This window comes from Eschrichtius robustus, chromosome 13, assembly GCF_028021215.1.
Source record: "Eschrichtius robustus isolate mEscRob2 chromosome 13, mEscRob2.pri, whole genome shotgun sequence".
Taxonomy (NCBI): domain Eukaryota; kingdom Metazoa; phylum Chordata; class Mammalia; order Artiodactyla; family Eschrichtiidae; genus Eschrichtius; species Eschrichtius robustus.
The window spans coordinates 26,090,319-26,162,407 of NC_090836.1; the positions used below are offsets into that span (position 1 = coordinate 26,090,319).

At 39.7% G+C, this 72,089-nt stretch overlaps 2 pseudogenes; both read right to left on the reverse strand.

Moving 5' to 3' along the window:
- Window positions 1-7,573: 7,573 nt before the first annotated feature.
- Window positions 7,574-8,750, reverse strand: LOC137775949 (post-GPI attachment to proteins factor 4-like; annotated as a pseudogene).
- Window positions 8,751-9,159: 409 nt separating this feature from the next.
- Window positions 9,160-19,461, reverse strand: LOC137775772 (uncharacterized; annotated as a pseudogene).
- Between the last annotated feature and the right edge of the window lie 52,628 nt (window positions 19,462-72,089).

Consider the following 72,089-nt stretch of genomic DNA (forward strand, 5'->3'; position numbering starts at 1 on the left):
TGATTTCTTCAGTGATCTCTTGGTTATTTAGTAGCATACTGTTTAGCCTCCATGTATTTGTGTTTTTTACAGTTTTGTTCCTGTAATTGATTTCTACTTTCATAGTGTTGTGGTCAGAAAAAATGCTTGATATACTTTCAATTTTGTTAAATTTACCATGGCTTGATTTGTGACCCAAGATGTGATCTATCCTAGAGAATGTTCCATGTGCACTTGAGAAGAAAGTGTATTTTTGCCACTTTCATATGGAACGTCCTATAAATATCAATTAAATCTGTCTGGTCTATTGTGTCATTTAAAGCTTGTGTTTCCTTATTTATTTTCTGTTTGAATGAGCCATCCATTGGTGTAGTGGGGTATTAAAGTTCCCCACTATTATTGTTTTTATGTCAATTTCCCCTTTTATGGTTGTTAGCATTTGCCTTATGTATTGAGGTGCTCCTATGTTGGGTGCATAAATATTTATAATTGCTATATCTTCTTCTTGGATTGATCACTTGATCATTATGTAGTGTCCTTCCTTATCTCTTATAACAGTCTTTATTCTAAAGTCTACTTTATCTGATACGAGTATTGCTGCTCTAGCTTTCTTTTGATTTCCATTTGCATGGAATATCTTTTTCCATCCCTTCACTTTCAGTCTGTATGTGTCTCTAGGTCTGAAGTGGGTCTCTTGTAGACAGGATATATATGGGTCTTGTTTTTGTAACCATTCAGCCAGTCTGTGTCTTTTGGTTGGGGCATTTAATCCATTTACATTCAAGGTTGTTGGCGACATGTATGTTCCTACTACCATTTTCTTAATTGTTTTGGGTTCTTAAGTGTTTTTTCTTCTCTTGTGTTTCCTGCCTAGAGAAGTTCCTTTAGCCTTTGTTGTAAAGCTTATTTGGTAGTGCTGAATTCTGTTAGCTTTTGCTTGTCTATAAAGCTTTTGATTTCTCTGTCGAATCTGAATGAGATCCTTGCTGGGTGGAGTAAACTTGGTTGTAGATTTTTCTCTTTCATCACTTGAAGTATATTCTGCTACTCCCTCCTGGCATGCAGAGTTTCTGCTGAAAAATCAGCTGATAACCTTATAGGGATTCCCTTGTATGTTATTTTTTGCTTTTCCCTTGTTGTTTTTCACATTTTTTCTTGAATTTAATTGTTAGTTTGATTAATATGTGTCTTAGTATGTTTCCCTTCGGCTTTGTCCTGTACGGGACTCTCTGTGCTTCCTGGACTTGGGTGGCTATTTCCTTTCCCATGTTAGGGAAGTTTTTGGCTATAATCTCTTCAAATATTTTCTCAGACCCTTTATTTTTCTCTTCTTCTTCTGGGACCCCTATAATATGAATGTTGGTGCATGTAGTATTTTCCCAGAGGTCTCTGAGTTAGTCTTCAATTCTTTTCATTCTTTTATCTTTATTCTGCTCCTTGGCAGTTATTTCCACCATCTGTCTTCCAGCTCACTTATTTGTTCCTCTCCTTCAGTTATTCTGTTTTTGATTCTTTTTAGTGTATTTTTCATTTCAGTTATTGTGTAGTTCATCTCTGTTTGTTCTTTAGTTCTTCTAGATCTTTTGTTAAACATTTCTTGTATTTTCTCAATCTGTGCCTCCATTCTATTTCTGAGTTTCTGGATCATCTTTACTATCATTACTCTGAATTATTTTTCAAGTAGGTTGCCTATTTCCTCTTCATTTATTTGGTCTTGTAGGTTTTTCCCTTGCTCCTTCATCTGTGACACATTTTTTTGTCATCTCATTTTTTTTTTTGATAGGTGAGATTGTGTTTCTGTCTTACTGGTCATTTGGCCTGAGTCTTCCAGAACTGGAGTTTGTAGGCTGTTAGGTAGAGCCAGGTCTTGGGGTCGAGATGAGGACCTCTGGGAGACCTCACTCTGATGAATATTCCCTGGGATCTGAGGTTCTCTGTTAGTCCAGTGTTTTGGACTTGGAGTTCCCACCACAGGAGCCAGGCCCTACCTCCAGCTTGTGAACCAAGATTCTGCAAGACACATGGGGTGGCAAAAAAAAAAAAAAAGAAAGAAAAAAGAAAAAAAGGAGCAGAACAATAACAAAGAGTAAAAAATAAAATAAGATGAGAAAACTAACAGATATGTTTAAAAAAATTAAGATATGGATGAAACTACAGCTGGAAGGTAAAACAGAACCACAATATCAAAGAAGAGGGAAAAAGAAAAAGCTGGAAAGGGCCTTGGCTGTGGGGGGGGGGGCTTAGGAAGGGGCAGGGTTTATGGGGGGCGGGGCCTATGCTTAGGACCCACAGGGTTGGAAAATGCACTGGGGGGTTGGGGGGCAGGGCTTAGGCTCAGTGCACCAGAGGGGGCAGGAGTGCCTCTGGCCTTGGAGGGTGGAGGACTGGCCCTGGAGCCCAGCAGTCTTCCTGGAGCCCAAGTGGGTGGGAGAAACACCCACTGCGCTCTCCCCTTATCCTCCAAACCTCCAAGGGTCCCCCCAGGCATGGGAACTCCTCCCCTCTCCCAGCCACCCCTCAGGGTGTCAGTCCCATCCAGCCTCCACTTCTCCTTCCCCCACACTCCTCCTACATCCTACCTGGTCGCTAGAGGGTTCCTCCCATCTCCTTGGACATTGAGGTCCAAATGAATATTTTTAGGTGTTAAAATGATAAGACAGATACAATTTTATATTCAGCTTTCATTATATCAAGTTTTTCAAAGTATTTTAATAAAAGGAAGAAAAGTGCTTCCAGTGGTCAATCAAACATGAAAGAGCTGGTAATGAGGCTTGCCTGGGACTTGCATATCTTCTGTACCTAGCAACCTATAAATAAAAAGAAAAGAAAATCAACTTCATCTAATAAATTATTTCCTTTGATTTAAGCCAGAGATTTAAAACCATATTTATACTGAGAGTGGATGAAAGCAGACAAATAAAGCCCAGAAAATAATTCCTGCTCTTCTAGCCATGAAACTTTCGGCTTGTCCAAAGTTACCCATTAGCCACCTGTGTAAGATTGCCTGCCAGTCAATAACCTGCGAATATTCAGGAAATATCCTGAAGCCAGCCAGGAAGGTGTACTGAAATCAGAAGCTTCTGTCAAGTGTAACAGGTGCGTCAGTGTACAAGTGTGAGTGCTGGAAGGATAGAAACAGCCTAGAGGATTATAGTCAAAGGATTGTAGTCAAATCCTTCTTCTGCTCTTTAGACAAAAGTGAGTGAATAAATGAGCCTACACTGTATACTTAGTGGGGCTGGAATTTCATGGTTATGCGTGTTGTGCTGTGTATCATTTGACCATTTGTCCATTCATCCCACAAACAGGAGCTTCTTGGGTAAACATTAATGTCAATATCCCAAAAAGTGTTTGAAAGTGAGCTAAGAAGTATGTTAAAGTAGCTTGGAACAATGAAGGAGCTAGAAGGAGAGTGAAAAATGTCTCCCTGGGGAGCTCTCAGGGAAGCCAGCATTGACCCCTGGGAACTGGTGTTAGGTCAAGTCAGAATCTGACGTCTTCACTAACGATCTGGAAAAGGGAGTGAATGGCTCATTAATATAATGCACAGTTGAAGTGAAATGATTGATTGGATGCAAGAAAGTAGAGAAATCAGTGATGTTGGTAAAATGAGATGCAACTTAGCGAAATGCTTCCTCATCTGTTAGACAGAAAATCAGCATCTGAAACTCATTTAATGGGAACTATCAGTTGGGAAAGCACCGCTGCCAGCAGAGGCCTGGAGGTGATGCTGGGAAGAAAGTTAGACAGGAGATGAGAGGCCGAGCCGGCATGATTACAGTGTCTCTCTGGAAAGACCTCACGACAGCCGGCCTGTGTCCATGGGCTTCCCACAGGTCCTGACACCAAGCCACAGCCTCTGAAGTCCACTCTGCTGCTGCCTGGTGGCCAGCCTGTCCTCTGCCTTCTGGTTCTGGCTGGGAAGATGGCTCCATGCGGGCTTCCACTTACTGCTCTGCACAAGGAGAAGTTGACGATGTTCAACAATTTGGGGCCAGAATCCAGGCCAAGGACAGAGGTGTGACTCAGACCCAGGACTGAAGGTTAGGGGTATTGCTGGGTAGACCTGGGAATTGCATCCTGATCTCTGACCTATAGCTGATTATGACTTTTCTGAGATAAAGTTGGAACCAACCAAAACTCGAGCTACTTTTCATTCCAGCATTTGTAGGAAGTAGATCACGAAGTCTCTGCTGTTTGCTATTGTGCATTACATGCATCAGCTGATGGGCAAACCCTAATTATTCTGAATACATTTGCATCTGGACTCACACTCGTAGATTTGTGCTGACCTTGCTCCCATTGGTTCCCTTATTAGTGGTCACTCTGCTGAGCTCCTGCAGAGACCACTGCTTGTAAGTTGAGAACAGCAATGTTCGCTGTGAGGTGCAAAAGTGGAAAACAAAACCACTATGTTAACCTCATTAATATGTATAAATTCTCTCCTCAATACATGGAGCAAGAATCATTGCATTCCTAAATTTTTCCAAATCAAGTTAAATTTGCATGCATTTTTTTTTTTAGATATTCATTTTTATTTTATTTATTTATTTATTTGGCTGTGTTGGGTCTTCGTTTCTGTGCGAGGGCTTTCTCCAGTTGCGGCAAGCGGGGGCCACTCTTCATCGCGGTGCGCGGGCCTCTCACTATCGTGGCCTCTCTTGTTGCGGAGCACAGGCTCCAGACACGCAGGCTCAGTAGTTGTGGCTCACGGGCCTAGTTGCTCCGCGGCATGTGGGAGCTTCCCAGACCAGGGCTCGAACCCGTGTCCCCTGCATCGGCAGGTAGATTCTCAACCACTGCACCACCAGGGAAGCCCTGCATGCATTTTTATCGAAGATATTTAATATCTTAATTTACAAGAAGGTTGAGAGATATTTTCAATCCAGAGAAATGAAGAAGGGCCTCTGGTCTTTTTTTTTTTTTTTCTCAGTGAAAGATGTACATTTATTTGAACCGATAAGTCTATGCAAATACACTCAGTCACAATAGGGAGCTTCTTAGGCCTGACAATAACTTAAATTCTGAAAAGTATGCAGGACCGTTAGAGACCTTCACCCTTATGGTAAACTATGTCCCTTTATATTGGAAGGGGACTTTAGTTCTCCCCTATCCCCCTGCTCAGGATTAAATGAGAGACTTCAGCTTTGGTGTAAAGCTGTTAGCTGTCCTAATCCAGAATAACATACACAATTTGGACTCTAGGAATGAGGGACAAAAGGGAGGGTGATCTAGAAAGTGGGTAGGGACAAAAGTGGGTAGGATTTCCGCTTCTGCAGAAAATGTCCAAGGATGGCAGACTCTAGTTAAGATCAATGGGGGAAGATGTCTTAAGTGTGTAAGTAGAGAAATATGACAAGGCAAAGCTGACCTTAGCCATCAAGAATGAAGGAGTCAGGGGAAGGAATGTCTGTGTGCAGTAGACAACTGAATTAGAAAGGGCAGAAATGGAAACCAGCAATGATTCTGATCTAGGGCTTGGCTAGCTTAAATGTTCTGTCATTGTACACAAACTTTTCACGAAGAGATCCAATCATTAATGCAACAAACTCAAATGAATTCTAGGTTGAGAGTGGTTCTCTTCTCAAACATGGGGCTGAACCAGTTACTGGGAGAGGAGGGATGGAGGGGTGGAATCTGAGCATCTCAATAAGTCATCTAGCTCTGGCCACTTTGGGCATTCCTGGGGGATACATAACAGCTCACTATAATAACACAACACATACTGAAACCTGTTTGTCCCCCAAGACCAGCACCACAGTGAGTTTTTACCATCTTAGCTTACAGAGACATTATTTAGCCCAGGTTACAATTGTATTTCACAAAAGAGAATTTGATTACATAGATATTTATAAAATGAATGTGGTTAAGAAAAAAGTACAGGGCCTGGAAGTCAAAAAAGCTACTACATTCCAGTCCTCTCTGCTGCTGTTCAGCTGTGTGAAACTGAGGAAATTCTCTAACATCTCTGGGCCTGTTTGTTCATCTGTAAAGTGTGATGATGAACCCCTGTTACTCCCTCAGTGTTTTCAAGCAGATCCCAAGATGGTAGCTCATTGTGGAAACTTAAAAGCAAACGTAAGATGTGGCACTGAAACAAAGTGGACAGCTGCTTGAACTCTAATATAATCATCCATCCCCACAAAGGGACATGTTGGCCACTGGCCAATAAGTATGGTCAAGTGACATTTACTTGTAACTTTTGAGAAGAGTAATTTTCAGATGCTAGTCTTGGAATAAGCTCAAGAGGAGTCTCAGATCATTTCCAGTTTGAATGAACAATTCTTATTTTGGGTTTGGCTGGAGGTGGGGCTAGATGAAACTGAGCTGCATATCCTTCTGAAGTCACAAGGAAAAGCCAGCCTTTATTCTAGCAGTGTTTGGTCTGGAACAGCTGCTTCATAGGTGTCAGCCCTATGCCCCATATCATACTTTAAATAATATCACTAATACTTTATCCAAAATACACTTGAGTTGTATATGCTTATTATAGGAGAGAAAAGAACTAATATTCACCATGTGCCCGCTATGAGATAAGCACTTGTTAGTGTTTTCCATACATTCTGTCATTTAATCCTCAAGGCAATTTAAAAGGTAGATATCACTGTCCCCATTTTACAGGCAACAAACCTGAGACTCAGAGTGCTTATGACTTGCCCAAGTTCAAACCACTAGGACATGACAGAAATCTGAAATAAAAATTCAGGTCTTCCGACTTCAGTCCATGCTTTTTTCTCCTATAATATCATGCTGCATAGAAGAAAAAGAAATGAAGGTGAATGATTAGCCAGCAAAGTTAGGGAAAAGGGTATGCTATTAGTAAAGAGCTCACCCATTCTATATTATTCTGCAATGTCCAACTTTCAAGGAATCAGATTATGATAGAAATCTTCAATATTAAATCACTACTAAACATAAGCAATCCGTCCTTGATGATCCAGAAGGTGTTTTCAGATCTTGCTCTGCCTTATAGTTCTCATGAACAAAATTGATTATCAGTGCACTACAAATGTGTGGAAAAGAAAATGCCAGGTAACACCTGCAAGATGCTGGGCACTGTGTGGCTTTTTTCCACTTTTATTACTCCAGGTCAAGGAAACAAATAGAAGCTATCAACATGGCCCTGCCTCTTGGGACATATATTCTAAACATACAACCATTCTTATTCCCAATGAGAAAGAAATCATTGCAAAAGAATCTCACCTTTCACCAAATTCTACCCTTAACATCCTAAACCAGTCATATCACTGTGCACAATATTTTTGGCAGTCACAAACTCTATCACGAAGCCAATAAATAAACAATTGGAGAATTTAAGTGGTATTTAAATGCCCCTCGTTGGGTGGGTCAGACTGCATGAGGCAGTGTGGCTATGTGGAGGGCCAGAGGTCTGGACTCATGGTGAACAGCTTGCTCCTGCCAGAGAGTTACCAAAGCCAAGGTTCTTGACTTGCATGTTCTTCAGTCATCCCAGTACCTATATCCCTAGCAACCTTAAAGCAATGAAATATCTGCAAGCAACCATGTCCAAACAAAGAGCTCAATAGCTGCATCTCCAAGAAGTGGCCAATTCAGAAAGGCATTTCTTGGCAAGCTAGAGCAGACTGGGGTGAAAGTTGTACTGAAGGCTTGAGAAGAGCCTGATGTGTTTCACGAGATTGGGCTCCACCACATAGGCCCGCTCCCCCTTGGCCCTCAACAGTGAGTACAGTGCCATGTTCTTGGCGAAGCCCTTGTGGCAGTACACCTGGGACAGGTAGGTGAGGGTCTGGCGGGCCACCCGGGCAGGGAAAGGTACTGCCGGGGTGCAAAACTGCGAAGCAGGGACCACGCTGTACAGGGAAGGACGCAGCTCTGCAGCTCCAGGAAATAGTGACGGCCCACCAGCTCCACCTGACCCATGCTGTACAGGAAGAAGAAGAGCATGACGGGTTAGCTAAACCCCAGCCGGCTGGCAAACTGCATATATATCCAGGTTAGTAAGGGCCCCAGCAACATGCCAACACCAACCCACTTCAGGATCCGCATGGGCTCTGGGTGATGTAGTGCTGGAGCCTCGCAGGGTGATAGAGCTTTAGATAAAGTGCATATCTGAGGTGCGGCTTGGAGAAGCGAGCCTGAAGAAGGTGCTCCAAGACTGGGAAGATCTGCTCTTCTGAAACGGGGTCATCTTACACCATCAGGACGTAGTCTGGGTTGTAGTTCTGCAGGGAGGATTCCAGACAACAGACGTAGTCCTGCTTCTCTTTCTCAAACGAATTGGTCATCCTCAGTGCCCTCATAGCTGTTGGCCACAGGGACGTACTTGGACAGCAGCTTGGCATCTAAATGGCTCACGCTCCACTCCACGTTGCACAGGAAAAGTTGGTGCCCCTCGCACTGGGGGCCTCATTGTTGAAGGAGCTGTTGAAACTGGGACATGACCTGCAGGACATAGTGGAAGCCAGGTTGCCTGTCCACTGTGATGATGGTGATGACCAGCCAGGGGCGAGGAGTGGCCTGCCAGACGATGGGCACCGAGCCGTTGACAGACGGCAGCGGAGGGCAGCTTCACCCTCTCTCAAGCTTTGCTGCAGGAACTCTTGGTTCATTCTGTTCAGATGCCAGTGCCACAGGTAGAAGTAAAAGTTCAGAAGCCAGTGACAGGCCAGGGCGGCCAGCAGACCAAAGGTCACCACCGTTAAGATGAAGAGCTGGACAGCAGTGCTGCCCCCGGAGAGCCGCCTCAGCCTCCGGAGGAGCATGGCAGCTGGAGAGGTTGAAGTACTCATGAGGTCAACTTCTGGTCAGGTCTGGTCCCAAGAACAAACCATCCTGGACCGCAGGCCAGAATCAGTGCAAGTCAAACCTGGACTCGCACACGCCCAGCTCCCGCCTTTCTGTCGGCCTCCCGGTGCCACAGAAGCAGGCGAGGGCTAGGGAAGTGCCCTCGCTGCGACATTCAGTCATCCCTGCACGGATGCTGGCCCTGACTGCGCGGGGGACACCCTTCTGGGGTCCCGGCAGTCCTCCGGCAGGAAGCGGCCAGCGCCACGAGTGAGGCCGCAGGAAGCCTCTGGTCTTGAGCCCATTATGATCGCCACCCAGAGGGTCACCTGATATTCACAGTCCTGCTATTCTGTGACCATGTGGCTTGGCCACTGGGCCTACTGAGACTTTCAAGGCGGCAGGACTGTGGGTTCATGCCCCAGGCATCCATGGACCACGCTGTTCAAATCCTGCACCTCCTGAGAATGGGCCAGATAGGTCCAGACCGGTCAAAACCTAGGATTAGAAAAAAGGGAAAAATAACTGGTTTGCCCCTTCTCCTTCACCTTCTTGAGCCTAAGCTTTAAAAAGGCTCCTAACCCTGCCCCCAAATAAGGGGACTTCGTTCCTCTAGACCAACAGCCTGCTCACCCTCTTGAGTGGGGAAGGAGAAAACTTTCTCTCTCATTGTTTAGTAAACATCTCCATCGTGTTATCCTGCCACAGGGAATTTCTTATGTCATCCTGCCACATGGCTGTATATGTAGACTCTGAGCTTAAGGCTTATGATTTTTAGACCCTAAAAAAATAGATTTTTCAGGGTAAGATCTGGTTCACTGTTTAACCGAAGTTACGTTGAAAGAAATTATTTTATTATTATTTTCTTAAGTCACTCAGATAGCTCATTTTAAGTTTATGGTTACTTAACGTTCGGAAGAAGCAAGGAGTACTGTGTGAACATGAATATAAATTACATGCCAAAGTTTAGTTTGCCAAAGAAAAAATGGCAATGGTAGGCAAAATTCGCATAGTTCTATGCATTTTAAATCAGAAAGTATCCAATGGGCTGTGGACTTGGATGTGGCATTTCAGGGTTAAGGTTACAATTAATTGATTACTGTTACAAAACTAACTTGGGGAACCAAGATCCCACTGGTAGCCCTTCACATCACTTTAGTGCAGGCCTCCTTAACTTTAATCTCTCTTTAGGACACTGAGTCCAGGATGCATATTCCTTCTTGTCTTGTGACATAAAGAGACCCAGTTTTGAGGCTCAGCCCTCTAGAATGCAGTGGTGTGGACGATGCCCCCATGAATTTCAGACAGTCTGGCTCAGCTGTGATGGGCTTAACTGGGGAGGACCCTTCCCTTGGTTTGTAGCTGCTACTGGAGCTAGAACCATTGCTTGTCAAATCATGACTGGATGACCCCATCCAGCTTTTAAGAGAAAAGATCTGACATTTCCCAACCCCTGCAGCCTTTGCTTCTGTTGTTCATGACACGAAGCCTCCACTCTGGCCAGACCGGAGCCCAGTTCTCTGATTCCTGTTCCAGTGGTCTTTCCCTTGTAGCCATCACAGCGGCTGCTGCTGAGATTAAATTTAATGTCACCCTCAGTTAACCTGACAGGATCCAGCTCTCCCAAACCCCTCCTGGACTGAGAGAAAAGAAGAAGCTTAAGGCAGGAAACTGAAAATGGCCTTTATGTTCCTGGCTTTTCCTGCAGGTCAATCTCTCAGAAAATTGCTGTTTTATTGTTTCCAGGCATTTGGCTCATATTATACCAACACAAGCCTGGAAGGCTCTGTCAGCCCATCTATCAGCTTTTACAGGGTGAGGACTTCTGGAAAACATGAAAACCACTCAACAAATTGGAAATGTTAATGACATGGTCCAAGTAAACACCAAATCTTGGACATTTCCTTCCTGTACCTTCCACCAGCTAAAAATGATATGAAACACTATTGTGAAGGGAACTTTTAAAAAACATATGTGAGTGTGTGTGTGTGCGAGCACGCACGTGCTCAAAGGGGAGAACCTAGTCAAAACCATGGAGAATTTCCAAAGGAAATGAGCCATTCTTTTTCCCTCTGGAAATTGGACTGTATACAACCCAAACTTATTACAATTTTTACTACAGTAATGGGTCATCAGATATTTCCCCCTATATAACTGTATTATTATTTAATCTTTTATTAGTTTTTCTCCACACATCTGAATAACATGAGTTGTCCAGAAAACAACATCGATAATTTAGCTGAAAGATAAAAACCCTGTCTAAGTTTGGAATACACTGAGCATTTTTACAAATATTTAATGGGTAATGAACTATTATTTCCCTGAATAATATCCACCATCACAAGGTAACGAGACAGAATTCACCTAAACTGCTTCTGGTGTACGTTGCATATCAGCAATTTTTAAATGCCCTGGCTTGCCATTTAGACTTTAAACCACTCCTTGGCAAGTAATCCAATACCCTGGATTCCACTGAGGAACATAGCAGGAAAAAATTGGGAAAGACTGAGTAGTAACTATGCTGTCATTGTTACTCCAGGTTGCCATAGTCACTTTTGCTGCGTTTACTCCAATAAAAGCAAATTTTATCCTAATTCTGTAATGATGTGCGTAGATGTTTTGCTCCTATAAGATTCCCTGTCCACCGCAGGCACAGTGAAGCTCTTAATTGCTCCAATGCAGCCACAGTAAGCCTGTGCCAGAAAAATATCAGAAATAAGAATTTCACGCAGGCATTTGGAATTGACTTCAGCTGCTGTAATTGTAAACTAAACACTAGTTGTTTTTTTAAATAAGTTGTCTAAGTTAATGTGGCATTACTGTTCCATACATGTTAAGAAGTTGATTTTTAACTGTACATTCACACTGTGCTTGGGAAGCTTTCAGCAAATTGTCTGTAGACCTAAAGAAATGTGCATGTTTTATTTTCACTCCGAAGAAAAGAAAAAAAATGTATTTTTATTTGTAAAATTATTATTAAAATCAGGTTGTAAGAAGTTTATGAGGATATTTTACTCAGAATATATGGCACATGTGTGGTAGGAACAAAGAGCTACCAAATGATAAAAGTCTAAAAGCTGCTATCGAAATGGGATCAAGGATTTTTTTCCAGTTCCAATCACCCATCAGTAAGTAGGAAAAGGGATACTGTAAGGGAGTGAATATATCTGTAGTTTGAAAATGTTCTTCCCATTAAGATACAAATTTTGGTAAAGATGTTGGTAAACAGCTTCTTTCAAAAATGAATTGAAGTAATTACAGATAACATCTTCATTTGTTCATTATTAGGTTAAACCTTATGAAACTAATATTTTCAAAGGTCAAAATTCGTCAAATATGGGAAATTTTTCTTATGTTAAGCCTGATTTTTCTTCTTTTCGTTTATCATTATGTATATCTTTGCTACAATGTCAGTATTTGATCTGGGTTTATAATAAAATACATAGCACAAACGACGGGAGAACAAGGGCTGCGTAACAATATGGGAGTGATCATTGTTTTGGAAATTCAGTCTAAGGGCAACTTCCACAATTGAACAGAAAATCTAACCCAGAATTTCCTGGAAGCCAGAACAAAACTGGAACAAAAATTATATAACTCATACTTAATAAAAATACATAGATATTCATAGATGAAAGTCAAACTTCCTAGCTATTAAGAAAAATATATCAAGTTTTCATATAAGAGGTATTTCTAAATTTAATACTTAATATTTATGTAATGTTATATAGTTTATAAATCTTTCTCTTAATGAGCAATTTGATTGAAATTAATGAATCATTTAAGATGTTGAAAAGAAGAATGTGGAGGGGAACTGGAAGTAGTGCATCTCTGCTACTGGATGAAGAAAGGAGTACTCCTCCTAAGAAGTGCGCTTCCTCCAGGCATCCCCTGATTCATGTACTCACTAATTTGGTTTCTAAAGTATGGTTCCATATTGGAAAAACCATTTTATATTATGAATTATTAAATTGATTTTCAGATGAAAATTAAACTAATGAGCACTAGGCCAGTTAATCTGGGTTTTTTTTCCCCCAAGAAGTTGGACAAACTGACATCAAATTTCCAGATTTGCTGAGTTGGGAAACCAAATTTGGAAATGCAAGAAGGTAAAAGCAAACTTGGGAATTTTTTTATAGATTTACTTCTCTAGACGTTCCCACACCACATTACAATTTCAATATGGGTTAAAGAGAATAATTTTTCCACTTTTATTGAGATATAATTGATATGTAACAATGTGTAACTTCAAGATGTACAACATGTTGATTTGACACAGTTATGTATTGCAAAATGATTACCACCATAGCGTTAACTAATACCTGCATCATATTACATAATTACCGTTTCTTCTTTTGTGATAAGAACATTTAAGATCTTATCTGTTAGCAACCTTCAAGTATATAATACAGTAATATTAACTATAATCATTATGCTGTACCTTAGATCGCCAGAACTTATTAATATTATAACTGGAAGTTTGTACTCTTTGCCCAATATGGCTCCTTCCCCTCCACCTCCCACCCCCTGCCCTTGGCAACCATTCTAGTATCTGTTTCTATGAATTTGGCTTTTTTAGATTCCACATATAAGTAACATCAGACAGTATTTGTTTTTCTCTCTCTGACTTCATTCACTTAGCATAATGCTATCAAATTCAATCCACATTGTTGCACACAGCAGAATTTTCATCTTTCTCATGGCTGAAATATATATATATATATATATTTGCTGAACTTTATCCACTCAACTGTTGACAGACACCACTTGGGCTGTTTCCATACCTTGACTATTATTGTGAAAAATGCTACAGTGAACATGAGAGTGAAGATATCTCTTCAATATCTTGTTTTCATTTACTTCGTATATATCCAGAAGTGTTGCTTAATCATGTGGTAGTTCTATCTTTAACTTTTTGAGGAACATACATACTGTTTTCCATAGTGGCTGCACCAATTTACATTCCCACCAACAGTATATGAGGTTTCCCTTTTCTCCATATCCTCACCAACACTTGTATTTCTTGTCTTTTTGATAATAGCCATTTTAACAGTTGTGAGGTAATATCTCATTGTGGTTTTGATTTGCATTTCCCTGATGATTAGTGATGTTGAGCACCTTTTCATGTACCTGCTTTGCATTTATATGGCTATTTATTTGGAAAAATGTCTATTCAGTTCCTCTGCCAAGTTATTAGTTGGATTGTTTTTTGCTATTGGGTGGTATGAGCCCTTTATGTATTTTGAATATTAACCCCTTATCAGATATTTGATTTGTGCATATTTTCTCCCACTCCACAGGTTGCCTTTTCATTTTGTTGATGATTTCATTGCTGTGCAGAAATTTTTAAATTTGATGTAGTCCCATTGTTTATTTTTGCTTTTGTTGCCTTTGCTTTGGTGTCAAATCCAAAAAATAATCACCAAGGCTTATATCAAGGAGCTTACTATCTATGTTTACTTCTAGGAGTTTTTTGTTTCAGGTCTCAACATTCAAGTCCTTAATCCATTTTGAGTTGATTTTTGTGTATGGTGTAAGGTAGGGATTCAGTTTCATTCTTTTGCATGTGGTTTTCTCAATATGTTTTATTGAAGAGACTATCTTTTCCTATTGCATGTTCTTGTTTTTTGTCATACATTAATTGACCATATATGCATGGATTTATTTCTGGGTTCTCTGTTCTTGTCCATTTATCTATGTGTGTGTTTTTATGTCAATACCATACTGGTTTGATTACTATAGCTCTATAATACAGTTTGAAATTAGGATGCATTATGCTTTGTTCTTCTTTCTCAAGATTGCTTTGGCTATTCAGGGTTTTTTGTGGTTCCATAAAAAATTTAAGATTATTTGTTCTATTTCTCTGAAAAATGCAATTGGAATTTTGACAGGGATTGCAATGAACCTGTAGATCACTTTGGGTAGTATGGACAAGTTGACAATATTAATTTTTTCAAACCATGAACATGGAATACATTTCCATTTATTTGTGTCTTCTTCACTTTCTTTCATCAGTGTCTTATAGTTTTCAGTGTACAGATTTTTCACCTTCTTAGTTAAATTTATTCCTAAGTGTTTTATCCTTGTTGATCAAACTATAAATGGGATTGCTTTCTTAATTTCTCTTTCTGATAGTTCATTGTTGGTATGTAGAAACACAACTGATTTTTTCATATTGTTTTTGTATACTATAACTTTACTGAATTCATTTATTAGTTCTAACAGTTTTGGTGGAGGCTTTAGGGTTTTCTATTTGTAATATTATGTCACCTGCAAATAGAGACTTTTTTACTTATTCCTTTCTAATTTGGATGTCTTTTATTTCTTTTTCTTGCCTCATTGCTCTTCCAGTAATGTGTTGAATAAGAGTGGTGAGACTGAGCACCCTTGTCTTGATCCTGACCTTAGAGGAAAAGCCTTCAGTTTTTCATCACTGAGTATGATGTTAGCTGTGGGTCTGTCATATATGTCCTTATTATGTTGAGGTACATTTCCTCCATGCCCACTTTGTTGAGGTTTTTTATCATGAAAGGATATTGAATTTTGTCAAATGCTTTTCCTGTATCTATTTAAATGATCATGTGATTTTAATCCTTTATTTTATTAATGTGGTGTATTACATTGATTAGTTTGAGTATGTTGAACCATTCTTGCATTCCTGGAATAAATTTTACTTGATCATGGTGCATGATCCTTTTAATGTATTGTTGAATTCAGTTTGCTAATGTTTTGTTGAGGATTTTTGCATCTATGTTCATCAGGAATATTGGACTCTTTCTTTTTTTGTAGTGTCCTTATCTGGTTTTTGTATCAGAGTTGTGCTGGCCTTGTCAAAAGAATTTGAAAGTGTTTCCCTCCTATTCTAATTTTTGAGAGAGTTTGAGAAGAATTGGTAATAATTTTCTTTAAATGTTTAGTAGAATTCACCAGTGAAGCCATCTTGTCCTGGACTTTTGTTTGTCGGTAGGTTTTTGATTTTGGTTCTACCTCCTTACTAGTAATTGTCTGTTCAGATGTTCTATTTCTTCATGGTGCAGTCTTGGTAGGCTGTATATTTCTAGGAATTTATCCATTTCCTCTAGGTTGTCAAATTTGTTGACTCATAATTTTTCATAGTAGTCTCTTAAGATCCCTTGTATTTGTGTGGTGTCAGTTGTAATGGTTTTTTTTTTTTCATTTATAATTTTATTTATTTGAATCCTCTTTCTTTTCCCTGATAAGTCTACTAAAGGTTTGTCATTTTTGTTTATCTTTTTTAAAATTCTTAGTTTCATTGATTTTTTTCTATTGTCTTTTTAGTCTCTATTTTATTTATTCCCTCTCTGATCTTTGTTATTTCCTTCCTTCTGCTAACTTTGGGCTTAGTTTTTTCCTTTTTTCTACTTTCATGTGGCCTAAGGTTAGGTAGTTTATTTGAGCTCTTTATTTCTCCTTAATGTATGCATTTATCACTGTAAACTTCCCTCTCAGAACTGCTTTTCCTGCATCTCATAAATTTTGGATTTTTGATATGTTGTTTCAATTTTCATTTATCTCAAGGTATTTTTAAGTTTTTCTTTGCTTTCTTCTTTGATCCATTGGTTGTTCAAGAGCATGTTGTCTAAACTTCACATATTTTGAATTTACCAGTTTTATTCTTGTAACTGATTTTCAGTTTCATACCTTTATGGTTGAAATAGATGCTTGATATGATCAGTCTTCTTAAATATATCAAGAAAGTTTTGTGGTCTAGCATATGATCTATCCTGGAGAATTTTCCATGTGTGCTTGAGAAGAATGTGTATTCTACTGCTGTTGGATGGATTGTTCTCTAAATGTCTTTTACGTTCATCTGGCCTAATGTGTAATTTAAGTTCAATGTTTCCTCCTCGATTTTCTGTCTGAAGGATCTATCCATCGTTGAAAGGAAGTACTGAAGTCCCCTACTATTATTGCATTGTTATCTGTTCCTCTCTTCAGTTCTGTTAGAATTTGTTTTATATATTTAGGTGTTCCTAAAGAGAATGCTTTCTGATGTTAATGAAAGACTTCTATACAACCAACAGATTTCTCAGTGTGTTTAGATAAATCATTGGTCTCTGTAAATATCTAAGTAGAAAAGTAAAAAACATTCACAGTTCTTAAGTTATAATCCCTTTAGTTTATTAACTCAACAATCTGGGACTATTTTGATGTTTAGATAAGAAATCTTGAAAGAATTGCCAACCACTGAACAAAATGTATGCGTGAGTCTTTAGGTATCTCACTCCCCTTTGAGCCAACAGGGAAATTATATGTGTTCTAACTAGACGAAGGGTTGAAAGTATCCAAAGAAACAAAGTATTTGAGTTTAAGCACTAGAAACAATGTTTTCCAATCACGGTCAATAATATTTGCAAAATATTCTTCTAAAGAGTTATTGATTGATCAAAAATTACAAATACATATAATTTATTTATATATTTACAACATATGTAATACAAATGTAAAACTGGTCGATATCCAAAGAGTAATAATGACTTAGATCATTATCTGACAAAATCTATTTGCATCATTCTCTATGAATGAAAATAATTTGCATTACTATCAGTTTTCTACAAATTACAGAGTTTTAAAACTGCTGAAAATGACAAAAAGTATAAACTCCTACAGAATCAGATTACTCCAGCCAGGATGCCTAGACAATGCCCAGCATTCTATTGAAAGGACACCCAGTAATTATTTTTCCATTTAAAAATCTTTCACATTTTTTTCCCTGAGAATTTAAATTCCAAATTAAAAGACTTAATAAATATACCTCCATGGGATATTTCTCAACAAAAACCAGTGACAACAAAAATATCCCGACCTCATGCTGCCTATTTCTCTTCCCATCACTGTTACTAAGTTTAGGTTAAATTTGCAGAGTTTTGTTTATTTAAATTTTAAATTTGGAGAAATAATTTAAAAGCATTATCAGTTTAACCAGAAAACAATTCATAATTATTCTACTGATAGCTTGAGATCTTCAACAAATCTGTACCTCCTTCCAATATTTTCTACAGGCAGAAAAGAATTGTTACAAAGACTGGTATAAGGTAAAATTAGTCCACTTTTACTATTCTTCCTATTATAGATGTTACTCCTTCCTTTTCTTCTGGTATCAAAGGGTATTTTGCAAGATTTGGCAAGGTTCAGCTCCAATAATCCTGACAATATTGGTAGAATTTTTCTCCCAGACGGAATTTAATGCTTCACAGAGTTCTTCAGTTTGTGTCTAATTTAAGCATAAGTCTTGGAGTACGTCTGTGTCCAATTGAGCCAAACCTGATTATGAATAGGGGAGTCCTCAGGGATTTTAAAGACCACTTAATTTGACAATTCTATTATAAAACAAATCCCTCCTGATTAATTTGGCTGGTGTGGTATTACAGAAGAGAGAAGGCATGTTTCTGAGTCAAAAGACCAAGGATACCAATTGTTGGCTGGGCGACCAGAAGTATCTGAGGGTTGCTGGAGATGCCTACCAAGTGGGTTGTTTGCTGACTTTGAGGGAGAGGGATGAATACAGTAGTAGAGTTTATTATCAAAAGTGTAGCACCTATATCTATAAGAAAGTGTAATTTTGGCCCTTAAGAGTAAATGACAATTCTCCATGTGAGTTATGGAAAGAAATTGTATTCCTCAGGGTTCTCCAGAGAAACAGAACCAATAGGAGACAGACAGATAGATAGATAGATAGATAGATAGATAGATAGATAGATAGATAATAGATATAAATATAGGTATATAGATAGATATCTGTATGTATATACCGTATACATAGAGAGAGTAAGAGAGAGATTAATTATTAATAATTAACCCACATAATTATGGAGGCTGAGCAGTTCCATGATATCTTGCCTGCAAGCTGGAGACCAAGGAAAACCAGTGGTGTAGTTCCAGTCTGAATCTGAAGGCCTGAGGACTAGGAGAGCTGATGGTAGATTTGTAAGTTCTAGTCTGAGGGCAAGAGAAGACCAATGTCTGAGTTCAACAGTCAGGCAGAGAGAGTGAATTCCCTCTTCCACTGCCTTTTTCTTCTTTCAGGTCCTAAACAAATTGTATGATGCCCACCTGTATTGGGGAGGGAAATCTATTCATTCTACGAATTTAAATGCATTGTGTGCTGGGAAGGCAAATCTGTATCAAGAGTAAGTGTCTATTTCAGTAAGAACACACACAGCCCTTCCATGAAGGAAGCAGCCCAAAGTAATCAACCTGCCACCGTAGCTGGCTGATCACCCTGGGGAATGGTGCATGTCGGAGATTCTGTGTTGATCTCTGTTGTTGATAGATTGTGAACTCAGCAGGGACTGTAGCCAAGGCCAGCCTTGGTTGGTGGAAGTCTATGTTGCTGAGCCAATGCATACCCTCCATCCCTGCCACCACGGCCACTTTGTTCATAAGCCCATTGGGTGATGACAGGGGTGGCTGGGGAAAGAGGCTGATTGGTATCCACAGAACAGGTCATTCTATCGACTTGATTATTAAAATCCTTCTCTTCTGAGTCACATTTCAGTGAGCATTCATATGAAACACAGATATCTTCATGTTTTTGACTCATTCAGAGAGGTTTATTCACATATCTTTTCCCCAAATTTCTTTGTCACCAATTTTCCAATCATGTTTCTTCCAAGTCCCAGACCATCCAGCCAAACCATTGGTCATAGCACATGAATTGATATGTAATTATATGTCTGGCCATTTCTCCTTCCAGGGGTGTGGATCATGGGCATCTGGAATGCTTCTTTATGTAACATATTTATATCTTCAGGAACTACTTGAACCTGATCAGATACGTACCACAGCAATTTGATATGGAGTGCTATTGTGCACACCGAATTTTATAGCTTGGCAAGTCAGATAATACCCAGTTCATCATGGGCAGCTCAAGTCGCCATGATAACTTGGTGGCCCATGGGTAAGCATTCAGTCTCTACTAAGGCTCAATAGCAGGCCAAGAGCTGTTTCTCTTTAATCTTCAGAGGATGGCAGGGCTTCAGTCCAAAATCCTAAAGGCCTGCACTATGATTCTCCTATAGAAACCTGCCAAAGACTCTAAACAGCATCCTTATCTACCACCAATACTTCAAGGACCACTGGATCTGCTGGATCATATGGCCCAAGTGACACAGCAGCCTGGACCTGTGGCAGAGCCTTCTCCTGTTCTGGGTCCCACTCAAAACTAGCAGCTTCTTGGGTCACTCAGTAAATGGGCCACAATAACACACACCAAATGAGGAATATTTTACCTCCAAAATCCAAAAAGACCTAGTAGGCATTGTACCTCTTTCTTAGTTGTAGGAGGGGCCAAATGCAACAACTTACCCTTCACCTTAGAAGGGATATCTTGACTTGCCCACACCATTGGACCCCTAGAAATTTCACTGAGGTTGAAGATCTCTAAATTTTTGCCAGATTTACTTCCCACCCTCTGAGATGAAAATGCCTAAAATAAATTTAGAATAGTTGCTTCTTGCTCACTAAGTCCAATCAGCATAATGTCACCAATATAATGGACCAGTGCGATATCCTATGGAAGAGAAAGGCAAACGAGATGCCTGCAAACTAAATGATGACATAGTGCAGAGTTGATATACCCCAAGATTAACAGTGAAGGTATAAAAGCATTCTGGTGGCTCTTATTGACAGGGATGGAGGAAAAGGGACTTGCTAGATCAATAGCTGCACACCAGCTACCAGGGATGTGTTAATTTGCAATAAAGCCACATCTGATACAGCAGCTGCAACTGGAGTCACCTAGTTAAGCTTATGGCAATCGAAAATCAAGATCCATCTGCCTTCTTCACAGGCCAAATAGGTGAACCGAATGGAGATTTGGTGGAAACCACAACCCCTGCATCTTTCAGGTCCTTGATGGTGGCACTAATCTCTGCAATCCCTTCAGGAATGCAGTATTGCTTTTCGTTTACAATTTTCCTGAGGAGGCAGATCTAATGGCTTCCATTTTGCCTTTCCCATCATAATAGCTTTCACTCCACAGGTCATGGAACCTATGTGGGGATTCTGCCAGCTGCTGAGTATATCTATGCCAATTATGCATTCTGGACCTGGGAAAATAACTACAGGATGGGTTTGAGGACCCACTGTTCCCCCTGTGAGAAGGACCTAAGCTAAAACTTCACTGATCACATGAACTACATAGTGCACGTGACTGGTAGACCACAGTGATGTTTTGGGCTTCCTGGAATTAGTGTCATTTCAGAATCAGTGTCTAGTAGTCCCCCAAAGCTCTCATTGTTTCCTTTTCTCCAATGTACAGTTACCCCGGTAAAAGGTTGTAGGTCCCTTTTGGGAAGGCTAAAGCAAGATTAACAGTATACATTTTGATAGTGTATGGGGATCCTTCTTCAAAAGGATCCTGCCTCCGCTTTCAAGGGGTTCTGAGTTTATAAACTGTCTCAAGTGTGTAAATTGATTGAGGGGACATGACTCTGTTTCTATGATTCAGGTCAGACTTTTTGTTCAGTTGACCTAAATTTTTTCTGCTTCTACAGATTAAATAAGAATGTACTAGGCTTCATGTCTATTTGTCTAGGAACACCATGATCAACTACCCAACAACATAGGTCTGCATGAATCATATTATTTTGGTTACTGCTTTGATCCTGCTGCCTTTAGTAGATGAGTGCCGCCACTTGCCCCTTCCACCCTGGGATCCAATTACTCCCATTGCATTTAAGTTTCGTAATTCAGTGTCTTCCATTCCCTCTGTGAGGTCTGGACTACAGAGGAGAGCAATCACAGATCTCTTCAAGGATGCCAGAACTCCCCTCACAAATTTATTTCTCAGAGTACTGGGGAAAGGTATATCTTCTGAACCCTCCCAATGTGGGTGACTAGGTCTTAAATGACAAATCTACTCTAACATTCAATCTAAGTCTTTGAATCCCTTTCTCTACATTAAACCAAGGCACATCCAACATTTCCAGTTCACTCACACTGGGCCACCTTTTAGTCCGTGTTTCAGCCAAACAATTAAAAAAAACAGTTACAGCCCTTTCTAACTCCCCAAGATGCAATATTAAATGTACAATCTGCATTAGTGAGCATATATCAATGAATTCTGCCTGATCCGGCTTTGTTTCTTCCACAACTATCCCACACACATAGTATTCATTTCACACATGTTCCTAGATTTTGGTCTGTATAAATTAGAAAATTCAAGTAGTTCTTTTGGAGTGTAGTGTACATCCTCATGAGTCATACTTTTTTTTTTTTAACATTTTATTGGAGTATAATTGCTTTACAATGGTGTGTTAGTTTCTGCTTTATAACAAAGTGAATCAGTTATACATATACATGTATCCCAAAATCTCTTCTCTCTTGCGCCTCCCTCCCTCCCACCCTCCCTATCCCACCCCTCTAGGTGGTCACAAAGCACCGAGCTGATCTCCCTGTGCTATGCGGCTGCTACCCACTAGCTATCGATTTTATATTTGGCAGTGCATATATGTCAATGCCACTCTCTCACTTTGTCCCAGCTTACCCTTCCACCTCCCTGTGTCCTCAAGTCCATTCTCTAGGAGGTCGGCGTCTTTATTCCTGTCTTGCCCCTACGTTCTTCATGAACTTTTTTTTTTTTATAGAGTCCATATATATGTGTTAGCATACGGTATTTGTTTTTCTCTTTCTGACTTACTTCACTCTGTATGACAGACTATAGGGTTATCCATCTCACTACAAATAACTCAATTTCGTTTCTTTTTATGGCTGAGTAATATTCCATTGTATATATGTGCCACATCTTCTTTATCCATTCATCTGTCGATGGACACTTAGGTTGCTTCCATGTCCTGGCTATTGTAAACAGAGCTGCAATGAACATTGTGATACATGACTCTTTTTGAATTAAGGTTTTCTCAGGGTATATGCCCAGTAGTGGGAATGCTGGGTTGTATGGTAGTTCTATTTTTAGTTTTTTAAGGAACCTCCATACTGTTCTCCATAGTGGTTGTATCAATTTACATTCCCACCAACAGTGCAAGTGGGTTCCCTTTTCTCCACACCCTCTCCAGCATTTATTGTTTGTAGATTTTTTGATGATGGCCATTCTTACTAGTGTGAGGTGATACCTCACTGTAGTTTTGATTTGCATTTCTCTAATGATTAGTGATGTTGAACATTCTTTCACGTGTTTGTTGGCTGTCTGTATAACTTGTTTGGAGAAATGTCTATTTAGGTCTTCTGCCCATTTTTGGATTGGGTTGTTTGTTTTTTTGATATTGAGCTGCTTGTAGATTTTGCAGATTAGTCCTCTGTCGGTTGCGTCATTTGCAAATATTTTCTCCCATTCTGAGGGTGGTCTTTTGGTCCTGTTTATGTTTTCCTTTGTTGTGCAAAAGCTTTTAAGTTTCATTAGGTCCCATTTGTTTGTTTTTATTTTTATTTCCATGTTTCTAGGAGGTGGGTCAAAAGGATCTTACTGTGATTGATGTCATAGAGTGTTCTGCCCATGTTTTCCTCTAAGAGTTTTATAGTGTCTGGCCTTACATTAAGGTCTTTAATCCATTTTGAGTTTATTTTGTATATGGTGTTAGGAAGTGCTCTTAACTTCATTCTTTTACATGGAGTTGTCCGGTTTTCCCAGCACCACCTATTGAAGTGGCTGTCTTTTCTCCATTGTATATTCTTGCCTCCTTTATCAAAAATAAGGTGACCATATGCACATGGGTTTATCTCTGGGCTTTCTATCCTGTTCCATTCATTTATATTCCTGTTTTGGGACCAGTGCCATACTGTCTTGATTACTGTACCTTTGTAGTATAGTCTGAAGTCAGGGAGGCTGATTCCTCCAGCTCCGTTTTTTTCCCTCAAGACTGCTTTGGCTATTTGGGGTCTTTTGTGTCTCCATACAAGTTGTGAATTTTTTTTTCTAGTTCTGTGAAAAATGCCAGTGGTAGTTTCATAGGGATTGCATTGAATCTGTAGATTGCTTTGGGTAGTAGCGTCATTTTCACAATGTTGATTCTTCCAATCCAAGAACATGGTATATCTCTTCATCTATTTGTATCATCTTTAATTTCTTTAATTTTCTGCATACAGGTCTTTTGTCTCCTTAGGTAGGTTTATTCCTAGGTATTTTACTCTTTTTGTTGCAGTGGTAAATGGGAGTGTTTTCTTAATTTCACTTTCAGATTTTTCATCATTAGTGCATAGGAATGCAAGAGATTTCTGTGCATTAATTTTGTATCCTGCTACTTTTACCAAATTCATTGATTAGCTCTAGTAGTTTTCTGGTAGCATCTTTAGGATTCTCCATGTACAGTATCATGTCATCTGCAAAGAGTGACAGCTTTACTTCTTCTTTTCCGATTTGGGTTCCTTTTATTTCTTTCTCTTCTCTGATTGCTGTGGCTAAAACTTCCAAAACTATGTTGAATAATAGTGGTGAGAGTGGGCAACCTTGTCTTGTTCCTGATCTTAGTGGAAAAGTTTTCAGTTTTTCATCATTGAGGACGATGTTGGCTGTGGGTTTGTCATATATGGCCTTTATTATGTTGAGGTAAGTTCCCTCTATGCCTATGTTCTGGAGAGTTTTTATCATAAATGGGTATTGAATTTTGTCAAAAGCTTTCTCTACATCTATTGAGATGATCATATGGTTTTTCTTCTTCAATTTCTTCATATGGTGTATCATATTGATTGATTTGCATATATTGAAGAATCCTTGCATTCCTGGGATAAACCCCACTTGATCATGACATATGATCCTTTTAATGTGCTATTGCGTTATGTTTGCTAGTATTTTGTTGAGGATTTTTGCATCTATGTTCATCAGTGATATTAGCCTGTAGTTGTCTTTCTTTGTGACATCTTTCTCTGGTTTTGGTATCAGGGTGATGGTGGCCTCGTAGAATGAGTTTGGGAGTGTTCCTCCCTCTTCTATATTTTGGAAGAGTTTGAGAAGGATAGGTGTTAGCTCTTCTCTAAATGTTTGATAGAATTTGCCTGTGAAGCAATCTGGTCCTGGGCTTTTGTTTGTTGGAAGATTTTTAATCACTGTCTCAGTTTCACTGCTTGTGATTGGTCTGTTCATATTTTCTATTTCTTCCTGGTTCAGTCTTGGAAGGTTGTGCATTTCTAAGAATTTGTCCATTTCTTCCAGGTTGTCCATTTTATTGGCATATAGTTGCTTGTAGTAATCTCTCATGATCCTTGGTATTTCTGCAGTGCCAGTTGTTACTTCTCCTTTTTCATTTCTAATTCTATTGATGTGAGTCTTCTCCCTTTTTTTCTTGGTAAGTCTGGCTAATGGTTTATCAATTTTGTTTATCTTCTCAAAGAACCAGCTCTTAGTTTCTTTGACCTTTGCTATTGTTTCCTTCATTTCTTCTTCATTTGTGTCTGATCTGATCTTTATGATTTCTTTCCTTCTGCTAACTTTGGGGTTTTTTTCTGTTCTTCTTTCTCTAATTGATTTAGGTGTAAGGTTAGATTGTTTATTTGAGATGTTTGTTGTTTCTTAAGGTAGGATTGTATTGCTATAAACTTCCCTCTTAGAACTACTTTTGCTGCATCTCTGGTTTTGGGTTGTCGTGTTTTCATGGTCATTTGTTTCTAGGTATTTCTTGATTTCCTCAGGGATCTCTTGGTTATTAAGTAGTGTATTGTTTAGCCTCCATGTGTTTGTATTTTTTACAGATTTTTTTCCTGTAATTGATATCTAGTCTCATAGAGTTGTGGTCAGAAAAGATACTTGATACGAGTTCAATTTTCTTAAATTTACCAAGGCTTGATATGTGACCCAAGATATGGTCTATCCTGGAGAATGTTCCATGAGCACTTGAGAAGAAAGTGTACTTTGTTGCTTTTGGATGGAATGTCCTATAAACATCAATTAAGTTCATCTTGTTTAACGTATCATTTAAAACTTGTGTTTCCTTATTTATTTTCATTTTGGATGATCTGTCCATTGGTGAAAGTGGGGTGCTAAAGTCCCCTACTATGATTGTGTTACTGTCAATTTCACCTTTAATGGTTGTTAGTATTTGCCTTATGTATTGAGGTGCTCCTATGTTGGGTGCATAAATATTTACAATTTTTATATCTTCTTCTTGAATTGATCCCTTCATCATTATGTAGTGTCCTTCTTTGTCTCTTGTAATAGTTTTTATTTTAAACTCTATTTTGTCTGATATGAGAATTGCTACTCCAGCTTTCTTTTGATTTCCATTTTCATGGAATATCTTTTTCCATCCCCTCACTTTCAGTCTGTATGTGTCCCTAGGTCCGAAGTGGGTCTCTTGTAGACAGCATATATATGGGTCTTGTTTTTGTATCCATTCAGCCAGTCTATGTCTTTTGGTTGGAGCATTGAATCCATTTACATTTAAGGTAATTATCTATATGTATGTTCCTATTACCATTTTCTTAATTGTTTTGGGTTTGTTATTGTAGGTCTTTTCCTTCTATTGTGTTTCCTTTCTAGAGAAGTTCCTTTAGCATTTGTGGTAAAACTGGTTTGGTAGTGCTGAATTCTCTTAGCTTTTGCTTGTCTGTAAAGGTTTTAATTTCTCCGTTGAATCTGAGTGAGATCCTTGCTGGGTAGAGTAATCTTGGTTGTAGGTTTTTCCCTTTCATCACTTTAAATATATCCTGCCACTCCCTTCTGGCTTGCAGAGTTTCTGCTGAAAGATCAGCTGTTAACCTTATGGGGATTCACTTGTATGTTATTTGTTGTTTTTCCCTTGCTTCTTTTAATATTTTTTCTTTGTATTGAATTTTTGGTAGTTTGATTAATATGTGTCTTGGCATGTTTCTTCTTGGATTTATCCTGTATGGGACTCTCTGTGCTTCCTGGACTTGATTGACTCTTTCCTTTCCCATATTAGGGAAGTTTTCAACTATAATCTCTTTAAATATTTTCTCAGTCCCTTTCTATTTCTGTTCTTCTTCTAGGACCCCTATAATTCGAATGTTGGTGCATTTAACGTTGTCCCAGAGGTCTCTGAGACTGTCCTCAATTCTTCTCATTCTTTTTTCTTTATTCTGCTCTGCAGTAGTTATTTCCATTATTTTATCTTCCAGGTCACTTATCCATTCTTCTGCCTCAGTTATTCTGCTATTGATCCCTTCTAGAGAATTTTAATTTCATTTACTGTGTTGTTCATCATTGTTTGTTTGCTATTTAGTTCTTTTAGGTCCTTGTTAAACGTTTCATGTATTTTCTCCATTCTATTTCCATGATTTTGGATTATCTTTACTATCATTATTCTGAATTCTTTTTCAGGTAGACTGCCTATTTCCTCTTCATTTGTTTGGTCTGGTGGGTTTTTACCTTGCTCCTTCATCTGCTGTGTGTTTCTCTGTCTTCTCATTTTGCTTAACTTACTGTGTTTGGGGTCTCCATTTCGCAGCTGCAGGTTCGTAGTTCCCGTTGTTTTTGCTGTCTGCCCCCAGTGGCTAAGGTTGGTTCAGTGGGTTGTGTAGGCTTCCTGGTGGAGGGGACTAGTGCCTGTGTTCTGGTGGATGAGTCTGGATCTTTTCTTTCTGGTTGGGCAGGGCCACGTCTAGTGGTGTGTTTTGGGGTGTCTGTCTGTGACCTTATTATGATTTTAGCCAGCCTCTCTGCTAATGGATGGGGTTGTGTTCCTGTCATGCTAGTTGTGTGGCATAGGGTGTCCAGCACTGTAGCTTTCTGGTCATTGAGTGGAGCTGCGTCTTGGCATTGAGATGGAGATCTCTGGGAGATTTTCACCATTTGATATTACGTGGAGCTGGGAGTTTTCTGGTGGACCAATGTCCTGAACTTGGCTCTCCCACCTCAGAGGCACAACCCTGACACCTGTCAGGAGCACCAAGAGCCTGTCATCCACACAGCTCAGAATTAGAGGTAGGAAAAAAGAAAGAAGGAAAGAAAAAGATAAAATAAAATAATGTAAAATAAAATAAAAGTTATTAAGATAAAAAATAATTATTAAAAAAATTTTTAAGTAATAAAAATAAAAGAACGAAAGAAAGAAAAGAGGAACCAAACCAAAAAACAAATCCACCAATGATAACAAGTGCTAAAAACTAAACTAAAAAAAAAAATGGACAGACAAAATCCTAGGACAAATGGTAAAAGGAAAGCTATACAGACAAAATCACACAGAGAAGCATACACATACACACTCACAAAAGAGAAAAAGGGAAAAATATATATATGTCGTTGCTCCCAAAGTCCACCTCCTGAATTTGGGATGATTCGTTGTCTATTCAAGTATTCCACTGATGCAGGTACATCAAGTTGATTGTGGAGATTTCATCCGCTGCTCCTGAGGCTGCTGGGAGAGATTTCCCTTTCTCTTCTTTGTTCGCACAGCTCCTGGGGTTCAGCTTTAGATTTGGCCCCGCCTCTGCTGTAGGTCGCCTGAGGGCGTCTGTTCTTCGCTCAGACAGGACGGGGTTAAAGGAGTAGCTGATTCGGAGGCTCTGGCTCACTCAGGCCGGGGGGAGGGAGGGCTACGGATGCGGGGCGAGCCTGTGGTGGCAGAGGCGGGCGTGACGCTCCACCAGCCTGAGGCGCGCAGTGCGTTCTCCCGGGGAAGTTTTCCCTGGGTCACGGGACCCTGGCGGTGGCGGGCTGCACAGGCTCCCAGGAGGGGAGGTGTGGAGAGTGACCTGTGCTTGCACACAGGCTTCTTGGTGGCTGCAGCAGCAGCCCTAGCATCTCATGCCCGTCTCTGGGGTCTGCACTGATAGCCACGGCTCGTGCCCATCTCTGGAGCTCCTTTAAGCGGCACTCTTAATCCCGTCTCTTTGCGCACCAGGAAACAAAGAGGGAAGAAAAAGTCTCTTGCCTCTTTTAGGCAGGTCCAGACATTTTCCCAGACTCCCTCCCAGCTAGCCCTGGTGCACTAGCCCCCTTCAGGCTGTGTTCATGCAGCCAACCCCAGTTCTCTCCCTGGGATCTGACCGAAGCCCAAGACTCATCTCCCAGCCCCCACCCGCCCCGGCAGGTGAGCAGACAAGCCTCTTGGGCTGGTGAGTGCTGGTTGGCGCTGATCCTCCATGTGGGAATCTCTCCGCTTTGCCCTCCACACCCCTGTGGCTGCACTCTCCTCCGTGGCTCTGAAGCTTCCCCCCTCCGCCACCCACAGTCTCCGCCTGTGAAGGGGCTTCCTAGTGTGTGGAAACCTTTCCTCCTTCACAGTTCCCTCCCACTGGTGCAGGTCCCATCCCTATTCTTTTGTCTCTGTTTTTTTCTTTTTTCTTTTGCCCTACCCAGGTACGTGGGAATTTCTTGCCTTTTCGGAGGTCTGAGGTCTTCTGCCAGCATTCAGTGTTCTGTAGGAGTTGTTCCACATGTAGTTGTATTCCTGATGTATTTGTGGGGAGGAAGGTGATCTCCACGTCTTTCTCTTCTGCCATCTTGATGCTCATAAGTCATACTTTATACCTCACCTTTAAGGGCCTACTGAGACCTGAGTTTAGGTCTAGGTCTAGAAGCAAAGAGAGGTGGTGGAAGTGGGTCCTGATGAGAATTATCATTGTCTTGCCCCATCTTCCACCAGTATATGCTCACTTTGTGTCTCTGTTTCACATTTTGGTAATTCTCACTATATTTCAAACTTTTTCATTATGATATTTATTATGGTGATCTGGGATCAGTGCTCTTTGAGGTTACTATTGTAATTGTTTTGGGGCATCACAAACCACACCTATATAAGACAGTGAACTTAACTGATAAATGTGATGTGTGTTCTGAATGCTTCATTGACCAGCCATTCCCCCATCTCTCCCTCTCTCCTTGGGCCTCCAGATCCACTGTGACACAACAATATTGAAATTCGGCCAGCCAATAACCCCACCATGTCCTCTAAGTGTACAAATGAAAGAAGTGTCACACATCTCTCACCTTAAATCAAAAGCTAGAAATGATTAAACTCAGTGAGGAAGGTGTGTCAAAAGCCAAGGTAGACTGAAAGCTAGGCCTTTTGTGCCAAACAGTTAGCAAAGTTGTGAATGCAAAGGAAAAGTTCTTTAAGGAAAGTTAAAGTGATATTCCAGTGAACACACAAATGATAAACAAGTGAAATAGCCTTGTTGTTGACATGGAGAAAGTTGTAGTGGTCTGGAAAGAAGGTCAAACCAGCCACAAGCTTCCTGTAAGCCAAACCTTAATTAATCTATAGCAAGGCCTTAATTGTCTTCAATTCTATGAAGGTTGAGAAAGGTAAGGAAGATGCAGAAGAAAAGTTTGAAGCTAGCAGATGTTCGTTCATGAGACTTAAGGAAAGAAGCTGTCACCATGGCGTAAAAGTATAAGATGAAGCAGCAAGTGCTGATGTAGAAGCTGCAGCAAGTCATTCAGAAGACCTAGCTAAAAAAATTAGTGAAGGTGACTATACTAAACAACAGATTTTCAATGTAGGTAAACAGCCTTCTAGGACTTTCATAGCTAGAGAGAAGTCAATGTCTGGATTCAAACTTCAAAAGACAGGCTGACTCTATTTTTAGGGGCTAATGCAGTTAGTGATTTTCAGTTGAAGTCAATGCTCCTTTGCCATTCCAAAAATTCTACGGCCCTTAAGAATTATGCAAAATCTACTCTGCCTGTGCTCTATAAACAGAATAACAAAGCCTTGATGATAACACATCTGTTTACAACATGATTTACTGAATATTTTAAGCCTACTGTTGAGACCTACTGCTCAGTAAAAAAAGATACCTTTTGAAATATTACTGCTCATTGACAATGCACCTGGTCACCCAAGAGCTCTGATGTAGACGTGCAATGAGATTAATGTTGTTTCATGGGTGCTAACACAACATCCATTCTGCAGCCCATGGATCAAGGAGCAATTTCAACTTTCAAGTCTTATTATTTAAGAAATACATTTTGTGAGGCTATAGCAGCCATAGTCTGATGGATCAGGGCAAACTAAATTGAAAACCTTTAGAAATGATTCGCCATTCTATATGTCATTAAGAACATTCATGATTAATAAGAAGAAATCAAAATATCAACATTAACAGAAGTTTGGAAAAAGTTGATTCCATCCCTCATGGATAACTTTGAGGGGTTCAAGACTTCAGTGAAGGAAGTAAGTACAAGTGTGGTGGAAATAGCAAGAAAGAGAATTAGAAGCAGCATCTGAAGATGTGACTAAATTGCTGCAATCTCATGATAAAACTTGAACGGATGAGAAGTTTCTTGTTATGGATGAGCAAAAAAGGTGGTTTCTTGAGTTGGAATCTACTCCTGGTAAAGATGCTGTGAAGATTGTGGAAATGACAACAAAGCACTTAAAATTAATATTCAATATAAACTTAGTTGATAAAGCAGCAGCAGGGTTTGAGAGAATTGATTCCAATTTTGAAAGAAGTTCTACTGTGGGCAAAATGTTATCAAGCAACATTGCATGCTACAGAGAAATCATTCATGAAAGAAAGAGTTAATCGATGCAGCAAACTTCATTGAAGTCTTATTTTAAGAAATTTCCACAGCCACCCCAGCCATCAACAACCACTACCTTGATCAGTCAGCAGCCATCAACACTGAGGCAAGGACCTACACCAGCAAAAGATAATGATTTGCTGAAGGCTCAGATGATGGTTAGCATTTTTTAGCAATGACATTTTTTTGTACATTTTTTTAGACATAAAAAGTTTTTTTAAACTACAGTATACTGTAAACAAAATTTTATATGCACTGGGAAGCAAAAGTTCATGTGACTCACTTTATTGTGATATTGGCTTCATCATGGTTGTCTAGAACCAATCCCACAATATCTCCGAGGTATGCCTATAGATTTAATGTTTTATCTTTCACATCTACAATCCATCTAGAATGGCTTTTTGTGTAAGGTGTAATAGTCAAGATTCCTTTGCATTTTCATATTGAGATCTAACTGACCAGCATCATTTACTTAAAAGATGAAACTTTTCCCCAAAGTGCAGTGGCACCTTTAAAATAAATCAACCATCTGCATAGAAGTAGGTCTGTTTCTGTTTCTGCCTTAATTATTGTTCAAGAATGACAAATACCAGATAACATGAGAATAAGGGCTAAGGAGAAGATATTTTGCTATCTTGAATCTTAGGGGCTTACATGTTGGGCAAAGACAAAATATGAGGGGGAGGAGTGAGACTGGGAAGCACTAGAACTCCGATGTCAAATTCTGGTTGGTGGAGTTATAACAGAGGGAGAGAACAACACACTTGGACTTGCTCAGATTGAGGGAAGAGTTGATCCAGTCAGTAGTTTATCCATATAGGGTAGATATTAAAATTGAAACTAAAGGTTGTAATGTGCTATTGGACAATAATTACTAGAGAACAATTCATACCAGATAAATTTCCATCAGAATATAGGATAAATATATGCTATAATTGTGAGAATAATTGAATTATTACAATTACATGGGTTTGATCTTGGACATGTTTTTTATATAACAAAGACATAATGAAACTTAAGAAATATATTGTTGTTTATCTTGCTTATGGTTCATTCATATGCTGTAATACTACACAATTGTTAGCTATCATTTCATAACAGAATGATTGCATGGAATAACTTAATATCTATTAACTTTAAAAAAAAAAAAGATTTTTACAGAATAGCCATATAGCATAATCCCAGTTTACATTAAAGAAAATGTATTTCTATGGATTGATAAAAGACTAAAATTAATACACCTAAGTATTTACAGTTGTTATTTCTGTGTGATAGAATGAGAATGTTTCTATTTTCTTTTTTTATACTCTTCTGTATTTCTTCAAGAATCAGTAATATTTTAATTATTATAAGAAAAATAATTGCTTTTTTACATTGTAGATTCTACATTCATCCTTTCTGCCATTATGACATTGGGATAAGACATTTATTAGTGATACAGGATATACCTGAACTGTATATATAATTATGCAGAGAAAGCACAAAAGGCAATAATTACATGAAAGAATAATAGGACAAATTACAAATATAATAAAATGTTCTTGCCCTTGGTTTATATTAGCCTCATTTTTACTTCTTTCAGGAACATAGTTCTTCCTCATTTACCATGTCTCCAAGATCAGGAAAAGTAACTGACCTACTAAATACATAGAAACAAAAACAGCAAATTAGGAAAAATGAGGTGATAGAGGAATAGGTTCCAAATGAAGGAACAAGATAAAACCTCAAAAGAAGAAGAGAAGTGGAGATAAGCAATCTATGTGATTAACAGTTCAAGGTAATGATCAAAAAATGCACAAAAATGCAGGAGAAGAATACATGCACACAGTGAGACATTTAACAGAGTAAGAAGAACCAAACAGAGCTGAAGAATACAATAACTGAAATTTTAAAATACACTAGAAGAAATCAATAGTAGATTAGATAATACAGAGGAATGGATCATCAAACTGGAAGATAGAGTAGTGGAAGTCATTCAAGTTGACCAAAAAAGGAATTTTTAAAAAATGAAGACAGTTTGAGACTTCTGGGACAACACCAAGCATAGTAACATTCACATTATAGGGTCCCAGAAGGAGAAGAGAGAGAGAAAAGGCAGAGAAAATATTTGAAGACATAATAGCTGAAAACTTCCCTAACCTGGAAAAAGAAACAGACCTCCAGGTCCAGTAGGGACAGACTCCCAAACAGGATCAACCCAAAGAGGACCACATCAAGACACATTGTAATTAAAATGGCAAAAATTAAAAGTAAAGAGAGAATATTAAAAGCAGCAAGGGAAAAGCAACAAGTTACATACAAGGAAACTCCCAGAAGACTGTCAGCTGACTTTTCAGCAGAAACTCTGCAGTCCAGAAGGAAGTGGAATGGTACATTTAAAGTGATGAAAGGGAAAAACCTACAACCAAGAATACTCTACCTGGCAAGGCCTTCATTCAGATTTGAAGAAGAGATCAAAAGTTTTATAGAAAAGCAAAACCTAAAAGAGTTCAGCACCACAATACCAGTTTTACAAGGAATGTTACAGGAACTTCTCTAAGTGGAAAAGAAAAGATGACAGTTAAAATATGAAAATTACAAAAGAAAAAATGTCATGCATAAAAGCAAATATACAGTAAATGTAGTAGATCAACCTCTTATAAAGCTAGTAAGAAGGTTAAAAGACAAAAATGCTAAAATCATCTACATCCACTATGAGAAGTTAAGGGATACACAAAACAAAAGGATGTAAAATAGGATGTCACAAACAGCAAACATGGAGGGAGGAGTAAAAATGTAGTGTTGTTGAAATGCATTCAAATTTAGAGATCAGCAACTTAGTAATTCTATATATATATACATATATTATATATATTGTTAATATATAAACCTCATGGTAACCACAAACCAAAAATTTATATAGATACACACACAGAAAATAGAAAGAAATCCAAGCATAACACTAAAGATAGTCTTCAGATCACAAGGGAATAGAGCAAAAGAAGAAAGGAACAAAAAGGAACTCCAAAACAACCCCAAAACAATGAACAAAATGGCAACAAGTACATGCCTATAAATAATTAATTTAAATGTAAATGAGCTTAATGCTCCAATCAAAAGACACAGAGTGGCTGAATGGATATAAAAACAAAACCCATGTATATGCTGCCTACAAGAGACTCATTTCAGATCTAAAAACACACAAAAACAGGCTGAAAATGAGGGAATGGAAAAAGTTATTCCATGTAAATGGAAATGAAAAGAAAGCCTAGATAGCAATACTTATATCAGACAAGTAGACTTTAAAACACAGACCATAACAAGAGACAAAGAAAGACATTACATAATGATAAAGGGATCAATCAAGGAAGGTATAAAAGTTGTAAATATAAGTGCACTCATCATAGGAGCACCTAAATACATAAAGTAAATATTAACAGACATAAGGGGAGAAATTGACAGTAACAAAATAATAGTAGGGGACTTTATCACCCACAGACAGCAATGGACAGATTATTCAGACAGGAAATCATAATGAAACACTGGCCTTAAATGAAACATTAGATCAGATGAACCTAATAAAAATATACAGAACATTGCAAGCAAAAACAGCAGAATACACAACGTTTCCAAGTGCACATGGAAAATTCTCCAGGATAGATCACACACACGAGACCACAAAACAAGTCTCAATAAATTTAAGCATCTTTTCCAATACAACACTATGAGACTAGAAATCAACTACAAGAAAAAAACTGCAAAAAACACAAAAACCTGAAAGCTAAACAATATGTTACTAAACAACAAATGGGTCAGTGAAAAATATCAAAGAGAAAATTTTAAAATACCTGGAAACAAATTAAAACAAAAACACAATGATCCAACTAATGGGGCACAACAAGAAGAGTTCAAAGAGGAAGTATATGGTGATACAAGCCTACCTCAGGAAACAAGAAAAATCTCAAACAACCTAACCTTATACCTAAGGGAACTGGAAAAAGCAGAACAAACAAAACCCACAATTAGTAGAAGGAAAGAAAGCATAAGGATCAGAGCAGAAGTAAAGGAAATAGAGATAAAAAAATAGAAAAGATCAATGAAACTAAGAGCTGGTTCTGAGAAAGATAAACAAAGTTGATAAACCTTTAGCAAGACTCATCAAGAATAAAAGAGAGCGCACCCAAATAAATTCATAAATGAAAAAAGAGAAGTTACAATGGGCACTGCTGAAATATGAAAGATCATAAGAGATTACTATGGATAATTATATGTCAATGAACAACCCAGAAGAAATGGAAAAATTCCTAGAAATGTACAATGTCTCAAAACTGAAAGAAAAATAGAAATATGAAGAGACTAATTACCAGAAATGAAACTGAATCAGTAATTTTTAAGAAAAACAAAAAACTTCCAACAAACAAAATTCCAGGATCAGACAGCTTCACAGGTGAATTCTACCAAATATTGAGAGAAGTGTTAATGCCTATCTTTTACAAACTATTCCCTAAGCTTTCAGAGGAAGGACACTTCTGTATTCATTCTGCTAGGCCAGTGTCACCCTGATATGAAAACCAAAGATATCACAAAAAAGAAAATTACAAGTTCATAGCACTGAAGAACATAGATGTAAAAATCCTCAACAAAATATTAGCAAACCAAATACAAGAATACATTTTAAAAATCATATATCCATAAATAAAACAATTTAATACACTACATTAACAAATTGAAAGATGAAAATTCATATGATCATCTCAGTAAATGAAGAAAAACTTCTGACAAAATTCAACATCATTTCATGATAAAAAATATCAAGTAGGTAGAGAGCGAACATACCTCAACACAATAAAGGCCATATATGACAACCCCACAATTAGCATATTCAAAGTGAAAAGCTGAACGTATTTCCTCTAAAATCAGGAACAAGACAAAGATGCCCACTCTGACCACCTTTATTAAACATAGTGTTGGAAGCCCTAGCCACAGCAATCAGACAAAAAAAAAGAAATAAAATAGGAGGACCTTCAAGATGGCAGAGGAGTAAGACGTGGAGATCACCTTCCTCCCCACAAATACATCAAAAATACATCTACATGTGGAACAACTCCTACAGAACACCTACTGAATGCTGGCAGAAGACAGACTTCCCAAAAGGCAAGAAACTCCCCACATACCTGGGTAGGGTAAAACAAAAAAGAAAAAACAGAGACAAAAGAATAGAGACAGGACCTGAACCTCTGGGATGGAGCTGTGAAGGAGGAAAAGTTTCCACACACTAGGAAGGCCCTTCACTGGCGGAATTGGGGTGTGGGCAGGGGGAAGCTTTGGAGACACAGAGGAGAGCGCAGCAATAGGGGTGCAGAGGGCAAATCAGAGAGATTCCCACACAGAGGATTGGAGCTGACCAGCAATCACCAGCCTGAGAGGCTTGTCTGCTCACCTGCTGGGGCGGGTGGGGGCTGGGAGATGAGGCTCAGGCTTTGGAGGTCAGACCCCAAGGAGAGGACAGGGGTTGGCTGTGTGAACACAGCCTGAAGGGGGTTAGTGCATGACAACTAGCTGGGCAGGAGTCCAAGAAAAAGTCCGGACCTGCCGAAGAGTCAAGAGACCATTGTTTTGGGGTGCACAAGGAGAGGGGATTCAGAGCACCGCCTAAATGAGCCCCAGGGATGGGCACAAGCTGAAGCTATCAGCGCGGACACCAGAGACGAGCATGAAATGCTAATGCAGCTGCTGCAGCCACCAAGAATCCTGTGTGCAAGCACAAGTCATTATCCACACCTCCTCTCCCGGGAGCCTGTGCAGCCTGCCACTGCCAGGGTCCTGTGATCCAGGGACAACTTCCCCAGGAGAACACACAGCACGCCTCAGGCTGTTGCAATGTCATGCCAGACTCTGCCGCCACAGGCTCGCCCCACATTATGTAACCCTCCCTCTCCCAGGCCTGAGTGAGTCACAGCACCCTAATCAGCCTCTCCTTTAATCCCCTCCTGTCTGGGGGAAGAACAGATGACAGAGGGCGACCTACATGCAGAGGTGGGGCCAAATCCAAAGCTGAACCCTGGGAGGTGTGCAAACAAATAAGAGAAAGGGAAATTTCTCCCAGCAGCCTCAGGAGCAGTGGATTAAATCTCCACAATCAACTTGTACTCTGCATCTGTGGAATACCTAAATAGAAAACGAATCATCCCAAAATTGAGATGTTGGACTTTGGGAGCAACTGTACACTTGGGGTTTGCTGTATGCGACTGAGCAGTTTCTGATCTTTATGTTTATCTTAGTTTGGATTTTAGTGCTTGTTATCATTGGTTGATTTGTTTATTGGTTTGGTTGCTCTCTTCTTTTTTCTTTTTCTTTTTATTACTTTTTAAATTTTTTAATTTTAATAATATTTTTTTAAACTTTTTATTTTAATAACTTTATTTATCTTATTTATTTATTTTTCTCTTTTTTTCTCACTTTTCTTATAGGCTGTGTGGTTGACAGGGTCTTGGTGTTCCAGCCGGCTGTCAGGTCTGAGCCTCTGAGGTGTGAGAGATGAGTTCAGGACATTGGACGACCACAGAACTCCCGGCCCAATGTAATATCAATTGGCAAGAGCTCTCCCAGAGATCTCAGTCTCAATGCTAAGACCCAGCTCCACTCAATGACCAGCAGGCTCCAGTGCTGGACACCCTGTGCCAAACAACTAGAATGACAGGAACACAACACCACCCATTAGCAGAGAGGCTGCCTAAAATCATACTAAGTTCACAGACCCCCAAAACACACCACCAGACATGGTCTTGCCCATCAGCAAGACAAGATCCAGCATCATCCACCAGAACACAGGCACCAGCCCCCTCCACCAGGAAGCCTACAAAACCCACTGAACCAACCCTAGCCACTGGGGACAGACACCAAAAACAACAGAAACTACGAACCTGCAGCCTGCGAAAAGGAGACCCCAAACGCAGTACGTTAAGCAAAATGAGAAGACAGAGAAATATGCAGCAGATGAAGGAGCAAGGTAAAAACCCACCAGACCAAACAAATGAAGAGGAAATAGGCAGTCTACCTGAAAAAGAATTCAGCGTAATGATGGTAAAGATGATGCAAAATCATGGAAATAGAAAGGAGGAAATACAAGAAACGTTTAATAAGGACCTAGAGGAACTAAAGACCAAACAAATGATGAACAACACAATAAAAAATTAAAAATTCTCTAGAAGGAATCCATAGCAGAATAACCGAGGAGGAAGAATGGATAAGTGACCTGGAAGATAAAATAGTGGAAATAACTACCGCAGAGCAGAATGAAAAAAAAAGGATGAAAAGAATTAAAGACAGTCTCAGAGGCTTCTGGGACAACATTAAATGCACCAACATTCGAATTATAGGGGTCCCAGAAGAAGAAGAGAAAAAGAAAGGGACTGAGAAAATATTTAAAGAGATTATAGTTGAAAACCTCCCTAATAAGGGAAAGGAATAGTCAATCAAGTCCAGGAAGCGCAGAGAGTCCCATACAGGATAAATCCAAGGAGAAACACGCCAAGACACATATTAATCAAACTATCAAAAATTCAATACAAAGAAAAATAATAAAAGCAGCAAGGGAAAAACAACAAATAATATAGAAGGGAATCCCCATAAGGTTAACAGCTGATCTTTCAGCAGAAACTCTGCAAGCCAGAAGGAAGTGGCAGGACATATTTAAAGTGATGAAAGGGAAAAACCTACAACCAAGATTACTCTATCCAGCAAGGATCTCATTCAGATTCAAAGGAGAAATCAAAAGCTTTACAGACAAGCAAAAGCTAAGACAATTCAGCACCACCAAACCAGCTTTACAACAAATGCTAAAGGAACTTCTCTAGAAAGGAAACACAAGAGAAGGAAAAGATCTACAATTAGAAAACCAATTAAAAAACTACAATTAGAAAAACAATTAAGAAAATGGTAATAGGAACATACATATCGATAATTACCTTAAATGTAAATGGATTCAATGCTCCAACCGAAAGACGTAGACTGGCTAAATGGATACAAAAACAAGACCCGTATAAATGCTGTCTACAACAGACCCATTTCACACCTAGGGACACATACAGAGTAAAAGTGAGGGGATGGAAAAAGATATTCCATGCAAATAGAAATCAAAAGAAAGCTGGAGTAGCAATTCTCATATCAGACAAAATAGACTTTAAAATAAAGACTATTACAAGAGACAAAGAAGGACACTACATAATGATGAAGGGATCAATCCAAGTAGAAGACATAACAATGGTAAATATTTATGCACCCAACGTAGGAGCACCTCAATACATAAGGCAAATACTAACAGCCATAAAAGGGGAAATCAACAGTAACACAATAATACTAGTGGACTTTAACACTGCACTTTCACCAATGGACAGATCAACCAAAATGAAAATAAATAAGGGAACACAAGCCTTAAATGACACATTAAACAAGTTGGATTTAGTTGATATTTATAGGACATTCCATCCAAAAACAACAAAATACACTTTCTTTTCAAGTGCTCATGGAACACTCTCAAAAATAGATCATATTTTGGGTCACAAATCAAGCCTTGGTAAATTTAAGAAAATTGAAATCGTATCAAGTATCTTTTCCGACCGCAGCGTTATGAGACTAGATATCAATTACAGGAAAAAAACTGTAAAAAATACTAACACATGGAGGCTAAACAATACACTACTAAATAACCAGAGGTCACTGAATAAATCAAAGAGGAAATCAAATAATACCTAGAAACAAATGACAGTGAAAACACGATGGCCCAAAACCTATGGGATGCAGAAAAAGCAATTCTAAGAGGGAAGTTTATAGCAATACAATCCTACCTCAAGAAACAAGAAACATCTCAAATAAACAACCTAATATTACACCTAAAGAAATTAGAGAAAGAAGAACCAAAAAAAACCCCAAAGTTAGAAGAAGGAAAGAAATCATAAAGATCAGATCAGAAAGAAATGAAGGAAATGATAGCAAAGGTGAATAAAACTAAAAGCTGGTTCTTTGAGAAGATAAACAAAATTGATAAACCATTAGCAAGACTCATTAAGAAAAAAAGGGAGGGCTTCCCTGGTGGTGCATTGGTTGACAACCTGCCTGCCAGTGCAGGGGACAGGGGTTCGAGCCCTGGTCTGGGAAGATCCCACATGCCATGAAGGAACTAGGCCCACGAGCAACAATTACTGAGCCTGCACGTCTGGAGCCTGTGCTCCACAACAAGAGAGGCTGCGATAATGAGAGGCCCGCACACCGCGATGAAGAGTGGCCCCAACTTGCCACAACTAGAGAAAGCCCGCACACAGAAACGAAGACCCAACACAGCCATAAATAAATAAATAAACCCAAAGTTTTTAAAAAACAAAGGGAGAAGACTCAAATCAACAGAATTAGAAATGAAAAAGGAGAAGTAACAACTGACACTGCAGAAATACAAACGATCATGAGAGATTACTGCAAGCAACTATATGCCAATAAAATGGACAACCTGGAAGAAATGGACAAATTCTTAGAAAAGCACAACCTTCCGAGACTGAACCAGGAAGAAATAGAAAATATAAACAGACCAATCACAAGCACTGAAATTGAAACTGTGATTAAAAATCATCCAACAAACAAAAGCCCAGGACCAGATGGCTTCACAAGAGAATTCTATCAAACATTTAGAGAAGAGCTAACACCTATCCTTCTCAAACTCTTCCAAAATATAGCAGAGGGAGGAACACTCCCAAACTCATTCTACAAGGCCACCATCACCCTGATACCAAAACCAGACAAAGAGGTTAAAAAAAAGAAAACTACAGGCCAATATCACTGGTGAACGTAGATAAAAAATCCTCAATAAAATACTAGCAGACAGAATCCATGAGCACATTAAAAGGATCATACACCATGATCAAGTGCGGTTTATCCCAGGAATGCAAGGATTCTTCAATATACACTAATCAATCAATGTGATACACCATATTAACAAACTGAAGGATAAAAACCATATGATAATCTCAATAGATGAAGAAAAAGCTTTCAACAAAATACAACACCCATTTATTATAAAACTCTCCAGAAACTAGGCATAGAGGGAACTTACCTCAACATAATAAAGGCCACATATGACAAATCCACAGCCAGCATCATTCTCAATGGTGAAAAACTGAAACCATTTCCACTAAGATCAGGAACAAGCCAAGGTTGCCCACTCTCACCACTATTATTCAACATAGTTTTGGAAGTGTTAGCCACAGCAATCAGAGAAGAAAAAGAAATAAAAGGAATCCAGATCGGGAAAGAAGAAGTAAAGCTGTCACTGTTTGCAGAGGGTAACATACTATACATAGAGAACCCTAAAGATGCTACCAGAAAACTACTAGAGCTAATCAATGAATTTGGTAAAGTAGCAGGATACAAAATTAATGCACAGAAATGTCTAGCATTCCTATACACTAATGATGAAAAATCTGAAAGTGAAATTAAGGAAACACTCCCATTTACCACTGCAACAAAGAGAATAAAGTACCTAGGAATAAACCTACCTAAGGAGACAAACGACCTGCATGCAGAAAAGTATAAGACACTGATGAAAGAAATTCAAGATGATACAAACACATGTTTGTATCATTTGAACAAATACCATGTCTTGGATTGGAGGAATCAACATTGTGAAAATGATTATATTACCCAAAGCAATCTACAGATTCAATGCAATCCCTATCAAACTACCATTAGCATTTTTCACAGAACTAGAACAAAGGATTTCACAAGTTGTATGGAAACACAAAAGATCCCGAATAGCCAAAGCAATCTTGAGAAAGAAAAACGGAGCTGGAGGAATCAGGCTCCCTAACTTCAGACTATATTACAAAGCTACAGTAATCAAGACAGTATGGTACTGGCACAAAAATAGAAATATAGATCAATGGAACAGGATAGAAAGCCCAGAGATAAACCCACGCACATATGGTCACCTTATGTTTGATAAAAGAGGCAAGAATATACAATGGAGAAAAGACAGCCTCTTCAATAAGTGGTGCTGGGAAAACTGGACAGCTACATGTAAAAGAATGAAATTAGAACACTCCCTAACACCATACACAAAAAAAAAAAAACTCAAAATGGATTAAAGACCTATATTTAAGGCCAAACACTATAAAACTCTTAGAGGAAAACATAGGCAGAACACTCTATTACATAAATCACAGCAAGATCCTTTTTCACCCACCTCCTGCAGAAATGGAAATAAAAACAAAAATAAACAAATGGGACTTAATGAAACTTAAAAGCTTTTGCACAGCAAAGGAAACCATAAACAAGACAAAAAGACAACCCTCAGAAGGGGAGAGAATATTTGCAAATGAAGCAACTGACAGAGGACTAATCTCCAAAATTTAGAAGCAGCTTGATATCAAAAAAACAAACAATGCAATCCAAAAATGGGCAGAAGACCTAAATAGACATTTCTCCAAAGAAGATATACAGACAGCCAACAAACACGTGAAAGAATGCTCAACATCACTAATCAGTAGAGAAATGCAAATCAAAACTACAATTAGGTATCACCTCACACCAGTCAGAATGGCCATCATCAAAAAATCTACAAACAATAAATGCTGGAGAGGGCGTGGAGAAAAGGGAACCCTCCTGCACTGTTGGTGGGAATGTAAATTGATACAGCCACTATGGAGAACAGTATGGAGGTGCCTTAAAAAACTAAAAATAGAACTACCATATGACTCAGCAATCCCACTACTGGGCATATACCCTGAGAAAACCATAATTCGAAAAAAGTCATGTACCACAATGTTCATTGCAGCTATATTTACAATAGCCAGGACATGGAGGCAACCTAAGTGTCCATCGACAGATGAATGGATAAAGAAGATGTGGCACATATATACAATGGAATATTACTCAGCCATAAAAAGAAACGAAATTGAGTTATTTGTAGTGAGGTGGATGGACCTAGAGCCTGTCATACAGAGTGAAGTATGTCAGAAAGAGAAAAGCAAATATCATATGCTAACACATATATATGGAATCTAAAAAAAGGAAAATGGTTCTGAAGAACATAGGTGCAGGACAGGAATAAAGACGCAGACATAGAGAATGGACTTAAGGACACAGGGAGGGGGAAGGGTAAGCTAGGATGAAGTGAGAGAGTGGCTTTGACATATATACACTACCAAATGTAAAATAGATAGCTAGTGGGAAGCAGCTGCATAGCACAGGGAGATCAATTCAGCGCTTTGTGACCACCTAGAGGGGTGGGATAGGGAGGGTGGAAGAGAGATGCAAGAGGGAGGGGATGTGGGGATATAAGTATACGTATAGCTGATTCACTTTGTTATATAGCAGCAACTAACACAACAATGTAAAGCAATTATACTCCAATAAAGATGTTTAAAATAAAAGAAATAAAATAATTTGAAATTGAAAAGGAAGAAGTAAAACTTATAGAACTTAAGACACTGATGAATGAAATTGCAGATGACACAAACAAATGGAAAAATATACAGTGCTCATTGATTCAAAGAATTAATATTGCTAAAATGACCATACTATCTAAGGCAATCTACAGATTCAATGCAATCCTCATCAAAATGGCATTTTCCACAGAATTAGAACAAATAAGTCTAAAATTTGTATGGAAACACAAAAGACCCAAAATAGCCAACATGATCTTGAGAAAGAAGAACAAAGATGGAGGCATCACACTCCCTGATTTCAAACTATACTACAAAGCTACAGTAATCAAAACAGGACTATTTACTCACACCATACACAAAAATAAAGTCAAAATGGAATAAAGACTTAAATGTAAGGCCTGGAACCATAAAACTTCTCGAAATAAAACCTAGGCAGTATGCTCTGATATTGGTCTTAGCAATACTTTTTGGATATTTCTCCTCAGGCAAGGAAAACAAAAATTTTAAAATTAAATAAACAAATGGGAATACATCAAACTAGAAAGCTTTTGCACAGTGAAGGAAAAAAATCAACAAAATGAATAAGCCACCTCTTGATTGAAAGAAGTTATTGCAAATGTTATCTCTGACAAGGGATTAATATTCAAAATATATAAAGGACTCATACAACTTCACATCAAAACAAACAAACAACCCAATTAAAAACATGGGCAGAGGACCTCAATAGACATTTTCCAAAGAAGGCATAAAAATATCCAATAGGTACATGAAAAGATGCTTAACATCACTAATCATCAGGAAAATGCAAATCAAAACCACTATAAGATATCACATCACACCTGTCAGAATTGCTATTATCTAAAAGACAGCAAATAACAAGTGTTGTCAAGGATGTGGAGAAAAGAGATCCCTCATGCACTGTTGGTGGGAATGTAAATTGGTGCAGCCACTATGGAAAACAGTATGGAGATTCCTCAAAAAATTAAAAATAAAACTACCATATGACCCATGAATTCCCTGGTTATTTATCCAAAGAAAATGAAAACACTAATTAGAAAGAATATATCCACCCCATGTTCATTGCAGCATTATTTACAATAGCCAAGATATGGAAACTACCAGAGTGTGCATCAGTCGTTAAATGGATAAAGAAGTGGAGTATATATATGTATTTGTATGTATGTATATATACATACAGACAATGGAATATTACTCAGCCATAGAAAAGAATGAAATCTTGCCATTTACAACAACGTGGACGGACTTAGAGAGTATTAAGGTAAGTGAAATAAGTCCAACAGAGAAAGACAAATCTTGTATGATTTCACTTATATGTGCAATCCAAAAAAGAAGACAAATGAACAAACATAACTAAACAGAACGGAATCATAGGTACAAAGAATAAACAGGTGGTTGCCAGAGGGAGGGGGGAGGAGAGAAATAGGTGAGGGAGATTAAGAGGTACTGACTTTCACTTACAAAATAAATGAGTCACAAGTATGTAATGTATAGTGTGGGGAATATAGTCAATAAATATGTAATATCTTTGTATGGTGACAGATGACACCTAGACTTATCATGATGATCATTTTAAAAGGTCTAGAAATATCGAATCATTCTGTGGTATACCAAGAACTAAAACAGTGTGTAGGTCAATTATACTTCAAAAACAAACAAACTCACAGAAAAAGAGATCAGATTTGTAGTTACCAGAGGGGGTATTGGGGAGGGAGAATTGGATGAAGATAGAAACTTTCAGTTATAAGATAAATACTAAGGATGTGATATACAACATGATAAATATAATGACCACTGCTGTATGTTGTATATGAAAGTTTTTGAGAGAGCAAATCCTAAGAGTTCTCGTCACAAGAAAAGAACTTTTTTTCTATTTCTTTAATGTGTATCTGTATGAGATGGTGTATATTCACTAAACTTATTGTGGTAATCATTTCATGATGTAAGTCAAATCATTATGCTGTCTACCTTAGTGCTATATGTCAATTACATCTCAATAAAACTAGAAAAAAATTGCTATGGGTGGGCAAAAGTTGTCTCAGAAGGTAGTAGTACTATAACAATAAATGCTTAGACAGAGGCCAAGTAAGAGGGCTTAAATCTAATTCCTGTGCAGTCTCTTTTGTAGCTAAATTAAGTTTCTCATACTTTAAGAGAGAAGAAGACAACTTAATGGTCTAGCATATAAATGTAAACTTATTCTATCAGACACCAACACTTTTACACTATTTCTCTTAACACAGAGCAGTACTGAACCAAGGAAAAATGAGGATGCAAAACAAAAAAGTTTAATATATTAAAATATTTATTTATTGCTTTGTCTCTGAGAAGATGTAAGACATATTAGCATCTTAAATAAAAGCAATTCCAAATCCATCATGTGAACAAGATAGAATATAGATGTCAATGAATCTAGAGGAAAGCTTAATGAAACACCAAGTGCTCAGCAACCTGAAATCAAGCTTTGAAGTTTCTTTTCTCTCTGCTCCTCCAGTCATCTGTCTGGCCTTGAGTACCCTTCTTTACTTCTGTCCATTGTCAAGGAAACTCATTTCTCTTTCTTCTGAAAAATGACACAACTCAGAGAAGAGAAAGAGCTGGGCAGGGCTGGTTCCATGGTGATTTGAGGAAGAGGAAAAGGTCTGCTCTCTTTACAAAAACAAAACAAACAAACCAAAAAACTACTATTTGAATCACTCTTTTGGGATAAGACTTTGTCTCTAGAAAGCTCCTGAAAAAAATATTAGAATGTTTCTGAAATTCTCAACACACCAACCTGCTAACAAGGACAATTTTACTATTCTATTTAGCTGTCAACTTAGAAACTGCTATAGTCAATTTTATGTGTGAACTTAACTGAGCCACGGGGCTAGACAATCGTCAAAGATTATTCTGGGTGTTTCTGTAAGGGCGTTTTTGGATGACTTTAACATTTAAATTAATAGATTGAGTAAAGCAGATTGCTCTACCTAATGTGGGTGGGCCTCATCCAATCAGTTGAAAGCCTGAAGAGAACAAAAAGACTGCCCCTCCGCCTGAATAAGAGGGAATTCCTCCTGCCTGACTGCCTTCAGACTCAAACTGAAACATCAGCTCTTCCTGGGTCTCAAGCCTGCCCCTCTTTAGATTGAAACTCCATCATTGTCTTTCCAGGGTCTCCAGGTTTTCTGGGACTTGGCCCCATAATTGAGTGAGTCAATCCCTTATTATATGTATATTGCATGTATATCCCATTGGTTCTATTTCTCTGGAAAACCCTGACTAATATAGAAATCGAGAATATTATGGAATTAATTACACACACACCCACACATACACACACACTTTGAACAGGTTCAGTAACCCAGTTCAGTCCACTGCACATTTTAGCACAGATTATACCATAGTCTTAGTGTATTAGGCTGATGGGCAGGAAAGTGGCCTAGGTGCAGTGCAGGCTGTCCGAAGGAGACAGAGGTCCTGCATGTGGAGACAGACCCAGCCCAAAGGAAGAGCTAAAGCTACCAGAGTGTGAAATTATTTGATGAAAAGATGAAAACATTCAGCTCCAAATTTTCAATCTCATCCTCATTCACTAATTTTTAAGTCACCAAAAATGAGCCCCAAAAATGGATAAAATGTTGCCTGTCTTGGAATATTTTTATTCCAGGTGAATGTGTCACTCCGTTTAGTGAGTATTCAACTACTCAAACAGTTTGCCTCGAATTTTTTGTTTGGAATAAATTTGGGTGGTAAACAGCCAGATCATGGTGAATAAGGCATTTTAAGGTTTGCAAATTCCTGGTAACTAAATATAATAACATCTAGCAATGGTAGTTTCAAGGGGCTTGAAAGAGTTAGCAAATTTTCAAACCTCCAGATAGATGGAGTAATCAGCACCCTGGGATATCTAATTCGTTTATAGGTAATAATTAATGTTTAAAATGCAAAACAATCTTTCAGACAGGTAAGTTTAGGAGCCAGAGGACAAGCAGTTCTTTACATAATGTTGGCAGGAACAGTTCAAACACTTGCAAAGCCCAGAAAATAATACTCAAACCCAAGAGATACACTTGGAAGAGAAGACGAATTTGCTCTGCATCTCCCGCATCATCTCAAGAGTTTAGAAGTAAAATGAGGAGAAATGTTCCAGAAATCAACAGCCCCCAAACCCAAACCAAAAATCGAACCTGAGACTTTTATTTATAAGAGCGCGCAAAGCACTGGGCGGTAAAGGAAAACAGCCTGTAACTCCTCGGAACAAACCGGGGCAGGGCGGGCAGGAGACGCACCCGCCCGGGAGACCCTTTCTCCGCTTTGAGAAAGATGCTTCGGAAGCTGCATTTCCGTGCGGTCTCCACCCCTAGAGGCTGCAACCGCGGGAGGCGGGGCGGTGGGGACCGAAAGCCCGGGAAGGAGACTGCGGACGGGGCGACGGGACGCGAGCGCGAAGCCGGCAGGGAGAGCGCAGCCCTGGGGCCGCCCCTGCTGTTGTCCGGGGTGCGGAAAAGCCGGGGACGTCCCGGGCGGCGGCAGCCACTGCTCTCTCCCGGAGGGCAGGCGGGCGGGGTGTTCAGGCTGCGCACCTGCTAAGCCCGTCCTGGCCCGGGGCCTGGAGGTGCCCACCAGGAGGCCCTCCCTGGACCCTGTTGGGGTACATGTTGGGAGGCGGAGAGCATCTCGGGCACAGCGGACAGGACCCCGGATGCCCCTTCCCCGCCACTCCGGGTAACCCCGCCCCGCGACCCCGCTGCACCTGCGCTCTGACTCTCGCCGCCCGGGGCCGCAGCGCTTCTGGCCGGGGCGAGCTGCCTGTGCTACGGCCGCTCCCTGCAGGGCGAGTTCGTGCACGACGACGTGTGGGCGATCGTCAACAACCCCGACGTGCGGCCCGGCTCCCCGCTGCGCTGGGGCGTCTTCTCCAACGACTTCTGGGGCAAGGGCATGGCCGAGAACACCAGCCACAAGTCCTGCCGACCGCTCTGCGTCCTCACCTTCAAATTCGCTCGCTGGTGCCCTGAGAAGTTGCCAGACTGGCTTGAGGAGAGTTTCTGTATCATGCTGCGCCTTCCCCTCCACGCCTCCCTCTCTTCACGCTGTCCACGCCCCTCAGCTCCGTGGTCCTGGGCCCCCGCCTCTTTGAGCTCCTGGGGTGGTTCGGGAGGCGCGGGCTGGGGAGTTGGGACGTTCTCCCCAAGTACCTTCGATGTAGGAGAGGGTTCTCTCCGGATATAGCTGGGAGAAGGCTCTTATCTCCTCCGCCCCCATCTCCGACCCCACAGTGACCAAGCGGACCAGCCCCAGTACAGCCTCTCCAGAGGGGGGTGTGTGGAAGGGGGCGGGCAGCGGGTAACGCTCTTAGCAGGGTGGTCATTTCTTAGGGTCTTGTAGACAACTTTGCAGATGGGGGACTGTGTGGGCGCCTTTGAGGTCGCTTTCCATTGCAAGAGGAGGTAGCTGGGATCTGCCGCTGCCTGGGTTTGGGAGAAGCAGAGCAGGTGTCAAAAACTGTAAAGGGTCTGAGATTTTACCCTGCTTACACGCAAACAACTACCTTGCCAGTTTTATAGATGCTGGCAGAAAACAGAAGCTGCCTGGGTCAGACAAAAAGTACTTTATCACTTTATTATTCAGGACAGAACAGTTGGCATGGGCTTGGTGTTGACTTGCTTCCTCTTGCCCCCAAAGTCCCATGGGGGTGATGCAGAAGTGGGCCTAGATGGATGTCACCCACAGTGGGTCTGTGCCACAGCCAGTGAACCCCAATCTTTTAAAGGGGATCTTAGCAAGCCCACCCCACCCCAGCATTTTCCCCAGAGGAGACATTATCTTTATTATCCTGGTCAGGAAACAAATCTGGCCTCTGTTCCAAAGAGAGACACTATCTCAAATATCCTTGAAAAGACAGTATAGGACAAAACTGTAACAAGAGGTATGGAAATGACTTGGAGAATTTCTCTCCAACAGGAGATAGGAGTGGACCCCACCCCTCCCACTACCCTCGGTAGGGGGATAACAAAGAAAGGGTCATATTCCTGGATCATGGCAGTTTGTGTATATCACATAGAAGAGTCTATGAATGGAGCCATGGGAGAGTTCTTAAGAAGAAATCTTTTGTAATCAATAAATTATTTTTATCTTCCTTTAGAGCCACTTGTATGTTTTTTTTCTACCTTTGAGTACCCAGTTATTCCACTTTTAAAGAAGGAATGCTTGCTGATGCCAAGGTAATGGCATTGTTTTTCAAATGACAGTAGAAACACGTTCTGTATAATCTGAACCCTGGTTACGTCTCCAACTTCATCTCTACCTCATTTACTCACTCCAAACCCAAACTTGAGGTCCTTTGTTGTTCCTCAAGCACACCAAATCCGCTGCCACCTCAGGGCGTTTGACTTGTTATTTTCCTTGTGGAAAGTTCTTCCTGCCGATGTTCACATGGCTTGCTCAGGCGTTGCTTTAAGGACCCATCATCAGAGAACACTTCCCAGATTATCCTATCTCAAACAGCAAGCACTCCTCCCTGACTTCATCCACACCCTCTTTTGCTTTTTTTCAAAAGCACTCATCACAATCTGGCATTAAATTTTCATATGTTTATTCCTACCCTGCCTCTCCCAGCTACAGTGTAAGCTCCATGAGGGCTACCTCTGCCATTTAGAATAGTTCCTGCCACATGAAGCAGGTACTCAATAAAGGAATCATTGGGAGAATATTCAGCAATTGTTCAGATAATTTTTAAGACAGGGCCCTCTCTTTCTTTTCCTTTTTTTTTTTTTTAAACATCTTTATTGAAGTATAATTGCTTTACAATGGTGTGTTAGTTTCTGCTTTATAACAAAGTGAATCAGTTATACATATACATATGTTCCCATATCTCTTCCTTCTTGCGTCTCCCTCCCTCCCACCCTCCCCATCCCACCCCTCTAGGTGGTCACATAGCACCGAGCTGATCTCCCTGTGCTATGCGGCTGCTTCCCACTAGCTATCTATTTTACATTTGGTAGTGTATACATGTCCATGACACTCTCTCACCCTGTCACATCTCACCCCTTACCCTCCCCATATCCTCAAGTCCATTCTCTAGTAGGTCTGTGTCTTTATTCCCGTCTTGCCACTAGGTTCTTCATGGCCTTTTTTTTTTTATCCTTAGATTCCATATATATGTGTTAGCATACTGTATTTTTTTTCTCTTTCTGACTTACTTCACTCTGTATGACAGACTCTAACTCCATCCACCTCACTACAAATAACTCAATCTCGTTTCTTTTTATGGCTGAGTAATATTCCATTGTATATATGTGCCACATCTTCTCTATCCATTCATCCGATGATGGACACTTAGGTTGCTTCCATGTACTGGCTATTGTAAATAGAGCTGCAATGAACATTTTGGTACATGACTCTTTTTGAACTATGGTTTTCTCAGGGTATATGCCCAGTAGTGGGATTGCTGGGTCGTATGGCAGTTCTATTTTTAGCTTTCTAAGGAACCTCCATACTGTTCTCCATAGTGGCTGTATCAATTTACATTCCCACCAACAGTGCAAGAGTGTTCCCTTTCCTCCACATCCTCTCCAGCATTTATTGTTTCTATATTTTTTGATGATGGCCATTCCGACCGGAGTGAGATGATATCTCATTGTAGTTTTGATTTGCATTTTTCTAATGATTAATGATGTTGAGCATTCTTTCATGTGTCTGTTGGCAATCTGTATATCTTCTTTGGAGAAATGTCTATTTAGGTCTTCTGCCCATTTTTGGATTGGGTTGTTCGTTTTTTTGTTATTGAGCTGCTTGAGCTGCTTATAAATCTTGGAGATTAATCCTTTGTCAGTTGCTTCATTTGCAAATATTTTCTCCCATTCTGAGGGTTGTCTTTTGGTCTTGTTTATGGTTTCCTTTGCTGTGCAAAAGCTTTTAAGTTTCATTAGGTCCCATTTGTTTATTTGTGTTTTTATTTCCATTTCTCTAGGAGCTGGGTCACAAAGGATCTTTCTGTGATTTATGTCATAGAGTGTTCTGCCTATGTTTTCCCCTAAGAGTTTGATAGTGTCTGGCCTTACATTTAGGTGTTTAATCCATTTTGAGCTTATTTTTGTGCATGGTGTTAGGGAGTGTTCTAATTTCATACTTTTACATGTACCTGTCCAGTTTTCCCTGCACCACTTATTGAAGAGGCTGTCTTTTCTCCACTATATATGCTTGCCTCCTATATCAAAGATAAGGTGACCATATGTGTGTGGGTTTATCTCTGGGCTTTCTATCCTGTTCCATTGATCTATATTTCTCTTTTTGTGCCAGTACCAAACTGTCTTGATTACTGTAGCTTTGTAATAAAGTCTGAAGTCAGGGACCCTGATTCCTCCAGCTCCATTTTTCGTTCTCAGGATTGCTTTGGCTATTCGGGGTCTTTTGTGTTTCCATACAAATTGTGAAATTTTTTGTTCTAGTTCTGTGAAAAATGCCAGTGGTAATTTGATAGGGATTGCATTGAATCTGTAGATTGCTTTAGGTAGTAGAGTCATTTTCACAATGTTGATTCTTCCAATCCAAGAACATGGTATATCTCTCCATCTATTTGTATCATCTTTAATTTCTTTCATCAGTGTCTTATAATTTTCTGCATACAGGTCTTTTGTCTCCTTAGGTAGCTTATTCCTAGATATTTTATTCTTTTTGTTGCAATGGTAAACGGGAGTGTTTTCTTAATTTCACTTTCAGATTTTTCGTCATTAGTGTATAGAAATGCAAGAGATTTCTGTGCATTAATTTTGTATCCTGCTACTTTACCAAATTCATTGATTAGCTCTAGTAGTTTTCTGGTAGCATCTTTAGGATTCTTTATGTATAGTATCATGTCATCTGCAAACAGTGACAGCTTTACTTCTTCTTTCCCGATCTGGATTCCTTTTATTTCTTTTTCTTCTCTGATTGCTGTGGCTAACACTTCCAAAACTATGTTGAATAATAGTGGTGAGAGTGGGCAACCTTGTCTTGTTCCTGATCTTAGTGGAAATGGTTTCAGTTTTTCACCATTGAGGACAATGTTGGCTGTGGGTTTGTCATATATGGCCTTTATTATGTTGAGGAAATTTCCCTCTATGCCTACTTTCTGCAGGGCTTTTATCATAAATAGGTGTTGAATTTTGTCGAAAGCTTTCTCTGCATCTATTGAGATGATCATATGGTTTCTCTCCTTCAATTTGTTAATATGGTGTATCACGTTGATTGATTTGCGTATATTGAAGAATCCTTGCATTCCTGGGATAAACCACACTTGATCATGGTGTATGATCCTTTTCATGTGCTGTTGGATTCTGTTTGCTAGTATTTTGTTGAGGATTTTTGCATCTATGTTCATCAGTGATATTGGCCTGTAGTTGTCTTTCTTTGTGACATCTTTGTCTGGTTTTGGTATCAGGGTGATGGTGGCCTCGTAGAATGAGTTTGGGAGTGTTCCTCCCTCTGCAATATTTTGGAAGAGTTTGAGAAGGATAGGTGCTAGCTCTTCTCTAAATGTTTGATAGAATTTGCCTGTGAAGCCATCTGGTCCTGGGCTTTTGTTCGTTGGAAGATTTTTAATCACAGTTTCAATTTCAGTGCTTGTGATTGGTCTGTTCATATTTTCTATTTCTTCCTGGTTCAGTCTCGGCAGGTTATGCATTTCTAAGAATCTGTCCATTTTTTCCAGGTTGTCTATTTTATTGGCATAGAGTTGCTTTTAGTAATCTCTCATGATCGTTTGTATTTCTGCAGTGTCAGTGGTTACTTCTCCTTTTTCATTTCTAATTCTATTGATTTGAGTCTTCTCCCTTTTTCTCTTGATGAGTCTGGCTAACGGTTTATCAATTTTGTTTATCTTCTCAAAGAACCAGCTTTTAGTTTCATTGATTTTTGCTATTGTTTCCTTCATTTCTTTTTCATTTATTTCTGATCTAATCTTTATGATTTCTTTCCTTCTGCTAGCTTTGGGGTTTTTTTGTTCTTCTTTCTCTAATTGCTTCAGGTGCAAGGTTAGGTTGTTTATTCGAGATGTTTCCTGTTTCTTGATGTAGGTTTGTATTGCTATAAACTTCCCTCTTAGCACTGCTTTTGCTGCATCCCATAGGTTTTGGGTCGTCGTTTCTCCATTGTCATTCATTTCTAGGTATTTTTTGATTTCCCCTTTGATTTCTTCAGTGATCACTTCGTTATTAAGTAGTGTATTGTGTAGCCTCCATGTGTTTGTATTTTTTTTTCTCTTTTTTTTTTTTAAACATCTTTATTGAAGTATAATTGCTTCACAATGGTGTGTTAGTTTCTGCTTTATAACAAAGTGAATCAGCTACACATATACACACGTTCCCATATCTCCTCCCTCCTGCATCTCCCTCCTTCCCACCCTCCCCATCCCACCCCCCAGGTGGTCACAAAGCACTGAGCTGATATCCCTGTGCTATGCGGCTGCTTCCCACTAGCTATCTATTTTACATTTGGTAGTGTATATATGTCCATGACACTCTCTCACCCTGTCACATCTCACCCCTCCCCCTCCCCATATCCTCAAGTCCATTCTTTAGTAGGTCTGTGTCTTTATTCCCATCTTGCCACTAGGTTCTTCATGACCTTTTTTTTTTTTTCCTTAGATTCCATATATATGTCTTAGCATACTGTATTTGTTTTTCTCTTTCTGACTTACTTCACTCTGTATGACAGATTCTAACTCCATCCACCTCATTACAAATACCTCCATTTCATTTCTTTTTATGGCTGAGTAATATTCCATCTCACACCGGTCAGAATGGCCATCATCAAAAAATCTAGAAACAATAAATGCTGGAGAGGGTGTGGAGAAAAGGGAACACTCTTGCACTGTTGGTGGGAATGTAAATTGATACAGCCACTATGGAGAACAGTATGGAGGTTCCTTAAAAAACTACAAATAGAACTACCATACAACCCAGCAATCCCACTACTGGGCATATACCCTGAGAAAACCATAGTTCAAAAAGAGTCATGTACCAAAATGTTCATTGCAGCTCTATTTACAATAGCCAGGACATGGAAGCAACCCATGTGTTTGTATTTTTTACAGATCTTTTCCTGTAATTGATATCTAGTCTCAGAGCGTTGTGGTCGGAAAAGATACTTGATACGATTTCAATTTTCTTAAATTTACCAAGGCTTGATTTGTGACCCAAGATATGATCTATCTGGAGTATTTTCCACGAGCACTTGAGAAAAATGTGTATTCTGTTGTTTTTGGGTGGAATGTCCTATAAATATCAATTAAGTCCATCTTGTTTAATGTATCATTTAAAGCTTGTGTTTCCTTATTTATTTTCATTTTGGATGATCTGTCCATTGGTGAAAGATGGGTGTTAAAGTCCCCTACTATGATTGTGTTGCTGTCGATTTCCCCTTTTATGGCTGTTAGTATTTGCCTTATGTATTGAGGTGCTCCTATGTTGGGTGCATAAATATTTACAATTGTTATACCTTCCTCTTGGATCGATCCCTTGATCATTATATAGTGTCCTTCTTTGTCTCTTGTAATAGTCTTTATTTTAAAATCTATTTTGTCTGATATGAGAATTGCTACTCCAGCTTTCTTTTGATTTCCATTCGCATGGAATATCTTTTTCCATCCCCTCACTTTCAGTCTGTATGTGTCCCTAGGTCTGAAGTGGGTCTCTTGTAGACAGCATATATATGGGTCTTGTTTTTGTATCCATTCAGCCAGTCTGTGTCTTTTGGTGGGAGCATTTAATCCATTTACATTTAAGGTAATTATCGATATGTATGTTCCTATTCTCATTTTCTTAAAGGTTTTGGGTTTGTTGTTGTAGGTGTTTTCCTTCTCTTGTGTTTCTTGCCTAGAGAAGTTCCTTTAGCATTTGTTGTAAAGCTGGTTTGGTGGTGCTGAACTCTCTCAGCTTTTGCTTGTCTGTAAAGGTTTTAATTTCTCCATCAAATCTGAATGAGATCCTTGCTGGGTAGATTAATCTTGGTTGTAGGTTTTTCTCCTTCATCACTTTAAGTATATCCTGCCACTCCCTTCTGGCTTGCAGAATTTCTGCTGAAAGATCAGCTGTTAACCTTATGGGGATTCCCTTGTGTGTTATTTGTTGTTTTTCCCTTGCTGCTTTTAATATGTTTTCTTTATATTTAATTTTTGACAGTTTGATTAATATGTGTCTTGGCGTGTTTCTCGTTGGATTTATCCTGTATGGGACTCTCTGTTCTTCCAGGACTTGATTAACTATTTCCTTTCCCATATTAGGGAAGTTTTCAACTATAATCTCTTCAAATATTTTCTCAGTCCCTTTCTTTTTCTCTTCTTCTTCTGGGACCCCTATAATTTGAATGTTGGTACATTTAATGTTGTCCCAGAGGTCTCTGAGACTGTCCTCAGTTCTTTTCATTCTTTTTTCTTTATTCTGCTCTGCAGTAGTTATTTCCACCATTTTATCTTCCAGGTCACTTATCCTTTCTTCTGTCTCAGTTATTCTGCTATTGATCCCATCTAGAGTATTTTTAATTTCTTTTATTGTGTTTTTCATCATTGCTTGGTTCCTCTTTAGTTCTTCTACATCCTTGTTCAATGTTTCTTGCATTTTGTCTATTCTATTTCCAAGATTTTGGATCATCCTTACTATCATTATTCTGAATTCTTTTTCAGGTAGACTACCTATTTCCTCTTCATTTGTTAGGTCTAGTGTGTTTTGACCCTGCTCCTTCATGTGCTGTGTGTTTTTCTGTCATCTCATTTTGCTTATCTTACTGTGTTTGGGGTCTCCTTTTCACAGGCTGCAGGTTCGTAGTTCCCGTTGTTTTTGATATCTGTCCCCAGTGGCTAAGGTTGGTTCAGTGGGTTGTGTAGGCTTCCTGGTGGAGGGAACTAGTGCCTGTGTTCTGGGGGATGAGGCTGGATCTTGTCTTTCTGGTGGGCACGTCCACGTCTGGTGGTGTATTTTGTGGTGTCTGTGGCCTTATTATGATTTTAGGCAGCCTCTCTGTTAATGGATGGGGCTGTGTTCCTGTCTTGCTAGTTGTTTGGCATAGGGTGTCCAGCACTGTAGCTTGCTGGTCATTGAGTGAAGCTGGGTCTTGATGTTGAGATGGAGATCTCTGAGAGATTTTCGCCATTTGGTATTACGTGGAGCTGGGAGGTCTCTTGTGGACCAGTGTCCTGAAGTTGGCTCTCCCACCTCAGAGGCACAGCCCTGATGCCTGGCTGGAGCACCAAGACCCTTTCATCCACACGGCTCAGAGTAAAAGGGAGAAAAAATAGAAAGAAAGAAAGAAAGAGGATAAAATATAGTGAAGTAAAATAAAGCTATTATAAAGCAAAGTTATACAGACAAAATCTCACCCAGAAGCATATACATATACACTCACAAAAAAAGAAAAAGGGGAAAAATTAATATATCCTGCTCCCAAAGCCCACCTCCTGAATTTGGGATGATTCGTTGTCTATTCAGGTATTCAACAGATGCAGGCACATCAAGTTGTTTGTGGAGTTTTAATCTGCTGCTTCTGAGGCTGCTGGGAGAGATTTCCCTTTCTCTTCTTTGTTCGCACAGCTCCCGGGGTTCAGCTTTGGATTTGGACCCGCCTCTGCATGTAGGTCACCTGAGGGCGTCTGTCTCTGCCCAGACAGGATGGGGTTAAAGGAGCAGCTGCTTCGGGGGCTCTGGCTCACTCAGGCGGGGGGAGGGAGGGATACGGATGCGGGGCGAGCCTGCGGCGCCAGAGTCCGGTGTGATGTTGCAGTAGCCTGAGGCGCACCGTGCGTTCTCCCGGGGAAGTTGTCCCCGGATCATGGGAGCCTGGCCGTGGCGGGCTGCACCGGGTCCCGGGAGGGGCGGTGTGGAGAGTGACCTGTGCTCGCACACAGGCTTTTTGGTGGCGGCAGCATCAGTCTTAGCGTCTCATGCCCGTCTCTGGGGTCCGCGCTGATCGCCGCAGCTCGCGCCTGTCTCTGGAGTTCGTTTAGGCGGCGCTCTGAATCCCCTCTCCTTGCGCGCCGCGAAACAAAGAGGCAAGAAAAAGTCTCTTGCCTCTTCGGCAGCGCAGACTTTTTCCCGGACTCCCTCCCGGCTAGCTGTGGTGCACTAACCCCTTCAGGCTGTGTTCACACCGCCAGCCCCAGTCCTCTCCCTGCGATCCGACCGAAGCCCCAGCCTCAGCTCCCAGCCCTGCCCGCCTCGGTGGGTGAGCAGCCAAGCCTCTCGGTCTGGTGAGCGCTGCTCGGCGCCGAGCCTCTGTGCTGGAATCTCTCCGCTTTTCCCTCTGCGCCCCTGTTGCTGTGGGGTCCGCGCTGATAGCCGCGGCTCGCGCCCTTCTCTGGAGCTCATTTAGGCGGCGCTCTGAATCCCCTCTCCTCGCGCACCAGGAAACAAAGAGGGAAGAAAAAGTCTCTTGCCTCTTCGGCAGCTGCAGACTTTTTCCCGGACTCCCTCCCGGCTAGCTGTGGTGCACTAACCCCTTCAGGCAGTGTTCACGCTGCCAACCCCAGTCCTCTCCCTGGGGTCCAACCTCCGAAGCCCGAGGCTCAGCTCCCAGCCCCCGCCCGCCCCGACGGGTGAGCAGACAAGCCTCTCGGGCTGGGGAGTGCTGCTCAGCGCCGAGCCTCTGTGCGGGAGTCTCTCCGCTTTGCCCTCCGCACCCCTGTGGCTGCGCTCTCCTCCGTGGCTCCGAAGCTTCCCCCTCCGCCACCCGCAGTCTCTGCCCACGAAGGGGCTCCTAGTGCATGGAAACCTTTCCTCCTTCACGGCTCCCTCCCACTGGTGCAGGTCCCGTCCCTATTCTTTTGTCTCTGTTATTTCTTTTTTCTTTTGCCCTACCCAAGTACGGGGGGAGTTTCTTGCCTTTTGGGAGGGCTGACGTTTTCTGCCAGCATTCAGTGGGTGTTCTGTAGGAGCAGTTCCACGTGTAGATGTATTTCTACTGTATCTGTGGGAAGGAAGGTGATCTCCGCGTCTTACTCTTCTGCCATCTTCTTAGACACCCCCCCTTTTTTTTTTTTAATGTGAGAATAAAGTAGCCTTGGTCTTATTTTTTAGCTCCTTGCCTTTCTCCCACTTGCAGCAAAAGAAAGTGGAAAGAACCTAAGAGTACCCTGATTCTAGAACACCGCTGATTCAGGGTCTCTCAGCTGGAAACTGCTGGGTGGTGACTGTGAAGAAGAGGCGGATCTTCAGCACTTTCAGATCTTACTCCTCATGGAGGGAATACTAAAGCATAACAACTGGGGGTACTTCCCAAATATGCAAGGCTGTAGTCATCCTACTTCCCAAGGTCAAACCCACAACCACAGGGGTTCTCTCCACACCCTCTGTTAGCAAACTGCTTTCCATTAGTGGTGTCCAGCCGGTGTCCAGCTTTCTCTAAGAAGTGGTTACTTTTATGTCAAGCAAAAAAATGGGGAGTAGCCATGGAATACTGTCTTCTGTCAGATTAAATGGAATAAAAGGACCTGTAAATACTCTGTCCCCATAGGAATTAACATGCCTCTCTCCCCTCAGCTCTCCAGCAAACACACACCTCTAAAGGACAACTAGGTTATTGCTAAAACTAATCGCTCAACAACCAGTTGTAAAGAAGATATCTGGCATTGATATGATCTAATTTTAAAACATTTGTTGACTTCCTTTTATGAGGGCTTTCTTCTGGGGCTTGCCACTTTCTACATAGGATTAGTGATTTTCTTTGTCCTTGGTTTTCACATCCTTTCTTTGGTGCAGCTGTTAATCTGAATACTAAGGCAACAATAGTGACAGTAACTACTCCTGGACTTGGTCATGAGTGTGGACTCCTCTTGACCATTCCCCTTTCCTCTCCCCTCATGCTCCCTCCCTCCCCTTGCCTTTAAAGCTGTGTGAGGATGCCTTGCTTTAAACTTGAACTACAACCATGAACCTTGCCTTAGCCTCCAAGTATGTTTGCATTGGTGCATTGGTTCCTGCGAATCGCATCCTTTGGTACTTCAGAGACGTAAAGTGGTGATGATTTGCTGATTTATTCCTGGTACTGGAGGGAATGCAGAAGAGCAACCAGAATGATTAAAGGGCCCGAGGGACTTGCCTTAGAGGAAAACAAAAAGAACCAGATGTTGTTATTTATTCGTTGAATGATCTAAGAAGACTATGGAAACCACTTACAAGCATTTGAGCTGGGATGATGGCAAGAGATGAGGAAGAAGACCAGCAGCTTTACAGAAAGACAGAAGAAAGGGCTGGGTGTTTAATACCAGGCTGTGAAAACTCACTGAGAAAGTGTTATAGAACCCATCGTTTCAGACACCAGAAACAGATGATGAAGGAGTATAGTTCAATTTTTTCTTCCCTGGATTTTAGCTTAAATTGCAAGTGGATGTATGTTCAGTTACCAGAGAGTTGGGTTTGGCTGGAAGGTGTGGCAATTAGCTCTCTGCATCCTTCTCTAAAAACGTGCAGATCTCTGGGCCCCCTCCAGCTGTATTAAATTAAAATTTATGGAGGGTAGCTCAGGGTATCTGCATCATAACAAGCACACTAGGTGATTCTCAGATACTCAAAAGTTGGGAACCACTGGTTATGGTAATAGCTAACATTTATTTGTGTAGCATATACTGGGTGCAGTGTCTACTGTTTTAAATATTCAATCATTTTATTCCTGAAGAATTATGCTTTAGCCCAAAGAATTAGGTATTATTATTGCTACAGTTTTACAGATAAAGGAAACTGAGGCACAGAGAGGGTCAGTGACTTGCCCAGCTGACACAACTAAGGAGCACCAGAGTCAGGATTGCCCTCACCTGGCATCTGGCTTCTCACTCTGGGCCCTTCACCACCACACCAGGCTGCCTCTCTGAGGACGGTTAACTTTGAAATACTGTGGGCCTCGTGGGATAGAACAGCCAGGGGAAGGGGTTTACACTCCCCTTTTATCAAAGGTGAATTCACCTTTTCTTTTTGTTTTCTGTAAACAGAAGAGAATGAACAGTTTAAGGCCCTGGGTGCACATACGAAATACGTGCGAGCACCTAGTGATTTGGAAACTCTGATTTGTTCTCTGACAACTTGATCGTGGAGCTTATGTCTTTTTGTTTCGACTGTTAAAGGCTGGGAGAGATTTAATTTTGAAAAGCACCTCCTTCATTTGAAATAGTGAAAAGCTTTTCTGAGAATTTTTGTTGCTCTTCTTCAAAAAAACCAGGTTGAGATTGCCTGCCTGCAAGAGGACTTCAATTTAAGGCTTAAGAGACTGGACCTCAAAGAACTTTCCAAGTTGGCATTCTTTAAATGGTAACACTCATATTTTAAATGTTCTGAGTTCTTTTGTGGGATTGGGGGGGGAGGGGTTTGGTGTCATGTTATTAACGAGGATTCTTTCAGCCATTATGTCTATATTTTTCAACTGATACTATATAACAGAATAATAATATTTATAATGATGAACTCTAAGAGCTTGAATTGCTATCTACATTATCAAAAATGAAGCCTCTGCCCAAGGGGAACTTATATGCTAGTAGTGGGAGGCAAAGAATAAACAAATGTATGAATAAATGCTCATAAGAACCCCTTGGCCTACTACTCCCCCAGACCATGGAGAGAATAGACAAATCCTAGAAAAACACGGAAAGAAAGAGCACACAGAGCGAGTTTCTTGAAATGAATGAATAAATAACGTAACACTGGAAAACACAGCACTGGGATAGCACTGAGCAATTTGACCCTCACTCAGGAACAAACGTCCACTCTAGTACTTCTTTCCTGGTCTCTTGTATCGAGCTTCCCAGGACATGCCTGCCCTGCATCCTGTTTGGACATTCTTGATTCCCACCCTGAGCTGTTTTCTCTCCCTCGGCCTGGGCACATTCTCTAATAACCCACGAAGACATTAAAATGCAACTCAGTTTATTTATGCCCTTTTCCCTTGAATGGGAAGGAGACTTCCCTGCTGATTGGGATCATTAGAAATTCCCCAGGGAGACACGGACACATTGTATTCTCCCTGTGTGTTGATGTGGATTTACCAGAAGCCCCGGGCGCCATGTGTTTGCATGCACAATCCGGTTTTAGGACGGTAACTACCTGCAATGTTTACAGTGCACAGGCCTTCAGAAATGGTTTCCAAGTGATTTTAAATAAATAGAAGTGAGCTGCTGAAGCATGTTATTTATTCTGGTTATCTCCCCAGGGAAGCCTGAACTGATGCTATGTTGAACTCCCTTCACCCAAGGAGGAAGTTTTCTGGGAGCCTGGGTGAAGGGGAGAGGGGGAGGGGATGGGGGGGTGAGGAGGGAGGGCCAAAGAAGGGCCTCCTTGGCCTCTGGGGTTTGTTGCTGTCTGTGAAGCAGATGGGCAGAGAAGTGGGATTTTATAAGCCTTCCAAGGCCTGGAATTAAAATTTAGGGATTGTTACCCTTAGGAACATCAGGATGATGTGAAACATTCAGGTAAAGAGACATTCGGAGTATTTCCAGCAGGACTTCTTAACTTGGGCGCTGAGGTTTGGCCCCAGAGGGAGGTAATCTTTGAGTTCCTTGAAAATAGAGGCATAATGTTGTTCATGTGAGCACATGCACATTTCTCTGGGGAGAATATTCTCAGCCTTCATTACACAAAGGGATCTGAAAGAAACCATCTTGCTCTTTGCTCACCCCCTTGAGAGTGCTGTTTTTGTATTCCCGGTACAGGTCTCTCTTCCAGGGTTACAGCCTTTTTTTTTTTTAACTTGAGCTATTGTTCAAAGAAGATTAAAAGAGAAAGATGTACTATATCTAAAGCACCAGGCTTCTGAGAGTGTGAAGGAGACAATATATATCTATTTTTCCCTTTCTCTTCATATACTGTTCCCGTGACTTTCCAGACTGTGTGCCCCTGAGAACTTCCCTGGAAAATGGTGCCCTCCCCTGGGAATGGTGCCCTCTGGTGTCAGTCAGCTCACTGTGCCCCTCCTTCCTGGGCTGTTTTCCAAGAAGGCAGGCAGAATTTTACATGGGGCAGAGGTTATTTGCATTCATATTTGCCACTGTCTAGAGGGCTCTCAGTTTGTAAGAGACTGCTATCAAGATTATTTCAAGAAAAAAAAAATTATTTTCCTACTACCTGGCCTATTTTTTAGTGAGAAAAGGACACTAAACCAAATAGAGTTAGAGACTCATAGAACTGAGAAACAATCATTTCCAACTTCCAACTCAATACAATAATTATTCATTTATTCAATAAACTTTCATTTAGAACCTACTCTGTGCTGAGTGTGGAGGATACCATGATGAACAAGATAAAGAATGACAAAATTACTCATGATCCATTAAAAAAGACAGTTAAGGAGTTTTCAAAGTTGTTTATGTACCTTAATGGAGGTCTGTTCAAGGTATTGTGAGACCTGAGATACTTTCCTCTTTGGATGGTATTTCAGGTGGACTGTTGTCAAGCTTTTGCCTGGACATTTTTGGTGGTACAAACATCTGTCCCAGTTTTTAAACATCAAGTCTTTCTTCGACTGAAATGAAATTACTTCCTGGTTACCAGTACATTGAGTATAAATACCCAAAGTGTCAGTCTGATGTGTAATTGAGCTGAGTGTTGGATTTATTTTTTTGTTTCAGGGCAGTTTATATAGTAAACACATGAAACTACTTTCCTCTTTCAAAGGAAATATACTTCTTCCATTTTTCTTCTCAAGGCATTTTCCATTGAGACGACTAGCCATTTTGGCCTATATTTTGATTTCTCATGTTTAAGAGTAATATTCCACTCTTCTCTTTCCTGTAAGAACAATAATGCATGTATAATAATAAATGACAGCTTCTAATTGGGAACACAAAAAGATCTGCAGAGACTGTGGCAAACTGTGGACACCTGTCTCTTCTGAATGAGTGCCTAAATGATCCATACAGGCTGGCCCAGTGTTACCAGTTCTCATATTTCAAGAGAGATCAGAAATAAAAATTTTTAATGTAAAATCTGACTTTTAGATGTTGGCTTATTAAACATTTAACAGCTAATCAAAATAAGTTCACAGCCTAGACCTGCCCCTGGAGCAGCCTATTTGCCATATCTGAATAGATAACAGTCTTAGCAGCTCCAAAGAGGGAATTTCTCCTTTGAGAGTTACTCAAACAAATATACTCCTTCAGTATTTCACTCATTCATTCATTCTTCTATCCATGTATTCGTTCCAATATTTATTGAGTGCATACTATGAGCCAAGCACTATGCTAGGCACTGGATATATAGCGGAAAATATGATAAAGGCTCTGACCCCCCCAAAATTTGCTCTTTTTCCTATCTTTCATATTTTCTATGCTGAGCCTTTTACAACAAACTTGAGCCTTTGAGAGTACCTGTTTCTTCTTATCATCACCTGATTTTAAGTGAATGGCTTAATTGGTCAGGAAGAATTAGCCTGAAGAAGTATAAAACAGTGTCAATTTGGCCACCCTGAGGGAACTGAGCCTAAATGTTTTTCTCTGAGGACAGGGACCTTTGTTCATGTCCTTCTTTCCAGGGTGTCTCAGATTTTTAAAGGCATCCCACCACGCAGGACCCTCCTGATAGGGAATGTGGAGGCTTTAGTTAGTCCTCCCATTAGTGCAGTCTACTGCTCTTTGGATGTATACCCAGGAGTGGAATCGCTGAGTCATATGGTACTTCTATTTTCCATTTCTTTCCATCATTATCAGTTTCTTTCATCAGTGCTTATGGTTTTCAGAGTATGGGTCTTTCATCTCCTTCATTAAGTTTATTCCTAAATATTTTATTCTTTTTGATGCAATTTTAAACAAAATTTTTTTTCTTGCCTTCTCTGATAGTTCATTATTAACGTACAGAAAAGCAACAGATTTCTGTATATTAATCTTGTATCCTGCAACTTGATTGAACTTACTTATTAGTTCTAATAGTTTTTTGGTGGAGACTTTGGAGTTTTCTGTATGTAGTATCATGTCATCTGCAAACAGTCCCAGTTTTACTTCCTCCCTTCCATTTTAGATGCTTTTTATTTCTTGTTCTTGTCTGATTACTGTGGATAGGACTTGAGTACAATGTTAGCTGTGGGTTTGTCATAAATGGCCTTTATTGTATTGAGATACAACCTCTCTGTAACAACTTTGATGAGAGCTTTTTTACCATAAATTTGAATTTTGTCAAATGCTTTTTCTGTGTCTATTGAGATGACCATGTGGTTTTAATCCTTCCTTTTGTTAATGTAGTGTATCACATTGATTGATTTGTGGATATTAAACCATCCTTGCATCCCTGAAATAAATCCCACTTGATCATGGTGTATGATCTTTTTTATATATCATTGAAATCAGTTTACTAATATTTTGTTGATGACTTTTGCATCTATATACATCAGAGATATTGACCTGTAATTTTCTTTTTTTCTAGTGTCTTTGTCTGGTTTTGGTATCAGGGTAATAGTGGCCTCATAGAATAAATTTGGGAGTGTTTCCTCCTCTTTAATTTTTTGGAATAATTGAGAAGGATATGTATTAGCTCTTCTTTATGTTTGGTAGAATTCCCCTGCAAAGCTGTCCAGTCCTTGACTTTTGTTTGCTGGGAGTTTTTTGATTATTGATTCAAGTTCACCACTAGTGATGGCTCTGTTCAGATTACCTGTTTCTTCCTGATGCAGTCTTGGAAGATTGTGTGTTTCTAGAAATTTACCCATTTCTTCTAGGTTGTCCAATTTGTTGACATATAACTATTCATAGTATTCTCTTATAACTTTTGTATCTCTGTGGTATTAGTTGTAATTTTTCCTCTTTTATTTCTTATTTTGTTTATTTGGGTCCTCTCTCTTTTTTTCTTAATGAGCTTGGCTAAAGGTTTATCAATTTTGTTTAACTCTTCAAAAATCAGCTCTTGGGTTCATTGATCTTTTCTATTGGTTTTTTGTTTGTTTCTGTTTTATTTATTTTTGCTCTGATCTTTATGTTTCCTTCCTTCTGACTTTGGGCTTTGTTTGTTCTTTTTCTACTTCCTTTAGATAGTAGGTTAGGCTGTTGATTTGAGATTTTTCTTATTTCTGGAGGTAGGCCTGTATCAATATAAACTTCTGTTTTATAACTGCTTTGGCTGTGTCCCATAGACTTTGGGAAGTTGTGTTTTTATTTTCATTTGTCTCAAGGTATTTTCAGATTTCCTCTTTTATTTCTTCTTTGACCCATTATTTTTTTAGTAGCATGTTGTTTCGTCTCTTTGTGTTTGTGTTTTGCCCATTTTTCTTCCTGTAATTGATTTCTAGTTTAATACCATTATGGTCAGAAAAAATGCTTGATATAATTTCTATCCTCTGAAATTTGTTGAGACTTGTTTTGTGGCCCAGTATGTTATCTATCCTGGGGAATGTTCTATGTGCACTTGAAAAGAATGTGTATTCTGCTGTTTTGGATGGAATGTTGTAGGTATCTATTAAGTCCAACTGGTCTAATATGTCATTTAAGGCCACTGTTTCCTTATTGATTTTCTATCTGGATGATCTGTCCAATGATGTAAGTGGGGTGTTAAAGTCCCCTACTATTAATTTTTCCCTTTATGTCTGTTAATATTTACTTTATATATAGGTGCTCCTATATTAGGTACATACATATATGTTAACCAATGTTATAGTCTCTTCTTGTGTTGATCCCTTTATCATTATGTAATGCCCTTCTTTTGTTTTAAAGTCTACTTTGTCTGATATGAGTATTGCTACCCCCACTTTCTTGTCATTTCCATTTGCATGAAATATCTTTTTCCATCCCCACACTTTCCATCTGTGTGTGTCTGTAGTTCTGAGTTGAATCCTTTGTAAGCAGCATATAGATGGGTCTTGTTTTTTAATCCAATCAGTCACCCTATGTCTTTTGATTAAGTATTTAGTTCATTGACATTTAAAGTAATTATTGATAGGTATGCACTTCTTGCCATTTTGTTACTTGTTTTCTGGTTGTTTTTGTAGTTCTTCTCTGATCTTTTCTTCTTATTTTAGCTTCTTCTCTTGTGGTTTGATAATTTTCTTTAGTGGTATGCTTGTGCTCCTTTCTCTTCCATTTTTGTGTATCTATTGTAAGTTTTTGATTTGTGGTTACCATCGGGTTCATATATGTTGATCTATAACTATATCTACTTGTTTTAAACTGTTAGTCATTTAAGTTTAAACATATCCTAAGAAATATACACTTTTTACTCCCCCCACGTTTAGTTTTTTGATGTCATTATTTTTCATCTTAATGTTTATCCCTTAACTGTTTATTGTAGTTATAGCTGATTTTACAATTTTTGTCTTTTAATCTTCAGACTAGCTTATTTAAGTGGTTGATCCACAGCATTTACTATATATTTGCCTGTACTAGTGGGATTTTTCCTTTCCTATGAACTCTTATTTCTTGTGGTAGCCTTTTCTTTTTCAATTAAAGAAGACCCTTTAATACTTATTTTAAGATTGGTTTAGTGGAGATGAATTCTTTTAGTTTTTGCATGTCTGAGAAGCTCTTTTTCTCTCCTTCAATTCTGAACGATAACCTTGCAGGGCAGAATATTCTAGGTTGTAGGTTTTTCCCTTTCAGCACTTTAAATACATCATGACAGTCTCTTCTGGCCTGCAAATCTCCTGAAGAAAGATCATCTGATAGCCTTATGGGGGTTCCCTTGTATGTGACTCTTTGTTTTTCTCTTACCGCCCATAGAATTCTCTCCTTATCTTTAATTTTGCCATTTTAATTATGATACAACTTGGTGTGTGTTTCTTTGGGTTTATCTTGTTTGGGACTCTTTGTCCTTCCTGTACCTGGAAATCTGCTTCTTCCTTCAAATTTGTGAAGTTTTCAACCATAATTTCATCAAATATATTTTCAACTCTTTTCTCTCTCTCTTTTCCTTCTGGGACACCTATAATGCGAATGTTAGTACACTGAATGACCCAGAGGTCCCTTAAACTGTCCTCATTTTTTATTTGTTTTTCTTTTTGCTATGCTGATTGGATGATTTCCATTATTCTATCTTCCCAATCACATATGCATTCTCTGTATCACCCATTCTTCTGTTAATTCCTTTCAGTTTGTTTTTCATTCCAGTTATTGTATTCTTCAGCTCTGACTGGTTCTTTTTTATATTTTGTAGTTCCTTATTAAAATTCTCACTGTGTTTATTTCTTCTTTTCCCAAATTCAATTAGTATTCTTATTACTAATGCTTTGAACTCTTTATCTGGTAAATTATCTTTGTTTCATTAGGTGTTTTTTCCAGGGGGGGTTTCTTATTCTTTCATTTGAAACATACTCCTCTGTCTTCTCATTGTGTTTAACTTTCTCTGTCTCTATGAAATTAGATGAAACAGTTACCTATCACAGTCTTGAAGGGATGTCCTTGTGTGGGAGATTCCCTATGCAGTCTGCATGTGCCCAGTGGCTTTGGTGGGCGAGCTTGATCTGATGTGAGCAATGGTCACACCTTTTCCCAGGTGTGCTGGCAGCTATCACCTTGGTGAGAGGTGGGGCTGGAGATGGAGAGGCTAGAGCCAGAGGCAGGTGTGAGCTTGGGCTTTTCATAGCCTCAGGGCCATCACTGACCTATCGGGGACAGGGTTGGGTCCCAAGATTCTGGAGCAGAAGCCCTGAAATTCGGGTCTGAGTTGGTTCCATTCCCTCTTAGTGTGTGCCCTCCCTTATCCTGGCAACAGCACTGTCACCCCAGAGAGAAGCAGCATTGAAGCAAGTGGGGCCAGAATGGGTGCTCAGTGTAGGCTGTGGTGTGCACTGGAACAGTTCTGGCATGTCAAATAGAGTTCCAGACCACTCCCGATTCACTGCCTCCGTGAGTGCCAGTAACATCCACCCTGACCCAGTTCAGGTGCGGTGCTGAGTCCAAGCCTGCTCTTCCCCCCCTCCATGTGTGTACTCTCCTTGGTAATGGCAGCCTTCCCCCTAGTGGGGAGCTATACCAGAGCTAGAGAGTCCAGTGCATGCGCTGGGACAGTCCTGACACATTGGTCAGAGGTCCATACCACCATCACTCTGTTCAGGTGCAGTGCTGAGCCTAAGCCCACCCAAGTGTGCACTCTCCTCAGCAATGGCAGCCTTCCCCATAGTGGGGAGCTGCTTGGGAACTAGAGTGGCCTGGGCTTGTGCTGGGGCAATTGTGGGAAACTGGCCGGAGCCCAGGTAGTTTCAGTCTACTTCCTCCATCCTATTCCTGGGAGTAAGTAAATGTATACGTGATCTCCAGGAGTGGAGTCTCGATTTCTTATAGCCCTCCTGTAGGTCCCACTGGTTTCAAACCAAATAAGGGGACTCATCAGTTTCAGGCCCTAGGCTGGGTTGCCCAATATGTGGTTCAAACCCCTCACTCCCCAGGGAGGATCTCTGAGCCCATGTAATCCCCCTCCTTTTTTGTGTCCCCTCCTAGGGGTGCAGAGCCCAGCCTGATCTCTCCTCCTCCCTTACACCCAACTCCGTGTGGATCTTTCTTTACAGACTTGGTTGTAGAAGCATCTTTCTGCCAGTCTCCAATTTGTTTTCAGTAAGAATTGCTCCACATGTAGGTGTATTTTTGATGTGTTTGTGGATGGAGGTAAGCTCAGCATCCTCCTACTCTGTCATCTTGATCTCTACCCCTTGGCTAAACCTTTTTTGACAGGCATGAACCCATTCTATTTCCAAGCAGTAAATATAATTTTATACTACCTCATGACTCTTGAGCTCATGTATACCTGTGACAAAGCTGTCTTCAAGAATCATGGACTTGCTTTTATTACATATTGCTTTTCACTGTGTACTCTATTCTCACTCAGGAACTCAGTGAAATAATGGACTAAAAAATAAGTACAGGCTAGTTTGGTTTTTTTCTCTACTTGAATTCAAGTAATCACTGGTGACCAGGAAAAAAAAAGCCACTAAAATATTTTCTTTATCTTCATAAATAATATACCATGTATCTGCTTAGAAACTTTCCTTTGTGATCACAATTGCCTTCATTGAACATCCAAAGTGAACAGGTTTTTAAAAATTATTAAACATCATTATCATTAGAAATATGAATAAGACCCACAGTCTTTTATTGCAGAAAATTGATACCCCAAGGTTTTTTAAGCAGCAAGCATCATTTGAGGTGCCTATGATAATACTGACTCATTATTCTTGTTCTAAATTTATATTTTACTTTTTCCTCACCCTGCCTTTTCATTCGTAGTATTTATGATGCAGAAGTGTGAATGTTCTGAGAGGACCATAAAAAAGTTAGCATCCCATTCTTGAAGTTAGAATGACAGACTACGTGACCTAGACATTATTTTCTGAATTATTTTTATAAGAAGTCAAGTTATTTTGTGGAGACAGAAAAGTTATTGATTTATAAGGTAGAAATATTCTGGTCCTACAACCCTCTTTTGATGATGCACTGAGTTGGAATTGTCCAGCCCACTTGTGCCCATCACAATAACCATAGTCAGTCCACTCTCAGCCAGCTAGAATGGGTCCCAAACACCTTAGGTGGGACAAACATTTCCCCAGGGGGACATGGACCTGAAATTTTTTAGGGAATCAGTTCCCAGAGCTTTAACTTCCATCTGTACACTCTCCGAAAACTGATCTGACTGAGAATGTGCCCGTGGTCATGGCACCAGGATGATTCTCTTTTCCCTCTTCCCTGCTCACAATAAGCTTTTCTTCTTTACATACAGAAGTCATCATTCTCACTCAACCAGAATCATACTAATCCCTTACTTACGACTCTAGTATAAAAACCTAAGGCAAAAGCAAAAGAATGATTTGAAGTACTGGGGTCCCAAAAAAACACTTTAATCAAGGCCCCGTAAAACAAAAGTAAACCTCATCTCTTTCTCCCAGTCTCTTTCGCAAAAGGGTAAAATATGACATTAGAAATAGGGTATTTGGGCCTGTGCTGGGGATGTTCTAAATTCAGAAGGGAGTCACTTCTCATGGGAATGGGTATCATAGGTTTATTTGAATTAAAAACACAAAACCAGAGTTTGTGACAGAAAGCACACTAGTTTGCAATTGGTTTGATAATGAGGACTGGCTTTGTCAGTTAACCTGGTAGATATCTTTCATAAACTGAATGAGTTAAATCTCCACATTTTGATAAAAATATTTAAAACATAATACTTATATAATTACAAAACATAATAATATATTAACAGTATTTATTTAAAATATTTTATATTTTTTAAAGTATTATTTTGGCAAAGCTGTTTCCATTTTACAATCCGTTCTAAGTTTGTTGGATTAATTAAGGTGTCTCTATGTGAAGAAGTAACAGATACCAGTAAAAACTCCTTTAATAAAGGTAGAATCTTACGGGGTATTTCCCAGGAACTGGGCAAATGAATGACTCATAACAGAGTTACAAATCACTTTATATCAGGTGGGTTGCAGTTATTTGCTTCCTACAAAGGAATTGAGTTGTCAGCTGCTACCACATTAAGAACTGGTTTTGATAATAAATCACTGTGTGAATTTTGGCATTCTGAAAGGAGTTCAAAGAACTGAGTCACTGCTGGAACACAACTTCCCCCTATTCTCATACACATGAACAACTGGTAAAGAAAAAATTGGGAATATTGTTGATTCTGCCCACTGTTTTGTACTAGCAATAGGTAATATTCACCCACAGATACAAGAGCAACAGCCCCCAAAGTACATTTTTACATTTAATATTTAGTTATAAAAATGTATTATGTCTATGTGGTTTAGCCAAATCTCTATCAATAACAAAAATAACAACTCAAACCAAATTTAAAATTTTTAACGCTTAAAGCCTTATAGCTATAGGAAATTGAATTTTTTAAATTTATATACATATTTATGATATTGAGAGATGAAGCAATTAATAAGAGATTTTCTAGGATAAATATATATTAAGCAAGCTAAAATTCTGTGGGAGAAATGAAACAGAAATATTTCTTTCAAGAGAAAAGGAAGGATATAAAATACTCCACCTGTTACAGAAGAGCTTCTTCATGTTTGTAAAAATGGAAGATGATTGAGCGTCATATTACTGTGGCATTTAGATTCCACTGGGTACGTTTAACACAGTGATATTAAAGTTTTATTTTTAAATGTCAGATACACAATGAACTGAAATCCTTTCTATTTAAAATTATGATGCAAATTTAAATATTAACCTAAAAGATGAGAGAGGATGCATAGTTTTTAAAAATTCTCTTATGAGGCAAAAAGGTAAAATGCTTCTACTATAAATGCTGTAGAATTTCTGACAGTGGGTCATTGGCAGCATGTCACATTGCTCTAAATGTCAGCATTATACTTCTGACAAGTGACTTGTTTTTTTAGTCCAGCTGAAAATCCATGTTTGGAGTACCTTGGAGTCAATTATTAGAAGAAAAAACAAATGAGCAGGGCAGATAGCCATCTGAATTCAGCATTTGCAGAGAGGGGGTGCATGAAACTGCAGGTCATTTTGGGCAGAGAGATCACAAGCTGGTGGAGTTGAAGTTGGTTTCTAAGAAAAAAGGAAAATCCTATTAGTAAAATAACCTTAATTTTTTTTTTCAGTAGGCTTTAGTACTAAATGAAAAATTCCATGAAAA